Genomic DNA, 72,089 nt, shown 5'->3' with positions numbered 1-72,089 from the left:
CGTTTTTATGTTTGAAACTTTTATTTAAATTGAGTTTTGACAGATTAGATTTATCACAACTTTTGAAATATATTGGATCGCCTTCCATGCTGATGATTAATAATCAAACATGTATCTGTTATGTTTAAATAAAATTAACCCACAGGAATCATGGATTTCCTGAGGGTTTAACACCTGCCCTGGCCTGTTTGATTTGACTTCGTTTTTATGTTTGAAACTTTTATTTAAATTGAGTTTTGACAGCTTATTTTTAGCACACCTTTTGAAATAGATTGTATCGCCTTCCATGCTGGTGATTAATAATCAACCATTTACCTGCTAGGCCACTCATTTAATTACATAGGCCACATGTATGACGTTCTTAGATAATTATAATTCTTAGCTCATGACCCCAAATATTTTTCCCGACCCCTTATCCCCCCTTCCTCGATTTCTTAACCCATTTAAAACAATGGGTGAGGGTAATCGCTTGCTGAACCAACCTCATTGTGTTTAAGGCCAGGGGGTGGTCACGAGAGATGAGGTTTGGCCATCATGTGCAAGGTGAGTGCAGGGGTGGGGACTGCACTCCAGAACCATCCCTTGGCCTGAGACCCACGTGGACCTCACTCAACCTGGAACCCCAGAACCAGGACTGTCCTGCACCACTCCCTCAGCTCAGCTTAAGCCTGCCTGCCAGTGCTTGCTGACCCAGAATTACCCTTTAGCCAAATCTGGCTAACACAAAGGAGGACCAGAGGACCCTTCCTCACACGAAAACATATCAAAGATAAGGTACATCCTTCACCCCATCATAACCAGCACCCGGCATGTCCCCTTGCCGGCATTAGGCTCAAATCCCCAGAATCTGAATTTGCAATTGTAGCCTGGTTCCTACCCAGGTTGAGTGTCCAGCACTGTCTTACACTGGCTATGCGGATGTAGGGTTGTTATTAATAGTTATGCCAGATTATGCAGGGTAATCGTTGTAGGGCTAGCTCCCCCGAATCGTCGCAGTCCTTACTTTATGAATGTCTGTCGCCTTCCCAGACAGACACCTTTCCAAACACGCCTTTTTTGTATTCTTTAAGAAATATAGGCCCTCCCACCAACAGTCCTTCCTGTGTTTGTGGAAAGGAAGAGAGGGAGGAAGTCCTAAAGACTGTAATGCTTTGGGGGAACTATGCGTAATGGCGATTATCCTGCATAATCTGGCATTAGTGCCCATTCCCCCCCCATCGTCACAGCCCTAACTTTATGAGGATCTCACAAGAAGTATCAATACATGCGCCATTGAGACAGGAAAAAACAGACAGCAGAAGATGTGCTTGCACCCTGTTTATTGGCGTCAGACTGAAGCAGCGTAGATAACAGCTGTGCCAAACTCAGCTGAAAGTGTACCCCCACCATCATTCTATAATGCCGGATAAAGGTGTCAGAGGACCAGGAACCTGCATATACAGATGTCCTGAATTTACACCCCTTGTGCCTCTGACCGGGAGGCCCCCATTCCTCTGGTGGAGCGACCCTGCTCTGTCCCCGGGACAGACATCTTTAGTTTCTCTCCAAAAATGCAGATGACAACCATGAACCAATGACTGAGAGTTGCCATAGATGGGTTCTTCCCATTAGTGCCCCTCAAAAAGAAACAAACAGGGCATCGAAACACTGCTGTGCTCTCCAGGTAGACTCTGCGTTCAGCGTGTGGGCCTCTCCCTTCGTGGAGCCATCATCCCCTAAGCTAAGAACGGACAATACGTGGGAGATGTGTTGCCTGAAGGTCTTGTAAGTGGAACACTGCAGAGGCAAACATCTGGTTTTCCATGAAATAGAATCGATTGATAACAACCATGCCCATGAACGGTTCTGTGGTAATACAAAGGGTCTTGAACAGAATCCCCTTGAGGATGTGCAGTAGATCAGGTTCCTTGGAGCCCTCATGTAGCCAGTCTGACCTGTATTCCGTGGTTGTTCCTCTCAGAGTTCCGGAGCACCAGCTGGGCGCACTGACATCCTATTTCTGAAGAGTCTCACCGCCGAGGCCCAACTGCGGATGGCTGTGGCACATCACGCTAACTAAGTGCAACGCCTGTCAAGACATTTCCCTGAGGCAGTTTCACTTCCTGTTCACCACCAGGGAAAATAATAGCGTTCTGGCCGAGCTGCTCAGCAGTGTCACATTGGCTGATTTTCAAGGTGAGAGGGGAAACGGTTGCATGCATCCGCTCGTCCACTTGTCGCTCTGGCAATGGTGCAGGCCTAGTGTAGATTTCTAAGCTCCAGTACAATAATAAGTAGACTAAGACACTCCAGTGAGTAACTGGCACTGACCTCGTCCCTGGGCTTGTGCTCCCTTTTTATTCTCCTAGAAACACTTACATCACATCATGACCTAAGCGGCATGACGTGCTCACTCTCAACATCACATACCCCCTTAAATTAGAAAAGGAATCACAGTTCTCTTAGTCTTTACCTCTGGAATCGTTGGTACTTTCCATGAAGGACGAAGCCTTACAGTTTTGTCAATGGTTGGGGATAATGGAGGTCTCCGGTGTCTTCACTTCCGCTTCTTGACCTGCCCTGTGAAATGGTCTTGGGAGAGTTTTCGGTGGTTGGGACATCTTGTCATTCATGTGCCCGGGTGCGAAGTCTGTTGGCATTCTCTGGTCATTTTTCTGCACAGTCTCTTTATGACCGCCTGGAGGTACCTTCGGGTTTAGCTCTTACGTATCCCACAACATGGTGAGCAGTATCTTTCAAAAATGGAACGCATTGTGACTCACATTCTCAGCCTCCCTCGCCGCCGTGATCATCCCATGGTCCGTTCCCACTATTGTCCATGTATGCAACTTGAATGTGAGCGTCATCTTCTTGGGTGGTGACTTCGCCTTTACCAATACAGAGTCTCTGATGTTCATGTTGTGGTATCGAGCTCGTATGGCTCCACTTTCCTTCTCATTGTGAGTCTGCCTGGACGCCTCCACTCATTCATGGTCCACATCTGTAGTACTCCAGTTCTTGTGGAGGGGTAACCCCACTTGGATCGGTACCCCAAACATCAGGGCTGCTGGGATGATGTGGGTCGAGGAGTGCAGGGTTGGCCAATAGGATTGGAGGAATCAATACATCTCCAGTAGCCATGGCTCTTGTTGATCCTTGGCTATCCTCACCACCTTATTTAGTGATGCCATGAAGTGTTCCGCATTCCCATTGGCTTGGAGCCAGCATGGCGTTATTCTGTGGTGTCGTACATTAAGCTTGTCAGAGAAACCCTGCAGCTCTCTTCCTTCAAAAGGCGATCCATTGTCGCTCTTCACTTTGTTGGGTATTCCATGTATCGCAACAATGTTCTCCAGTGCGGAGATGACAGACAATGTGTCAGTTGTTTTCACAGGTTCGACCTCAGGATATTGACTGTACTCTTTGACTGCTACCGCAGATTCGCCTCATTCGCGATGGTGCAAAAGTCTATGCAGATTCTTCCCACCTCGTGTGGCTGGGTGGGGGGTTCCCATGGCTCTGGTGGTCCCTGTCGTTGGGACGACTGATTCGCCACGCACAACTCTATCATTGCCTTCTTCTGGATGTTTGGGTCCCTTACCTTAGAGTTGAGGAATACTTGTGTTGTGACGATCCCTTGGTGGCCGTTGTGGGCTAATCAGAGGGCTCGTTCTTCCAGATTGGCCGATAACACAATCCATTACCCTTTTAGTATTAGGCCTTTAGGGGACACTGACAGCTTGTGTCAAATACTAAACAGCTCTTGAAGCTTTTCTTGTGCTTCTGCCGTGCAATGGATGATTATTGTTAGGAATGGTCTCAAGTCACCCAACAATATGGCCCCTTTTGCAAGCTGGAGGCAGGTGTCATCTCACATGTTGTTGAAGATTTCTTGCAGCTTCATTGCCTTTGATCGGGCACATGCAACAATCTGAAAGACATGTTTGTCAGTCTCTTGTGCAGCTTCGCATTCCGATATTGTGGCTGGCCAAGGGTGTTGTGACAGGTAGTCTGCAGGCTTGTCTGTCCGCACCTGGTAAGCTACCTCTAAGTCGAAAGGCTGCAGTTGTAGCATCCAGCACTCTGAGTATGAGGTGCTGACCCTTTAAAGATCAGTGCCCGGAGTTTGTGGTCAGTATGTACTTTGAGTGGTCAATTAAGTACACATATAAATGTCTGCACCCCCAGATGATGGCTAATGTTTCTTCTTCAATGTGCGCATAGTTGTGTTCAGTCTTTGTGAGCGCCCTGCTGGTGAATGTGTTGGGATGGAAGGGCAACGTCCTAATCAGGTGAAGGGATTTTGACAGCAAAGAATATATTAGCAGCTGCCCTAGTGCTGGCAGTTTTCGTTAGGCATGCCAGAATGAGCATGTATCCAAGTGTAGTTACCTTTGGCACCTATTAGAAACACCATATAGCTATACAGAAAGAGCAATAATGTATTCACATTGCGGTTAAGAGGTTAAAGATACGGTGATGTATCTTGCATTTAGTGGTAGTGTACAGTGTTATGTTTTAAGGGATGTGCGAGTAGGTAGCTGACATAGGTAAGCATATGAAATGGAGTCAGAGAAGTGTTGCGGTAAAGACGAGGACCGGAAGGTAGCAGGAGTTCCACCATGTTGGATTTTAGGGCTTGTTACAGGATGCATTGTTGAAAGTAGGAGAAAAGGCTCAACATGAAACTGCGGCTTTGTCCAGTTACTCCTGAGACAAGTCCCCCTTCCTTTCCCCCAGAGAGAAGTTATGATGTCACGGTCACAGGCAGCCGCGATGTGTCGTTAACAGTTAATTGAGTCCAGTTGCAGAGCTTGGAGGAGCTGGGAAGGGAATGTTAAGTCCAGGGAAAAAGGGTAGGGATGCGCCCTTTGAAGGTTACATTCATGTAAGCAGGGCATGGGGTTTTGTGATGCCAAGAGGCTTGGTGAAGATTTAGAGCACTACTGCCCTTACCCGAAAAGCGGTCATCCTATTTGAACTGCAGGTGCCGCCCTGTAGGGATGAATAAATAAGTGAAATTCAGACATGAGTGGTGCCCCGATGGGCACCTGGGTTCCCAGAGAGATAAGAAGGGAGACATGCTAGGGATGTACCATGATATGGGACGGGAGAATTAGAGGTTATGCCAATACATGTATCTACGAGGTTAGGGAGCTGTTTGTGCGTGCCACAGTATCTGGTATATTGAGGAGGGCCATTGTATTATGAGCTCCCTATTCAGACTTTGATCAGAATGCTGTGGAGGGGTGCACATCACGCTATGGTCAAGAATAGTGACGATATAATGGTCACGTGTTTAGGGGAATGTGTTTAGATAATATGTGACCAATAGGGTAATGGACTATAGGGGATCATTAGAATTGTGTACAGGTGTTAGCCAATAGGGAGTGTGAGAAAATGTTGTAATCTTTTTTCTATGCATAGTTCTGTTGATGGAGTTGACAGAGAGTTGTTGTCTACAGTCTTTGACAGTCTGCCCATTGTGTTTGTGGTGAGAGGAGGAGCCAACCATCAAAACCCCTACCTGCCCGTGGAGTGGACGCAGAGTTGACGGAGAGTGGCTGTCTGCAGTCCGTGCAGTCAGTGTCAGGCTGCAGCCGGTGACGGGAATAGCGTGGGGAAAGATGGAAGGTGGTGTGGCCACGAATGCCACAAGTGCCCAGTGGAAGCCCAAAGCTTTTGCCGGTATTGGCTCAGGACTCAGTGGATCCCCTGAGAAGCCATAGGAAGCTTCAGAGTCTGGCGTGACAAACGTAGGAAGTGAGAGAAGGAAGACAAATCGAGCACCATCAAGCCTGGAGGTGAGTCGAGCCTGGAATCCTAGTGGGTGGGCCTTATTGATTGTCAGCTGCACAGCGATGTGCAGGCGGGTCTGGGGGGAGCTTTTGCTTGTTTGATATTCGGGTTGAGATTGGGGCCAGTGCAGCCCTTCATATGGAAAAAACAAATGTTTACTGTACCACGGAGGAGAGGGCCCCCTCTTGCAATCAGAGTAGCAACAATTGTGGCCACCTAGACAACTCCATTTGTAATCTTGTTGTAGAGAAGGCTGTGACCAATGAAGTAACCTCCCTAGGCAGGTTTATCCCCCTAATACCCAGGACCCCTGTGGACCTTACAAATGATTTACACCTCGAGGTGCAACAAAGACTTAGTACCAGGGCAGAGCTCCCAATTAACAGTGACGCATCTCAGCTGAGTTCCCAGAGCATGCACCCACAGCTCTTAGATCAGGATCAAGGGGTAAAGGGTTCAAACACGCCACTGAGTGGAGAAGGGGGATCCTCTAGGTAAATTGAAACCATGACCTTGATGCCTCCCACCTCCATAGTCTATTATTTCAATGCATCCAACCGATGCACAAACCCCCCGTAGCCTGGCGGAACAGAAGCGTCCAGCTGGGATTTCATGAGCCTCTCTGAAAGACCAGCAAGACAGAAATCATCAGCATGTCAAGAAAAAACTCCTGCACTGTCTAATTTGCTAAACATGCAAAAGCGCCCAGGTGGCTCAAAGAAGGGCATTGCACTGAAGAAATTCACCAACCAGGCATCAAAAAACACATGGAAACCAACGTATTTGACGTCAACATCTCTACTAGCAAGTCAACGTTTCTTTTATAGGACACTCCCAGCAAACAGCGACCAAGGACCTTTGACCTTTGTAAAATGTGCGGCTGAAGAACTGGGCCTCCGCGATGAAGTCTCAGATTGTGCCCTCTTGGAGAGCATCTTAGCTAGTGATCCTGGTCTGCTTCCCTCCAAAGGCACACGTTCCATTGATGATGGTATAATGCCCAATAGCCTCTTGGGCCCATCAGGAGCATGCCAACCCATTGATTCCTCCAAGGGAATGGAGCCTACAGACTCCTCCGGCGTTCCCTTGATAGGACAGCAAAGCATTTTCAACAGGAGAAAAGAATCCCTAGAGACAATGGCTGCTGACCTAGCAGCCTTTCATTTAAGGGTTCAGATACCTGACAGCTACTCTGAGTCACACGTTGATAACCGTTTGTGGCATCAACATACTAAGTCTCTGGAAAGTGAGGGGAGCAGAAGGAAACATAATGGATCTTCCAAAAGAGCACGGACTGTTTAGTGTCTGGATGAACTAAACACCCCATGACCAAAGACAGCTGACCAATCAGCCCTCACAGGGCCCATGGGACCATTTGAGCCGGCCCTGCAGGTTACATCCAGCAGTCGGGTTTGGACACCAATACAATTGCGGCCCTATCCATCACATTGGCAGCCTTCATGAAATTTTATGAGAACATAAGTGAGCAACTGAAGGACCAAACCACAATTATTGCCATGATGCATACCAAGATATTGTTTGTTGAAGGGTTCATTACGGGTGTCCAGAATCACCTGCACAACAACTAGGCCCTGGTTTCGAATCTACTGCACATCATCTTGGAGCCAATTATCAAGGACAAATATAACAAAAGAGCGTCATGCATGAACCAGGACCAATCGACCTTCCCATTGATCTCCCCCTGCTCTGTCTACATGCTATTCCTTTCCTTCATCCTGTGTCCTCCCGTGAACATAAGCGTGCTGAGACTCTTTTGTTAGCTGTAGTGCCTCACCATCGATTCAGTCCCTTCCATGTAGGGATGAATATGTTATTATACGATATGGCAAAGAGGTGGTGTAGCAATGTCTTAACTGACATTTAGCCATGTCCAAATGTAGCCTTCTATGGAAGGATAAAATATAAATTGCATCTGTTGATCTAAGAACAGCTTTTGACCTTGTCTTCCGACCAATATTTTAGACAACCTCGACTTGCAGATTCTATTAGGTTTACTAAAATGTTTGTTGCCACTATATTGTGACAATACAGCAGGTGTACAGTGGTTCTTTGGGGCAATGAACGGAATCTTTCGAGGTTACACAGAGTATGAAAGACTTAATTCATTGACCCAAAGAACTAAGGGCTTCATTACGAGTTTGGTATGTATTAAAAAAGTTATGGTAATTCCTGCAATTTTTCATGTAAATAGAATTACCGCTATTTTTACTGCACCATCGAATTCCGAATTCGGAGGAAAAGTGGAGGATTCACCTCCAGCAAAAAGCTCCATAAATGTGGATTAATGCTGCCCTTCCACCACTCGTAATATCATGGCAACCCAGCAGGACCAAATGGTGGTATCAGGAAATGAGTTTGGCAGTAATTTGGCTGATTTTGCAGTGACATGTAGGGTGCCAAGGTATGTTTTAGCCCCATTCCTTTTACTTTGAATTTGAATATGTGATTCCAGCATGCAGCACCTGACATTATAAGATCAAGGGTCACCTACACCTATCATCTTTATTTATGGGTAATCCTGATATCCTGGTCAAGACTGAATTAGCACTGGTTAGAATCCTGCCAAAGTGTTTGAATTTTTCAGAAAAACACTGAGAAATCGATAATAATAGTGGCTGGTCAGCACAAAAACCGGAAACTTAGATTTAGGGTTAAAGAAGTATCCCTGAAGTTGGTTTGCACCTGTGTCTACCTAGGCGTCAGATTTTGTAAAATTTGAAGGGAGCCGCCCAGATCACTTAGGCTAATGCCAAATTGACTTTAAAAAACTGGGCAGTGCATGATGTGATGCAGTGCTAAAGATGTATAGGGCAGAATCAGTGGGCCAAGTACTTATGGTGTTCCTAATTTGAAGCATGGCAATTCTTAGTTGGTGGAGCAATTTGTCTGCTTGATTACAACAACAAACAAGACCCCTCAATGCTAACTAGTTACCCGCCCCCAGCAACCCATGCTGCCTCTTGCGGAACTATGAGTATTAAGATTTTGTCTTGATGTAGTTCAAGTTTTCTGTATTGAAAATTATGATCCGAGTCATCCCTTTTAGGATCATAAATGTTAAGACTTTGTCCTCTCCAGATTTAGGTTTCTTTCCATGAAATGTACGAGTTAAAAAAAATGTTTTTTCAAAAAATTGAACTTTTGTCCCTATTGTTAAACATATGTATTTGTGTATTATTTGTTTTCTTTGCACAGAGCAATATGCATTTTTAATCAAAAATCTAAAAAATGATATGCTCACTTTTTCAGATATATTGGTTGGATTATTACAATAGTGTTGCATTGAATGAACTATTGAAATTACCATATCGAAAAAATGTATTGTTTTAGATTCAATTTAAAATTAACCCCACCTGACAAAATCTTAAATGATGCTTACATGGATTTCCAATACGTGCCCTTTTTGTGTAGATGTTAGTCCCCAAGTTCCTAGTTGTGGTACAGGAACCTTTAAGACATGTATGCTACTGTGCGGGAGGTGGGGTGATCATGGTGGAGAGGCTTTTCATTCTATTGTGAGCCATTTTTTAAAGAAATTGGAGGTAAATAGGTAGGTGGCTAACTTTCTGATACATAACAAAACAAACTCGGATTTATTAAACAATGTATTTTTATATCACCTGGCTATTTCCAGGGTGAAATTATGGCAGGGCGATTCTTCTTCCATTTGTAGATATATTATTGAACTATTTCCACATCAGTAAATGAAGATGAATTTATGGCTCAGCTACATTAGAGAAGCTACATGTGCAATAGGCAAGGAAACCACGGCTTAACAATACAAAAATAATCCCATCCAGGGCAAGCAAATTCTTAGAGCTACTGCATTTCAAAACAAATAGGATGAGCGGTGGGGGTTTGTAAAATTATGTCTTTCAGGGATGTGAGAAACCTGAGGATATTCTCACACCTACTCCCCATGGATTCTCTGTGCAGGTGGCCAGGGAAAGGCCATCGCTCTTGGATCCTGACCCTGGAGGTAGAGAAGCGAGGGAGGATCACCTGGGTAGAGGGTCCTTGGGGATTGGGGGTTGGGTGCCCTTGGGTGAGACATGGTATTCCCTTTCCCTACTGACAACCTCCCTAACCCTGCTCCAACCTTTATAGGCTATTGTAAGCCAGTTCCACTCAAATCTTCACATATAACAGTTGACAGTACTGAGAGGAAGAAGATACAACTAAGAGTGATAAAGAATACCCCTTTTCACCACTCTGGTACTGGGACGAAGAAGATGCCTGTAAGGAACTATGAGGATCAGGCATGTCCCTGTAATTGTGGTCAGGCAGGACTAATCAGAGTCTCACACCTGCAGCCTGTCAAGAGGCTGAAGATGTATAAAGGGAGACCAGCCCAGCAGGGCAGTGCAGGACAGGTGAAGCAGCAGTAGACCTGTGAAAGGAGACAGCCGTGGTGGCCTAGGAGGAACAACCAGCATAAGTTCTAGTGAACTTGTGGGACCCAATGTAAATGGGCTCTGTATCCCCCACAAGCTTGGGAGCCTCCAGACCAAAGCCTGTGCAGCCTGGGCTGAGAAGGAGTCCGGACTGCCGAGGATGGTGTCCGCGTTCGAAGACCAGCATCAAAGACACCAGTGAGAAGCAGGAAGCACACAGCGAATGAGCAGAGTTTGCAACAGTGGGTTTTCCTGATCTCTGACTTCAGGTGTTGAAAGGATGTTGCAGGAAACCACCGGATGAGATTGGAGAAGACAGGCAAGTGTCGAAGAGGCGCCCCTGCACCGAACGGACCACAAGTGAGTAACGGTGCAGAAGAATACATAATGACCTGCCTATTGAATACCGAACTGAATGAAAATTCGATAGCTGAAAAGCCAATGTATAGTGAATACCTAACTAAATGGAAACTAAGCATTGTTTTAAAACCAACACATGTTGAATATCGAATTAAGTAACAATTTACCATTTAAAGCAAACAACTATACATTTAATACTGAACTTAATTAAGCAACATAAGAGAACATTGATCTCGGAGCTGGGAAGTGAACTTTAAAACATATGTGACACAAAGAATCCATCCAAACCTGGAACTCTAATATATTAAAGGCTAAGGGAAGCCACACAGTGAACATTAATGAATAAATGCACTGTGACAAAGATACAATTGGGAAAGAAGTCGGTGATGCATGGTGGCAGAGCCACAAGGCGACCAAGGGGAAGTCAGAGGAGTACATGAATGTACCTTAAGCCAAGAGCCCAATAAAAGTAGTCAAGGGCCAGTGAATTGTTGCTAAGGCGCTCAATACCAAGTAACCTGTGGGAGAAATGTGGGTCCTGGGTCCTGGTTGCGCGGCCAGTGATGGGTGGACCTTGTGGTCTGACAACTGCACCTAGACCAGAGGCCCTTGAACAATGAAAGCTAAAGACACTGTGAAACAAGCCAAACGAAACCACTGCAGAAGTGCTGGCAAAGCACGCCAGAAAGAGAGCCAGGCTGACCTGGTGTTTCTATAAGCCTTCTAGAAAACGAAAGCAAGTATGACTCAAGGCATTAAAGACTTGGGGAAGGGAACCCCAAGGATTGGTGCTTGATTGCATCACATTGAACTATTTTGTAACTTGTCTTGTGAAAAGGAATCCTGTGACCTATACCGGTTGTCTTGGTCTTGTCAAGACCCTGCTTTTTTTGAACTGCGTTACTTGGCACTTTGGGAAGGGAAACCCCAAAGACTTGCGTTGAACTATATCAGCTTATTTATTTATTTATTCATTTATTTATTTGTATTTGTAAAGCACCCAAGCCCAAGGGCATCAGGGCGCTATTTCATACATGTTACATTCATCTTAACAGAAAATGACAAGCAGCAAAGAGAGAACAGAAACATGAGAAGAGAAACATATTGGGGATGAGGGGGCAGTGCTGCTGGCTAAGGGAAGAGGGCCTTGCTGCTAAACAAGAGAGGGAGGGGAGTAAGCCTGGGGGTGAGGCTTGACAGGTTTTGGTTCTAGGTGGTGTGGATGGGTGGTAGTTCTCGGGTTCTATTATAAGGTTAACTGAAATACCACAGGTCCTCCAGGTATATAGTACAAACAATAGCAAAATGGACAGGGGTGAGTGAGGCTGGAGAAACACCTTACGTAACAAAGTAAACTCGCTAGTTTCAAAAATACTTTTATTCAAAAAGAAATTGTAATTGTTTAACACTATTTGCTCATAGAGCACAAAGGTTCCATAGAATACATGCATTCATGTGTATTACACATCACACTATTCATTCCACCATACATTCAAATGTTCATTCATACACATCCAACACACACTTCTATACATAACATGGGTTATTAGAGAACCCTAAAAGACTTGTCAATAAATCATTGCCTCACATCTATATCTATTGTGAGTATGCTTTAGAGTCAAATAGCATTGTGCTTATTTAACAGTATCTACATATGTTTCGGTCGTTATACATTGGCTTTTTAACTGCCCTGATCTTATTCGACCTTCTTCAGAGTATTGCCTAGCCCAGGGATATCATCGGGTGGAAGATGTCTTCCAGCATAAATCACCTATAATACTTTTAGAGAGGTAGTATCAACAGTGGAATGAATCCTCAATGCTCCTAGAGTGTGATTTGCAAGAAGCCCTAAGTGGGGTTGATTGCTTTGTCGTGTTCAGCGGGTGACACGTGTCATCATTCGGCTGAGTTCTTAATATAGCGTCCAGCAAGTTGTGCGTGGTGCCGCTTGTTATCATACAGTTCACAGTGCTGAAAAAGTGTCTGTTAGGTTCATTGGAAAGAACTCGTATTTCAACTTTCCATGCCTCATTTCCGTGGATACAGCTCTTCAAAATAAGTCTGTGTTGCAGCCAGATCACCCACTTCACCCCACCCCACCCCACCCCACTTAACTGATTCTTTTGGCTGCAGTGCCCCTGCTGCTGCTACTCCAGTATCGTGGGCTATCATGGAAATGGAAGATGAGCTCTGCATGAGACCCCCACCTTCCATTTCCATGACAGCCATTTTAGGTGAGTATTTGTCTAAATGAACCGGACGTAGAGATCATGCAACTTGTTCATTCAAACAAATTGATTGCTATCAGCACCCTGGATTAAAAATCAGGGGTGCTAATAGCAATAATACCCTCTCTGGCAGGCTGGATGGGTAGCTCTGGCTTCAATCAGGTCTATAACTTGGACCCCGGGCCATTACCATCCAATCCAACTCACCGGCTCGGTTATTATTGCCATAGTCACACCATGGATTATCAAAATCATCAAAGGGAACACTATTGAAGCACAGCTGGTGTTGATGGCAAGACAGGACAATTGCATTGGCTCCATGGTCCAGGAGGGGCTAAGTACTTGTTAAATTCAAATTTGCCAACACATTTTTACCCTGGAAAGCAACTTGCATTAGCTACAACATTCTTGTATACACGTACAAACTTAAATGAAACTCTTACAGGCTATGTGGACACAACCATTCTAAGCAGAACAATGATCAAAAAAGTACTGTCTAGAATTCTTTCACCTCTTTGAATAAGTATGAAAAACGGGTCACATTAGAAGATGTGGATTGATTAAAGATGAAATGATTTGAAGGGTCTGATAATATGTGTAATGCGTCTATATTGCTAATTGGTAATTTACATATGGTTGCTAGGAAGGATGCATTAATCAAATTATGAGTGAGCATGTGTCCTGTCAAGAGGTGATTGGGGTTGATAAGGATACATCATTGATTGTGTCTTAGTTTGTGGCTTGCCTCCGAAGAAAATGATCAGAGGAGGATTTTCTTAAATTCATTGATATGTTTGAAATGTTCCTATTCCCTGAAACTTGGTCATATATACCATGTACCTAAGACGATTTATTTTCAGTGTTTGAAGCTGCAAGATCGAGTAGTCATGGCGGATGTTCTGGAGGCCTGTGTGTTTTGATCTCACTTTCCTTACAGCCCAACATGAAATTTCATATTAACACTGATACAATTGAAGTAATAGTATTTAGATATAAGACTAAAATGTCATTATGACTGACACATTGTTATAACCCATCTATCGCAGAAGACAAATTAAGATTTGTTTAGAAACTCTAATAAGTGGAATTAGAAACATTCTAGATGTGACATTGATAGTAAGCCAAAGAATTTGGTGGGAGGTAATCCTAACTTAAAAACTTGGGAATGGCCCACTGTAAGTGCTTTTTGATAGCAAGGGAGATGGTGTATAAGGTATTCCCGTGTTCAATAATGGAAGAACCAAGCACGGACAGTGGTGGGCTTCGATTGCATCTAGAGCTGCTAGGTCGTCAATAGATCATTTAATTTTAATCAAGGCATAACTTGCTGGAGCTAAATTATTGACTTTGAGGTGATATTAGGGGCAAAAAGTGATAATTTGCCCTTACATTGGACTATACTATCCCTTTTGTCAGGAGGCAGCAAAGGCTAAGATTGTGGAGGGTCTCATTACAGCAAACAGGTGTAAAAATGAACACCCCCCTGTGAATGACCACCTTTTTGTGGCCATCCTGGAGAAGCCTCCAAAGGGTGGGATTGGCTTCCAACAGGGATTTAACCACCCCCAACCCTCCACTCCCAGAAACCTCATACACCACTTCCCCACCCCTTCTTCTCCCCCTTCCCTGCCCCGTCTTCATGATCACACCCCCACTTCCCAACTGACCCTTGTCCAAGACCCTTATCCAATTCGCCCCCTGTCCCTTCCACACCCTTACCTGCTCCTGCATGACTACCTGCTTTCGGGCTGCTGTAGGCCCTGCCTGTTCCAGCATGGTGTGCCGTCTTCTCCAGGCAGCGTTCCCTGGGCAGTCTCTTTAAGAGGCCGCCCAAGATAGGAGATCTGCACCTCAAAAAATGGGGGTGAATACAGTTGAACATCTGATATCCGAAAATCTGCCAAAGGGGTTGTGGGACAGCACAAAGGATGTGCTGACAGTCTCCTTGCATTAATTAGTTCTGGGAGCACACTCCCAGAATGAAGGCATGACAGGATCCCCACACGCACATGGGGGATGTGAGCACATTGCATACAATGTGAAATGTTAATATAGGAGAAAGAGAAAAAACATGTTTATGTCCATGTTTGTGGAATAGAAATGCAAGCGGGACAGCAACAATTCATGCCGCTGCTGTTTCATTCTTAAGAAAATGGCCGACTGCGTCGCATCCCCTTGCGTCTGTTATAAATATGCACAGGGGAATGCGACTATTTTATGCGCATTTCAAACAGCCTTCTTTTATGTGGATCTGGGATGCATTTTGAAATGAGCAGAAACTTCCACTTATTTGCGCTAATGTGCAAAGGGGCGAAAAGGGGCATCTCATCACTTGAGAATCTGCCCCATCCTTTCTTAATAATCATAAGGATTTAACCATGTTCAACCCAATTGGAGGCATAGAACCCAATGGCTTGAATACGGTCGAGCCAATTCGAGACGAATAAAGCATATTCTGGCTTGGCTCGATTTGACTCGCAAGCCGTCTCCATGGAGGCTTGAATGGCTGAAGCCAATTCAAACCTTTTTTTCAAAGGTTCGAACCAACATTTGAGTCGAGCAATTTAAGGCTTTCCCATCCCTCTTGTTTACCCACTCCTTCAGTTTCTAGAATTAGCTGTTCTAAAGGTATCAGGTAATAATATCCCTATATATATAATGTCGCCGGGAAAAGGATGTGGTGACATTATCTAGGTGACCACATATTTAGGGACAGGGGGGGCGGAGGTTGCAGGGAAGTCCCCCGCACCCTTTGAAAGAAAAAAACCTGCATGGTCCATGTAATAATGTCCCCTCAAAAAACGGCAATTATGCGGCGATTTTTTAGCATGGCGATATTTTTGAGGGGACATTATTACACGGAACTGTGCTAAAGCACTCCGAAGGACCAGGTCATTCTGCTGGGAAGCTGTAAAGTCCGGCAAATCCTCTAACTCCTCAGGGAGTTTCTCGTTTTTCATCATGACCTGTGTGCGTTGTGTGAACCAAACTGTTGGGTATCTCTCCTTGTGGGTGGCAATCTCTCCACTTCATATACCATGGATACATAGGAGCTCTGCAATCAACTGGTCACTGGCATATTTTATCTGTACTATGTAGGGGCAAGGCTCATTGTTAATGAGCAGAACCATTATCTCTCCTCTGCTGTATCTGTCTACTACCGATAACCCCCCAATTCGGCAGTGGTTGGCCACAAGTTGCAATTTGGCAGCTATCACCCACAATTGCAAAAGGGGCTAGTATCTGGAGACCTGTTTTCATGACAAGTCTGTCTCCTCGGGGGAGGGGGAATCTTCAGAACTGAATAGGTCTAACCCAGCAGCCGCCTCAAGGGATCTTAGCATCCTGAAACAGGAAGATTATAATTAAGTGGGAGAAGAACTTTTCTAGTTTGGACCTCTGGGTCCGGTCTCGTTGATCCCACCTGTGTGGGAAGTACAAGAAGAAGAAAAATCGAATGAGCCATCAGGAACAATACTCAAGAACAAAATGAAGTTGTCCATGCCCCATATTACATCACATCCACAAGCACCTCAGTTTTTCCTGTTTTAGCAGATATTAAGATATAGCCTGATTTCATTGGCTTTGCCGCTGCGTGTTCCTCCCATGAGCCTTTTTGAACATGCACTCTCAGAAGAATTGAAAGGTGCTGTTCGGCTGGAATGAGTGCCAAGGTTACTTGCACTCACAATTGCCTGAACCAGCCAGAATTGGTGGAGACAATGTGACTGCTCAAAAAAGAGTGGAAATGTTGGTGGAATCACCAGACCGAGAGTTGTCATATGACACAATACCCCGAAGTGGGCACTGTTGATGGACTATGGATTGGTAAAAGGATTTATTGCATTTGGAGGGAGGCGGTATGTGTATGCCAGAAGGTCCAGTGATGATTCTAGAAAGTTCTTAGTTTTCGGTGTTGTCGGGTGACCAGTGAACTATGAAGGTAAGGAGTCAGGAGGGCAGGGCAGTTTAGAGCGGTCAGTTCCCATAAGACGTAGTATGCTGTTTTCCTGGGCTTGCAAGACAAATCTGCCTCTGTTAGTCATCACCCGAAACTGACGTGTGATCTTGGTTTCTCAGATAGCTTGGCGTCATGACCCAGATCTGGTTGTGCAATACAGGTGCACTGCCATGCTTCTGGGCCTCTTCCTCCCGAAAGCCTTGGTGGGCATGAACTAAGAGGTTATGAGTCCTGTTAAAAAAACTCCAGAGGGTTTGTTGAGAAAAGGCTGACTTTAAGTGGCTCACTTGCAGGGCTGCTCAGGAAAGCTGAGGGTTTTCACTGTGACTAAAGAAGACACCGATTTGTTTCAGGGTTATTGGTTGGAGGTTCTAGCTAGGGTATTGAGTTTTGTTTTGTTTCTTTGCCTGGCTCATTATCATGATACTTTGAGGGACATATATCATGCTCTGATATGGCTTTGACAAAGATTTGATTCCCAGTTATTGCTTAGACCTGGGGACAGACACAGGCAAGAATTAGACAAAACAGGCACCAACACCACCTAAAGGCTCACCTGCACATCATATAATCACCAATTAGAAAAGTGCCAGGTGCAAGTATATCCAAGCCTGCTACCATTTAACATGGGAACTCTATAAATCCTAGGATCTACAGGGTAGTTTTTGATAGTCTGCCTTTCTTCCATGTATTTGTGCCTAGCTATATTCTATTGAATGCCAGGCAATTAGTTGCTGCAGAGGCGGACTACTTTTAAATACTGAGTGAGCTTCCGCATGACTTGGCCTCCATCATCAGAGTGGATCCTGTTGATGTTTGATTCTTTTCTTTGATGATGGTATCCGCTTCGACCTTAGCAATATTTTCAGATGTTACTTACCTCAGGTCGTAATGCAACGTAATTAAGTTACTGTAGTAACACGTTGTTAAGTAAATATCCTCTTAACAAAATCTTTTGCCCGAAATGAACAACCTTTTAAAGCTTCGCCTTCATCAAATCTTAAATTGTTGCGTTGATTCATAGCAAATTTGGCATGAAACATTCAATTAATGTATGTATCTGAACTGAAAAATAAAAAAAATAAATATTTAGGAAATTGTTCATGAAGGAGTTCTGACAGATTGCCTCATTATAAGTTTGGTGGTATCTCAGCGGTAAATAATGCAATTTACCACCAAACTGTAGTTCCGTTACTGCCAAGTGGACTGGCGGTATTACCTCCAGATTACATGTGGCAGTAGGCAGTGTTAGTCCCCATTTCTTGGAGTTCATATGACTCCATGGGGGATTTTGGTGGTATTACCACTGGCGGTAATCACCCCAGTTGTAATATCGCTTCTTGCTGGAGGTTTTTCCTCCACCTTAACCACTAACTCGTACTTGGATGGTGTCATTTGTCGTGGCAAACTGTATTACCGCTGCATTTTACTGCACCGCTTAACTTATAATGAGGCCCAGTTTGGTATGTGTGGAAGATCGTCCTCAAGTGGGAGTTGGTGCCACTAATATTTTCACCCATTCTGTTTTTGTCACTTTCATGCATAGCGATTTTGTTCTCTATAACTTTGCATGTTTGTTTTTCAATGTCCAGATGTTGCAACCAGTCTGGCACAGATGCACTGAAACTCATTAGAGATAGACGGGTTGCTCTTACATATTATTAATTTTAAACCTGAGAAATATATTAGGTGCTATTTGCCCTTTGCCACTTTCATTTTATAAATTGCAGGTGCCCGTTAGATGGCTGGTTATATTGGACGGTTTATAGTGATAATGTCTAAAAATAAATGTCGACTTACAAAAATGTCGAAAAATAAATGTCGAAAACAATAATGTCGAAAACCTATACATATAATGAAAAGAGTCAATTTTTAGAAACAAAAATGTCGGGAAAAAAATGTCATTTTGCACTATCAATAAATACATAAACAAGAAGAGTCCCCCCAACCCCCCTCACCCAACGCCCCCCTGCCACCCTCCCCACCCCCCCACCACCCTCTCACCCCTCATACTCAACACATTTTAATTATATATATATATTTATTTCTTTATTTATTTATTCAATAAATAAATAAACAAGAAGAGTATCATTTACTAGGGGGGTCCCCCCAAACCCCTCACCCAACACCCCCCTGCCACCCCCCCCCACCCCCACACCCGCCTCTCACCCCTCATACTCAACACATTTTAATTATATATTTATTTATTTATTTATTCAATAAATAAATAAACAAGAAGAATATCTGTAGCTACTAATTGTATGGCTCCATGGGAATGGGGACTTACAAAATTACCGGGAAGTCAGGCGCCGGTAACTCATTACGGGTTTGGCAGCAGCCTGCCGGTTTTACCGGCATGGTTACCTCCAGACCCATAATGAGGCCCAGTGTGACTTTCAGCTGCCTTTCAAAACAAATCCCATGTGTGGGTGTTTGCCCAATGCCTATGTGTGCCCTGTATATTACCGTTCCCAGAGTAAACGGCCTATTTTGATTCTAATTCCAACTGTACTCATTCTAATTCAAATGAATGAACGCCCTTTATTTATTAGTTCGGTATTTCTAATCTCGCTTCAATCACTGCACACTCCCACCTCTCAGAATGCCTGCTCCAGAGGCATCATTAACCTCAGAAGAAGGTGCCTTATATAGCAAGAGTTCAGCCATCTTAGCATGAACAGAGTTAGACATGAACTCTCCAGAATTCTGGTGCTTCAATGTTTGCTTAATAATTGGAACATCGTTATTGAGCCGTTGGGCCTGAGAACATCTAAAGAGACAGAGCATGGATGTGCTGAGGCAATCAACAGGGAGTGAGTGAAAACTGAGGGATCAACAGACACCTCGAAGCAAACCTTAAATTATCCTAGAAACGGGGTTAGGATTGACTGAAACAACCTTGGTGCTTTTGGAAACGGTATAACAAACAGGCTGACACCCAACCAAACTCTTTCTAAACAAATGTGCCTACACCAGCATCACTCACACCACCCACCAACGACCCCCCAACCCCTCCTCTGACCATCATCCGCTCAAAGATGTTCTGGAATCTTAGAGCCATGCCTTTTGATTTATCTTGCATCGTCTGAAGTCAGGTTTGTGAGGAAATAAATTCACAAACCAAACAAATCTGCAGGAGCCCAACACAGAGAGACACAACCATGAAAAACCATTGTGCTGAACCACAAGGAGGAACATCCTTTATTGTATTTAATACCACATACCTTACTCAGAGCTCTTTCAGGAAAGTCTGACCTCTCCTCTGAAAGCTCTTGAGTAGCTGAAAAAGTACCAAAACCAGATTCCTACCAAATATTCCCGAGTTGCTTCAAAGTCCCCTCATAGTCCTACAGCTTAGAATAACTCATCTAGCTCCTGCCTTAACTTAACATTGTTTTCTTCCCGGTGACCACCAATTGCTTATATGGCTCTCTTAATGGGTGTGCAGACATCTGCATCTATCTCACTTCCTGTTTCCCTTACCAAAGTTGCATTCACATAAGAAAACAAACATTCATATCATAGTTGCAAGCCCTCACCCGTTCCCCACATCTACCACCGCATCCTCTGTCTTTCCAACAGGTTACACAAATATCGATAAGGCATGCTACATTTTCACACCTGCACATTCACACCACACACTCCCTTCCGCATCAGGCGCCCTCACCAGACACCTATACTATTCAACTACATCGGACTCTCCAGCACCCCATTATCAGACAGCCAGGCCCTCGCAAAACAGTCACCCATCCCGCCAAATATCCATTTCAGACAGAGGGGGTCATTACATGTTTGGTGATATCCCGCCGGTAAATCTGGTGCGATACCACCAAACGTAATTACTCCGTCTGCCGGAATTACCAACAGATACCGACAGATTCCGAGTGCCAATAAGGGTAGGTTAATCCCCATTCCATAGGACTGCATGCGGGTATTACCGGTATAACTGGCACCAGTTATACCGGCTGGTTTGTGCCGGTGGGGTGCCTGATTTACCTCCAGCCAAGAGGCCACCCCTCTGGCAAACTTGTGGTTTTCCAGTCCGGAAACATATCGGTAAATGGAATTACCTCTACCTTAATTCCGGACCTGCAAACATGTAATAACCGCAGATCCTTACAATGACCCTAACGCACCCTAAGATTCACCCAATCCCCCTCAGAAAACCAGACTTTCCGATTCTCCATCTCATACCCATACCCCTCTCCCCAACACATAGAAAGCATATTGGGCAGCATGAGCTATGTTGGGCGTGGAGAAAAGGGGTCAAGGTAGGCAGAGGTGAGTTAAAGTTAGGGTGGATGGATGATGGTGGAAGGCAAGATAGGGTGGGATAGAGTGGGCGGATGGAAGTTTGGAAGGAAAGAGGAGTGAGAGGTTGTGTGGGTGTGGCATATAGAGGAGTGAGGCATCCTGGGTGGGTCATAGAAAGGAGTCAGTTGGGGACAGAGAGGACTGAGGCAGTGAGGGTGTGAGCCAAGAGGCATGAGGTAATGAGGTAGGTTGGGTGGTGTGTAGGCCTAAAGAGTAATGCAATAGGAGGGGGCAATGATTCGAAACAAGGTGAAGCAGTTACTGTTCTGTAATGCCTCTTCCATCTGGGACTGTTTCCATTACATTGACAGCAGGGGCATGGCTGCAGGACCATCCCAGTGTTTGTTTTGGAGGTTGGGCCATCAGCCTTCTTGTGGTCTAATCTTTTTTCAGCCCACGTGACCAGGGGCCTCGGGTGGCTTGGATCCCGGTCTGTTCTGCTGTTGGCCACGGAGGCAGCAATGGATCTGGAATTGACCTCATGAAACTGTAATAGTATTTTATAACCACTCTTCAGTTGAAGAGCTGTTGCTGTACACTTGATGCTCATGCCTGTATTATCTGCTTGGATGACTGGTACCGTTTGGCACCGGTTCACTCCAGAGAGAAGCTACTCTTTGGCGGATCAATTTCTGCCACTTTAACACTGAGACTTCTACTTTCTGTGCTAAGCCTGTTTTAAATCAGAATAACTGAGCGGGAGTTTGTTGCTTATACGTCTTCCTCTGATACTTCTAATAATTAATAATAATAATTAGGCATTTATATAGCGCTACGAACCCTCAGGTATCTGAGCGCTGCTTATTATTACCCACGGTGTGTGGTGCTCATTTATCGACCTCGGAAGGATAGCAGGCTCTGCACGGATGTCAAAGCGAGCGCTCTACTCGCTGTGCCACTTGACCGACCGAGGTTTATTCTGTGGCACCTGTCCATACCGGTTCATTTGAATTGGCCATGTTGCTTTATATTTCTGTGTATATGTGTTCTTTACCCAAAAGAGACACCGTCGACGTGCAGGTAGGTGTCTGACTAGCCCCGAGGTAACGGATGGCCAAGCTCTTAAGAGTCAAACCACACTGCCAGGCCAGTACACTTTGAGGCGGCATTACGCATCTAAACGCACACAGGATATTTGAATGCCATTGCCACATTAATAGGGTTGCATGTCTTAAAATCGCGGCAAAAATGGCTGTGAATACAAAATATTGCGGCACAAATGCTGTGGTTTTGCCACCACAATCATGTAAAGGATGCGGGAGACATCCCCGCAACCCCTGGACACATTATACCATTTAAGGTGAACGGGGGACACCCCCGCAATCCCAGCTCCCCTTAAATAGTATAATGGGGTACACCTTTACCGGGTCAAACCACGGCATCTTTGGCGCAATTTTATTACCTGATACCATCAATAGTTACCCACACTGGTAAAGAATTCCACACAGAGCTCAGACTTGCCAAGTTGCCGATATATGCATCGGCGGTATGTTGCATTCTGTGTTGTGGTATTTTCCCATACCTCTGGTGGCACTCATCTGTTGTTTTTTAAATAAACTTTTTGGGGACAAGGGCTGAACGTAAGGCCCCAATGGATTCTTAAAGTAAAAATGGGGAACAAGCCAGAATACATTTGGACTCCTTAGGACATTAAAGCGGCCTGCAAATGGTTTGGAATCCTAAATTGTCCCTGCTGAGTTCTCGCTGGTAGACAACACAGAGGCAGAGAAATGAGCCGTGGGCACAGATGTTTGGCGATATGTCTTCAACATCAGTTTGCAACTCTGTGGACCCTTTGGACTGGCCCTTTGGACAGCTGGCAGTTTGGGGGGAGTCCAGTACTTCGTGCACTTCAGACACACCTAAATGAAGAACAATATCACAGCTGATATTCGTGCCACACGTGAGCAAATCAAGTGCAAGCAGAAGCGAAATACCCTACAGAATAGTAAGAGCAGAGGAAGGAAAGCTTCTGATAATGCTCCCCGTTAAAATAAAAATGCACAAAACAGGAACTTAGTCACCAATTTGAAGGGAGTCAAGCAGTGGCGGCCGCTTGTTCAGGTCGGAGGGGTAAAGCCCCCCTTTGAGCAGGGAGCGGGCTGCTGATAGGCAAGCTGCGTGCAGGCACAAGCACCCAGCAGCAGCAGCAGTCACAGATACAGCATTCTGCAGCAACAGTAAGTAAATAAATAATTCTGGACTGGGCTCAGGAAGCCATGGCGTAGCCTTATGTGCGCAGGCGCAGGGGCACGTTTCACGTCGCAACCGTTTTCTTCTGTTATTTTCTTTATTGCATTGTGACCTTCGGCTCCATGCGGATGACGTAAGTGTTGAGAGTAGGGTGATTCTGGGGCGCCAGAGGCGTGGCCCTGTTAGTATGATTTTATCCACAAACAATGCAATTGGACAATTTATTTTGTATCCTGTCATGGATGTCAGTCCCATAATTCATCATTTAAGAGCCAATGAAATGTGATGCATCCTCTAGGATGGGTGGGCCTGTGAGTTGGTGAGAACGCAGAGCCGCCTGAGCCAGGGTGGCATCCACTGGTCAGGGCGCCTCGCCTCTGCACGTGGGGCCAATGTAGAAACCCAGTCTTCATTTTACCTCGTCCAGAACCCCCAGGTCGAGTTCTCATACCTGTCGACTCACCCAATGTTGGCATGTGTGACCTGCAATATTCAGTTCACTCATCCGCCAATCCCCTCACAGGCATCAATGGGCTCTCACTCACCAAAAACAGAATCTCCTTTTTTCAACCACATTAGCAGGTCAAAGGTTGACGGGTATGAGTTCTCCTGTATCATAAGTCTCCTCTCTAAAATATACAGGATCGAGAAAAGGCTGGTGGAATTCCTTGCACAGGCTAAGCCTCTATTCAGAAAACGACTTGCATATCACAGGGTAAGGTGCAGCCATCAGCTATGGCCGGGCCTGAAATAGGAAGAATTCCTGAGGCCCAGGAGGCTAATGTGAGACCCGAAAAGGCACTAATTGCACATTCACCGGGACTCCATATGGAAAGGTATAACCGTGTAGGGAAAGGTAATCTTGTAGTAATGAAGGAACAGGGCGCCCAGGAAAGTAAGGGAGGAAAGTGGGTACATTAAACCCCCACATTCCTTCCATGTACCACCGCAGGCTTCACCGTTAGTCTTGGTATTGACCGAGGTTTCCTGGTAGGGCAACAGGAAGCTACTGGTCACTTGACCTTGTCAAGAGGGAATAGGATCCCCTCCCAGCCAGCGGTGGGAGGCATACTAGGGAGCAATTCAGAACCACTACTATCCCTGAGGAAGACTGCGGCAGTTGGGAGGGTGCCAGCTCCCGCCCTCCCTGCTTGTGCCAGCATGTATTTTTCACTACATCTTTGTGTCAAGCCATGCAGGAAGGTCGTTAGGATCTTTGTGTCTTTTCCAGAAGCAACCCATCTAATGTGGGCAAAAGCAGGAATCAACAGATAGAAGGCTGCTATCAAGCACCACATGCTGTCTGCACCAGAAAATCAGAGACCTACATCTGGCGAAGTGAAAGCCACCCTATGGCCGTTTCCACTGGCTGCAATATAGCACCTAAAAGGACGCAGGTATAGCGAGAGACAGCGAGGGAGATAACACAGTTTCGCAAAGGCGAGGGTCAGCATGCTACGTTCCCCAGCCACCCACCACGTGGGGCTGCCGTCATAACCCTCGATCACCAAGGACAAAGGAACGGGCCACAGATCACTCTTGCCTTTGGGGAACATAGACCGAGCACCCATAATACGATTTCAGACACTGGGCTAACCGGGCCATCATTGGTTCTGCAGTGGGCCCGCTCTGGAGAATGGAGTAAGGAGTGTGGACCTCTATTTACAATTTTTGTTGATTTCAACACCTGCTGGGTTTGAAAGATAGATTTAGATTGTTCAGTGAAAGGGGAACCATTGCAGGGAGAGGGCAAGTATGGAGAGGATCACAGGAAACAGGGAGGTGGCAGAACAAGAGACCAGCAGGAGGAAGGGAGATGTAGCGGACGGGGGAGGCGCATTCTTAATCAGGTGCGTATTGGCTAGTCGGTACAAGTGATACTGCAGTGAGAGAGTGTGTGAAAGTGTGGCAAGTGTGCTTATGAAAAGGAGCGTAGGGAGTAAATCGGGGGCAATTATGTGAGGGAAAGAGGGTGGTGGGTCAGTGGAAGGTGGGGTGGAGTGGTAGAAGTAGTGTACAGGAGGAAGTAGTAGCATGGATGAGTGAGTAGTAGTGTGGAGGAGAGAGTTAAAGCAGCCTGGAGAAGGGAGCAGTTGTGTGGATGAGGGAGTAGTGGTGTGAGGATAGAGTGGTAGTGTGGAAGGAGGAGTAGTAGAATGGAGGAGTAATATGAAGGACGAAGGAGAAAGAACATCAGAGTATGGAGGCAAAGCTTGAAAAATTATTAAAAGGCATTGGGTGACAGAACAGGAAGACGCAGGGTTAAGGAGAAGTAAAGGAGGGTGGAGTATGGGAGGAGAGCAGCGAAAGAAGAACATCAGAGAGGGAGAGAAGTAACTTTGTGCGAAAAAGAGGAGACTGAATTGGGTAGAGTGTCTGTATGGCACATCCCTATAACCTCTTTATGACATTAAACACTGGATAGTGTAGGGGAATTTAGTAAGTGCCGGAAGGAACTTAGAAAGATAAGGTCATGTGCCTTTTAGGTTAATATCTCAGGTTACATAGTCTTTTGGCATACCGAGGGTGAATCAATCGGTATCTACTAACCCAAAGTTAGGGATGTTTGGGTTAGGGTAAACACTGCTTTATAGACAAAAAGAGGTCCATTTAAACACCCCAAAAACCCTTGAACCGTCTCAGAGTGTTGGAGCATTCTTTGAGCTATCTGTGACATTGCTAATGCTGAACCATATGTATTTTATAGGAAACCATTACTACACCAGGCTAAAGGTTAGAACAACATACACTAATGGCTAAGAGATCCGTGTGGTTTGGCCTGGGAATAAATGAACTGGGTTGTGACTGTATAACAATCATGTTCAAACTCTGCTTAGCAGGATTTATAGCAGGCTGTTGCATTTGTTGCAAAACTACCAGAGAACACAACAATGCACTTCCACTGGGGTAATTTTATGAAAATAACCATACAGTACCTGCCCTTGTGAACTGAAATTTCAGCCGATGGATAACAAGCCTTTTTGCTCTGACGCAGCATCTGCTGTCTCTTTAATTGACCTCTGCATATTTCATTCATTCTTCCTGGTGCCAATATGCCTAAAGAGAGAATAACTGCACCTCTCCACTCTCTCCTTGATGTGACAATAGAGGGAAATTGCCCTGTTTTATTATCAATTATCTAAAACAGGGAGCTACAAAGGACATCAACTGACGTTTCCTCAATTTCTCTCAGTGATCTTTTCATAAAACATAGACTTTATACTAAAAATACATCAGAGGTGACATCATACTACATGGCACATAATGAAAAACCTACTAGGGATTGTGATAGGCTTAAGGGGGATATCTAAGTATACATTTCATAAGAATTGGGATTGTGATTGGCTACCCACTGTCAGGTGGACAATAAATGCCTATGTCTAAAACATGTAATCTTCAAAACCATTAAGTACACAGTTTTCAATTAGTCGTCAAACTATAAGGTCCTTCATTATGCTGACCTCTACAATTGGTAGGCATGCTTGTGCAATGTCTGGAACATTCGGTTCACTTAGCAGCACACACGCCCAGACCCAGGTGCAAGGAGGTGGGCCTGACTCCAGACGCAATTAGCCCAACATCTCTTATCACCTAAGATTTATGCCATGAAGATTGTCTTTGAACTTGGCCTTGCAAAGTATCCTTGTCTCTAGAAATACATGGGAGTGCGAGCGCTCAATATCACTGTTCTAGGACTCCGAGATCGACTCTATTTTCAACCTTGGTTCACGTGACAGGAGACCATGATTTGGCCCATTTTGCAGGTTTTAAATGTCTTAAATGAATACAACTTGGTACTCTTGGTGTTCTTTCTTTGCACCTTAACAAGAGATGATTCATCTTTCTCACGTTCACACCTTTCAAGAATAGATAACGTTAAAGACTAATGCAATTGTTATGTTTTGTTCCCACTTATAAGAGGGTGTGCGGGGCCATGGCTTTGATTATTCCTGTATTGGTTGGAAAGGTTGTATCATTTAAAGTTGATTTTATTCATGACTTTTTTATTAGGATTCAAGTGATGTATGTTTTGGTTTATTTATGTAAAGTATGGAAATGGAATGTGAACTGTTTGTATAAGGTTAATGTTAACCATAAACAATAATAAATAAAAAAAACGACATTAGCTGCTTCAGTTTTGATAGCAGGCCAGACAGCGTCACCATGCAGCGCCACGATTTCAGCGTATTCTTGCTGCAACACAGTTCTTCCTTTCTTCTTCATGGGTCCTGGCTTAGTAAAATTCATGATACTGATGTCCAGCTTCTATACTGTGGTATAGAAGCTGGTGGCTTCACCTACATTCTATTCACTACATATAGCCAGCTTCTATGATGACTTAGTCTACCTTGCATTTCAGCGTCTGTACAATTATTGAACGGTTGATTATCTGCAGCACTTTGTGCATGTGTAATCTTTTTTTCATATTCAAAATGTCACTTGCATCCTCTTCAGCCAATATCTCGGGACGTCGCACATGTCTCTTGTGATGTCACTTGCTTCTCTCTTTGCTTTTTTTCAGATTCCTTGAGGGAGTTCCTCCCTCAGATTGTCGTCTCTTCAGGGATACACTCCATAGGGTTGTCTCAATGGGTATCTTCCTTCGAATATATGCTGCAGTATTTGCACAACTGCTGGTGTCAAACACGCACAATCTCAGACTTCCAACATATAGGAGGTGGGGGTGGGATTTCCTGCAGAGGCATGAAACTGCTCCTCTACATTCCACCCTCTGGTCAAGTCCTTGTACACCTCTTCACTCATTTCCACATCCTTATATTTTCTCTTGTAGAAGTCTTTCTTTGTCATCCATATCTTCAACACCCCCCTCAGGTTGCCGGCTGATTTGACATGTTCATCCACACTCAAGGTCATGTATTTACATTGTCCATTCGGATTACAATAGACCCATCGTCCCACATACCTCTTATAATTCTTTGGATACAGGAACTTAGTTCCTTCAGGTGTTCTGATGCTGGCCTCTATATATTATCTGACAGCTTCATCAGTCATCTCCTTAATTTTAAGTCCAGATACCATATTGATCATGATGTTCATTCCTACCACCTTCTTTGCTGTTTTCTTGCATTGGGCAATCACTATCCTGATTACACAGAATCTGAACATCACCAGCACTAAAATAACTCCAAGGAGTGTCAATATATTCCCCAACCACTGAGGAATCCATGAGAACAGAAAAACAAACCCACTGTTATCTTCAATGTCATCTGTATCATCTCCCATCTTGTTATGCAGGTCTGTCAACATAATTATGGCCTGTGTTAGGGTCCCATTTTCTTTGTCATGAGAAGGTATGAATGTGCAACATGATGGCCTGATTTTGGCACAAACTCCTCCTTCCATCGCTGTGATCATATCAAGGACATATCCGTTCTGGAGGGTCGTCAGTCATATGGCCCTCAGCTTTTCCATGATACCGTTGAATCCCTTTATGGTAGCATTGATTGTCTGCAGAAGCTCCCATCTGGTGATCTGTAGCCACTTGGCATTTGCTACTGTTTGGATCCCAGGCATGAATATAGTCAAATATATTGTGTCAGAATACCAGAGGGAGAGAGAGTATCGACACTCTGCCCCAAACGACAGAAGCCGAATAGATTTGACTCTCCCACCGTGGTTGGCTGCTCCTTCTCTGCTGGTGACAATGGTCCCCTTACACTTCCTATTTGCATGGGTTCACCTTCACTCTTTCCTATCCTCCCCCTGTCCTACCTTACAAAAGGCACTGTCTCTGTTTTTTTCTGATCCCCCTTGCATCCATTCATACAATGATCCAACCGTAAGGCCAAATCAAACATGGCTGTACATGTAGTGGGTTGAGGTTCTACTTGTGCAATCACTTCCTTCAATTCCTCCCGTAGACCCTGGTAAAACAGTACCATCTGCTTGATCTCCGGCCACTCTGTCTCAATAACCAATTGATTGAACTGCATCACATACAACACTAAATCTCAAGCCCCCTGCCTGAGTGCCAGCAGTTCTTTATCCTGAGAAAGCGACACCTCCCATCTATCAAACAATCGCCCACACTCCATCAAAAACCCATCCTAGTTATATAACAAAGGGTCATCTTTCTGAACCAACGGCATGGCCATGCCGCCGCATCTCCAGTCAAGTAGGAGATCACAAAAGCAGTTCTGGCTTGGATAGTTTGGAAAGCTGTCGGCTTGCACAGAAAATGTAATCTGCATTGTGTCAGAAACATCATGTACTTCCTAGGGTCACCAGCGAACCTCTCTGGTGCTGCTAAAGGAACGCTGCTAGGAGGTTGCACAATTACTGTACAAGTTCTGCCAGCTGCTGACCCCACTGACGATCCTGCATTCCCTCCTTCCAACGGGGTCGCTTGTGCTACTAGACCCTGTACCTGAGCCTTCAACACAATAGATTCCTGCCTAGCGTGAGTTAAATCAACCTGAATATCTTGCAACGCCTTTAGCACATCGGCTAAAGGGGGGGGATTCGTCTCCATTTGGCTTGAATGGTATTATAAACCCACTTGGAGGCAGATTATTATGTCAGAATACCAGAGGGAGAGAGAGTATCGACACCATCCCCCGAACCACAGAAGCTGAATAGATTCGACCCTGCCACCGTGGTTGGCACGGGTACCTGATGTCATATAATACAGGAACACCATGTGGCAGCCAATGGGGAGAAGAGAGATAAGGGAGAGGTTGTGGATGGGGAGGGGGAGATGAGGAAAACCGTAAAGAGGGTTAAGGTAAAGCCTAGGTGGAGAGCTATGGGGGAAATACGAACAAACATACAAATGTACACAATAAATCCTGTCTCCTGACCTTCCTGAATCCTTACACTTTGACTTAATGCCAACCTTAATATCTCATAACATAACCTCCTTCATGTATGTCGCTGTGTCTTAGGAGCGACCAACTGTAGCACGACATGAATGCACACACATAACATTGAGCATGGCGAATGGAACAAACAAGGCTGACACCCTACATGAACATGACATACTCATGGCCCTTCGGGCAAGCAAACCGACATACTGTCCACATGAAAAAACTCCAAGAATCATATAGGCTGGGAATCTGGCATGCCTCTGCCACAATACGTAATGTTTATAATATCTTTCCCAAAATATACTGCACAACAGAAGGTTTCCATCGTGCGAGGTCCTTTAAATCAGAACACAAGATGTTGACCCTCTTTCAATATTTGCACATGTGAGCATATGAGCTTCCCAGCCCTGTATTAGACTTTGTGTCATACGTAATCATACATTGGCACCAAACTTTTGCTAGTACTTATCTGTCTGTCCGGGCACCCCACAGGACCACCAGAACCTGAAGAAATGACGTGAAGACAGCCCCGCCGCATGCCTTTCACCCGGTCTGCAGCTTCTCCTTGATCATCAGTGAAAGGAATGCTCTGACAAGCATCCAATGTGCTAACTCACCGCCAGCGACTCGGGCATGTAACCAGCAGTCCCCCGGCGTCTGTAAAGCTACTAGAAATCTTCCAGCGTGTAGCTGTAACCTCTAACGCTACAATAATCTGCACTTGGGCAGGGGTGGCCGGCGTAGAAATAGACCCGGTGATGATAATCAGCTGGGGAAGCGCACGCAGATAGGAAATACATTCCACCCACAGGTTGCTGGGATAAGTGGTCCCATAATTCCTCCATGCAGCACGCTAACATTTCCTGGCCCCCACACGCCTCCTGCGAGACCAGATAGTGAACCTGACATACTGTGGCAGTCTTACTGACAAACCTGTGTTCATCAGGAATGGAGTCATATGCTGTTATTGATTTGACTGAGAAATAATTCTGTTTTCTTGTCCGACTGAGAAGTTCAAGCAATCTTCTTTTTCTCAAATGGGCATCCACTTTTGGAATTCACCATTGTTCAGATTGTTTTGTGGAATCACGAATGCTGGAGCATGCATGTACACCAAAGAATATACTCCGCCCCAAACCTTGGACAACCTTAGATAAGCTCAAGATCTAAAAGCCCAATATCGATCCATGATGACAGCTCTCCCTTCTCCCATCCTAGGAACGTCAATTGTAGTTTTGCATTCGTTGTTGTACTCCACATGATTCTTTCTGTGTCTTCGGAAGCACAGTGTTGCATTAGCCAATGGGATTACAGCTACTGGTCCTGATTCATCTTCTAGTCATGTCAGTAGTTTAGCGTGTTTAGCCTACGACTTCAAACACCCATCATTCACCCTTTGCACTTCTTGGGGGGCTTCCTTGAATCTCTTTTTATTGGGTTATCAACAATTTATTAAACCCTTCTTGCACTAGCATTGTTGTAACTACTTTTTCTTTAATACTCTTAGTGTCAAAACTCAAAATTTCTGTGGAATATGCAACCCTTTTGGCTTCTTCGTCTCCGGCTTTGTTCCCGCAAGAGATAAAATCTGTTTGCTTAGTATGTGCTGCGCATTTAACGACCACTATGGCCACTGGGCGTTGTAGTGCCTTAATGAGCCTTTCCAATAAGGATGCATGCTGTACTGGAGTGCTGTCTTCGCAGAGGTAACCCCTCCTTTTTTTCCATGTGCAGTTGACATCACATAGACACAGTCAGTGTGCACCGTAACTTCCTGCCCTTCATGTTTCTAAAGCACGACAGTAAGCGCTACTAATTCTGCAGCGTGCAATGAAAAGTGAGACGTAGTCTTGCACTCGCCACTACATCAAATTCTCCATTTCACCTGTGTCTTATTACTGCAGTGCCTGAATGCCTTGGTCCACTACTTTGAACCATTTTCGAAGAACCATCAATAAAGAGAATCTCCCCTCCTGCTAAAGCATTTTCCTTCACACAAGGTATATCATCTTAAAATTCAACATAATAAGCACAGTTATGTACATGATCACCTTCTTATACTGGCTCAGCTATAAATGTGGAAGGTTTCACTATTTTATATCCTAAGATTTTAATCGCTGGATTAGAAATCATTACCTCATAAGCTGAAGCTCTTTGGGATGTCAATATGCCCTTGGGTTTCACTAAAATGGCATATAGAGCATGCTCCACAAAGAGGGTCATAGAGCAGCCCATGACAATACTTGCAGACTTCTCAATTGCAAATGCGGCAGCTGCCATAGATTGTTTGCAAGGAAAGTGTCCTCTCATAACTGGGTCTACAATTACACTGTAATATGCCAAAGGTTTGTACCCCAATGTGGTTCTCTCTGCAAGCACTGCTGTCATGACTGACCCATTTGTGTGCGAAAATAAATTCAATTCCTCAGCATAATTGGGAATTCCTAAAACAGGGGCTGTACAAATTACTTTTTTCAACTCTTCAAATCCTTCCTCCATTTCTTTAGTCCATTCTAATTTTATTTTATAAACTTCTGTTTTCTTTAATGCTTGCAGAAGTGGTATCAGGTATGTGCTATAATCAAACACCCAGGCTCTAACATAATTGTGTAGACCCCAAAACGGTTGCATCTGTTTCACTGTGTTTGGTTTTGAGGTTTTCATAATTGCCTCGGCTCTTTCAGGTGTCACTTTCTTTCCTTCATGTAAAATCAACTGACCTATATATAACACCTCTTTTTGCACTCATCTTCTGTGGTGCCACAAATCAAGATGTCATCTACGTATTGTATCACTGCACTTTTAAAATCAATATTGCCTAAATCCATCTGTACGACTCTGTTAAAGATCAGTGGGAACTCACAGTACCCCTGAGACAGCCTAGTTTGTTTCAGTCTTTTTGGCGAAATGTAAATGAAGTCAAGTCTTATGAGTCCTTGTGCAATCGGATTGAGAAAAATGCATTTTTCAAATCGATCATCGTAAAATATCGAGCTTCCACCTGGATACTGCACAATATTGTCGCTGGATTAGGAACTAAATGAAACTCAGCATCTATAATCTGTTTAATCAGTCTCATATCCTGGATAACTCTCCACAGTCCCCCTTAAGATTTTTTTATCATTTACACTGCGGTATTACAAAATGATTCTGATGGCACCAGAATTTTCTGATTCATCAGTGCTGAAATGGTCTGGAATATACCCTCATCAATTTTTCGAGACATGGGGCACTGTTTTGCTCGAGGTAAAATCGCTCCTGGATTCAGCTTTATTTTAACCTCTCCTATCCCCTTTAATAAACCTATGTCATATGGGCCTGTGGTCCATAAAGCACTCGCCACCTTTTCCAAGTCTTCCTGAAAAAATGCTGGTCTTTGTTGCATTATCGCCATTCGCTGTGGGACTTCCCTTTTCTTTATTCTTATCCAGTATGTAATGCTCATAAAGAACACCACTTCATCATCTGTTCGGTCCTCCCTGAACATATCCTCATTGGTCATATCAGTCAGTCTATACCCTTCCTCAAGAGCTATCACTTTTCTCCATGATCTACCCTCATTGTCTATCCCTTCGAGCATTGGCATTTCCTTTCATACTATGGCTGCTTCCAATTCTATAGGAATAGTCTGTCCACCTTTCTCATCCATAGGTATTTGTGGTCTAAACAGAAACTCATCAGGTATTCTCACAATCTTTCCCACCAGGCCAGGTAGCAGTGTCAATAAAAGGAAAAGGCTCACTCCATAGAGAAAAATCTCTAAATCTACCGAAACGCCTCACAGAGCCACTTGCCTTGTAAACACCAGTATAAACTCTCCCACGTTTAAACAGTGTATGCCTGGAGTGGAGCACATTATTCCTTGATCAGTAAATGAAATCATCATATTAAGTTTCGTCATTAAATCTCTTCCCAAAATATTAACCAGTGTCTGTTCTCCTATGGAAACTGGCAGTGTATCAGTAAAAGGAACTCGACTTGTAGCTCCAGAGAACCCTTGAGCATTCATGGCAGTACCTGACACTGGATATTTTCCCTCTTGTATACACAAACGAATTGCTCCAGTGTCTACAAGAAAAGAAAAGCATTTGCCTCCTATCATCCCTCACATCGACCCTTGGTTCCTCTTGGGGTCTAGTGTAACAGGTAGTACTGAACACATCAAGTCACCCTGTGAGCTGTCCTATTGTGGATGCAGGCACATCCCCATCCCTGTGAAATGATTTCTTCCTACCACAGTGACACCTCCTATTCTGGGTGTTAATACATGTCCTGTGTTTGCCTATTTCTGTCTGCATAGGGGCTTGTTGTGACTGCACTTGTGGCAGATTCATTTGTGCTTCTCTCTGCTGTGGTACCTGCTGTACTCACAGTATTTTTGCCTGTAAAGATGTGTGATCCTGGGCAAAACCTTCTCTGGTCTGTGTACTATATGGTGGAGGATAATTGGTCCCCCAACTTGAGAACTGTCCATTTGTTATATTCCCTTGGCTCCCACATACGCGCGTAATGTGTCCTGTCATTCCACATTTCCAACATACTGGAGGAACTCTCCTATGAGTCCTTCCTTGGTTATATCCTCCCTGAACACCCTGATTATTTTGAAATCCGACTCCTCTTCCTCTGTAACCCATACCTCTGCCTCGTGGTATAAACCCATATCCACCTTGATGCATCGGGCGCAGATTATTCACCTGCGATGTACCCATTGTTTCCTGAATTCACAATCCTTCTCGGCTTGTCAATATCGCCCCTTCTATGGCAAATTTGTACAACTTTTTCTGAACTAATTTAGCTTCCTCTATTTCTCTATTCTCATCTTTCTTCTTGTTCTTCTCTTGTAGTAATCGACAATGGTGTACTCTCGTCCACTGTGTCTCAGTCCATGGTTTTCCTTCCATCCCTGCTTGTTTTTTCATCTGCCTCTGTACTGGCTCTGGCATCACTGACATAAAATGTGGTAAAATAATGCCACTGTCTTTTCCCATGGCTCGCGAGTTTCAAGTTGCCACTGAATATCCTGAATATATGCAATAGGGTCTTCACCTTCCTTCATTTTACGTGTCATAATTGCACCCATATCTGAAGTGTCAGGATACTGTACCCTGAGTGACCTCCAAACATCCGCTCTACAATAATTAAACAGCGCTCCATCATGCACTGTGTTTTGCGCAGTCACACTAGAATATCCTTCTCTCCTCCATATGTCATCAGCCCTCTCCCTAAGAATAGCTGCCAGGAGACCTTTTATGTCCCCTATGGCTAGTGTATTTCCTCCTGTCATTTTTTCTAATTTGTATATCTATTTCCCAGCGCCCGAAGTCAAACTAGAGAGCTTGCATTTTAAGTTATCCTTGTCGATCTGAAGCCATGGAATATATTGCGGTCTTGCTCCCCCTTTTTCTGACAAGGGAAACTGCGTAAATGCCGTCCCATAGTCGGATCCCATTATTAGTCTATTCATGGCAGGGATAATCGTCTCTGTCTGTCTCCTTGTAGGTGATGACCTTAACCTGCTAACATATGGTGGCGACTCTCCCTTCTCACTGTGTGATCGTCCTCAGAGATTCTCAGGATATGCTATAGGATCTGGTGTTCTATCTTTGGGTTGTTTCAGATCAGACCATCTCACTTCCTTATTCATTTACAGATTTCCTTCAGGGGCACACATCCCACCTTCTGCCCCAAGGCCGGACTCTCTTTCCTCGTCTGACATGTCCAGTCCCCAACTAGTGTGACTATCATCCCTTTCACCCTTATCCAGATTCAGTCTGCTTAAAGACAATGCTCAATGTTCATCACTAAACAAGCTTCCCTCCTCACTTCGTGATTGAGGCACTGGGGATCGATCAATGTTCTATCGTCGATAATTGTTCCCTCAAGTTTCATACTCGCTATTTCCCCTTAACTGTCGATAGACCTTATCGATCCTTTCGCCGATGCTTTCTGCATCAAATCTTTCTTCATCCAATGCTACTCCTTTATCGGAAGAATCCCTCCCATTCTGTCCCACCATATTTCTGTGCTCAGTCTCATTTGTTCTTTACAAATGAGACTGGCATTGAGACATTGCTGTCTCCTTTTCTGTTATATTTCTTCATCTACTTCTCTTCGCTTTCTCGCGTCCCTGCTAATTCTTTCTTCCTCTTGCATTCGTTCTTCTCCTCTCCTTACTCCTTCTCTTGTCTCCTCTTCTTCCCTTTGTCGCTGTAATCTTTTATCTCTTAATCTTTGTGCTTCCTCCTCCTCTCTCTTTCTTTCCCTTTCTTCTATCGTTCAGTCTATTGTTGTACTTTCTTTGTTCTTCTGATCATTCTTCTTTTTTCTCTTGTTCCTCCTGATATATGTGCTCTCGTCGTTCCCTTCTTTTCCTTTTCTACTCATCTTCTTTTAATCTCTTCTCTCGTTCTTTATCTTTTCTTTCTTGATCGTCCTTATCTTCTATTTGCCTAACTTCCTCAATACATTTTCCATCTATCTTAAGTAATATCTGTCCTTCCATCCATTTGTTTTGCACGAGTTTGATCTCGTCAGCCTTTCCCTTCTCTCCTTCCCATCTCTATATCTCCCTGTCTATGTTTGTTGACAATTTTTACAGCTAGCTCTTGTCTTCCTTGTTTTGTATGATCTTATAAATCTCTTCTTTTCTCTTATTCTCCTCCGGACTATCGTCAACAACGTACGCGAGGGGTTCATATATTGGACTACTATACCCTGTCACTGCTTTTGATTCATTCAAAGGATACACTCCTATTTCTTCTATAGCAACACCCTTTGCTTCAGGTGAGGTAAAGGGAGCTGAGAGCTCAAAGCCTTCCTCCTTATGCTGATTAAGCATCCGCTCCTCAAGTGGCAGGTCTTCTCTTTCCTCTTGATACATCTTCCAGAGCTATAAAATCGCTAATCTTTTCTCTAATTTCTTCCCTGTGAACACAGCATGCAACTATGTGGTCATGTGTTGCAATGCCACTTTTGACAATGATCCCCTTGTGGATACAGAATGAACATTTTATCTGCCGTGCCTCTTACCCATTCCGCACTATAATGTTTGAGCTTGGGCATATGCTTTGCCAGCGTCTTACATAAGTGCATGAGAGGAGTATCCCCCATAATGACAAGTCTCAATTGACTGTCGACACTTACCAGACTGTTAAATAAACTTTATACCTTGACTTAAATTACCACTTTTCAATGTTTTTAAAACAGCATATATTACCAAGCACCATTAATTGCTACTCAAGACTCTAATTTAAACAGCCCATCTGTTCTCTTACTTGACATATCTATTCTCTTGATTGGTGTATATATTCTCTTGATTGGCGCCAATCACTTTGCTATACTCAAACATTGTTGCACCTCATCTTTTTCAAATTTTTACAATCTGTATCTCTCTTTGATATTTTTACTCAACAAACAACATTCAGACTAGTCAAACATTACACATTTATAAAAACCGTGATCACCTTATTTCTTGCCTTTATTTATACCCTATACAGGGTTTGAAACATCACCATACGCAGTCCTGATTACGCGTTATATATTTCACTCTTCTCCCATTGGAGTTTGAGATGTTTCCTTCTAACTCCCTTGAATGAGGGCTTCTAGGCGCTACCTCTTCTTCACAATATTTCCTGTTACTCAAAGATTATTACAATCCTGTCCACGTATTTGCCATTCCCCTTTCCCTTTAGTCTACTCAGCATTCATTAATTGACTCGAGGCCTTTGGTATCGACTCCTCCTCCAATCCGACCACTTCACCTTCAGAAAAGGGGCAGGGATTTCGTCAAAGGGGCACCTGCCCACCATCTTCTAGCAAGTTTATTTCTATCGGCCGCTCTCCACAGGAAACCCTGCAATCTTCCAGCTAGTGGCTGAGTATGCCTGATCGTCCAAAAATCTGGAGACAAACTAGTTTGGAGCTTTAAACCATCTGCACAGCTACCACGTGAGCTTAAGGCCCTTTAGTAACGTGCATGGAATAGATGGGTTCACAGAATAACTCTGAGGTTAAATAACTGAACCAAGTCAGGAAGTTGGAAAAGTACTATTTTATTAACAATTATCTAAAATAGGGAGTTACAACGGACATCAACGGATGTTCGTTTAATTTCTCTTCGGGATCTTTTCATAAAACATAGACTTTATACAAAAAATATGTCAGAGGTGACGTCATACTACGTGGAAAATAATAAAAAACCTACTAGTGATTGTGATAGGCTTAAAGGGAACATCTAAGTATACATTACATTGGAACTGTAATTGTGATTGGCTGCCCACTGTCAGGTGGACAACATATGCCTACCTCTAAAACATGTCATCTTCAAAGCATTAAGTGCACAGTTTTCAATTGGTATTCAAACTATAAGGTCCTTCGTTATACAGACCTCTACAATTGGTTGGTATGCTTGTGCCATGTCTGTAACATTTGGTTCACTTAGCAGTACGCAAGCCCAGACCCAGGTGCAGGGAGGTGGGCCTGACTCTCCTCACCCAATTAGCCCAACATCTCTCATCACCCAAGCCTTCTGCCGTGAAGATTGTCTTTCAGCTTGGCTTTGCAACGTATCCTTGGCTCTGGGATTACATTGGAGTGCGAGCACTCACTATTGTTATTCTAGGACTCCAAGTTCGACTCAATTTTCATCCTTTGCTCACATGAAAGCAGACCACGATTTGGTCAATTTTGCAGGTTTTAAATGCCTAAATGAATAAAACATGCCATTCTTGGTGTTCTTTCTTTGCACCTTAACAAGAGATGATTCATCCTTTGCACGTTCACTCCCTTCAAGAATAGATAACCAACATTGGCTGCTTCAGTTTTGATACCAGGCCAGACAGCTTCGCCATGCAGCTCCACGATTTCAGCTTATGCTTGCTGTGACACAATTCTCCCTTTGTTCTTCATGGGTCCTGGCTTACTAAAATTCATGATAACGATGTCCAGCTTCTATACAGTGGCAGCTTCGCCTGCATTCTATTCACTCCATATAGCCAAATTCTATGATGACTTAATCTACCTTGCATTTCAGTCTGTACAATTATTGAACGGTTGATTCTCTGCAGCACTTTGTGCATGTGTAATCTTCTTTTTCGTATTTGAAAGTTCACTCGATTCTTTACTTCATCATCCGTTTCTATAGGATCCATGCATCCTCTTCAGTCAATATCTCCAGACATCGCACATGTGTCTTGTGACGTCACTAGCTTCTCTCGTTGCTCTTTTTCACATTCCTTCAGGGAGTTCCTCCCTCAGAATGTCATCTCTTCGGGAATATATTTGATAGGGTTGTCTCAATGAGTATCTTCTTTCGAATATGCGCTGTAGTATTGGCACAACTGCTGGTGTCAAACACAACACGATCTCAAATAACCTATCATATCAACATATACGATGTGGGTTCGGGATTTCCTGCAGAGGCATGCAACTGCTCCTCTACAGTAAAATAAGCTTGCTGAACAAATGCACACGGCTAGCATGTCTACTTGTGAATGACAACCCCTTCATTTCCCTCATCCTCACGCACATGTTGTTTAAAAGTTGTCACCTTAACTTTAGACGGTGGGTCAGGAAAAGATGCCAGGAGATTCTCCTCATTTCCCTTAATCCAAAAAATACATGGCTCCTGTCGGAAGGTTGGGAGCAGTTTTCATGCTTCTGCATCAACAGGCAGTTCATATGTATGCATTATGTTGGATAGTCCAATATAATCCACTTAAGGTGTTCAGTGGTGTGGGATGTTTTTATCCATCCGGGTATGGGCACCCAAGCACAGTGCAATTTGATGGGGAACCCCAGGTGAGTAGGCCCATTAAGGGCATCCTGAAAACCTCTGCCCAGTTAGGTCAGTGGGGGGGGGGTACCCATCAAATCCTGGCAGCAAGGAGGGATCTGAAGACTCCTCTGAGCGGTACAGGACACAGGAGACCAGGTCCCCACATTCTGCCAGCCATTCCCAGGCTCGCAGAATCCGGGAAAACCTGGAAGAACAGACGGGAACCTCTGGGAGCAGTGCCTCTGAGTCAGAAGATGAATGGACCAGGGTTACCCGAACCAAAAAGGCCAATAAGACAAAAAGGGCCTTGCTTAAGGACCCCTTAAAGCAGATTAAGGCAATCAGGAGCGTCATCACGCCTTATCATAAGAATGCCAAGTATTCTGTTTGGGAGCACTTAGAGTTGTTTGAGCAAATGATGGAGACTTTCCATTTGAAGGACAGCCAAAGCTGTATTCAATATGTAAAGTGGACCTTCTCCCCGGAATACTCCAGTTTCTTTGCGGGGCTGGAGGACCAAAATCATTTAAGATGGTCCACCTATAAGGCGGCCATCTTGAAACATTTTTCTACTCATAGAAATCCTCAAGAGGCTCGCAAGGCAGCCTACAATTTACAATGTGGGGAGGATCAGGCCCCACAAGAATTTGTGCAGGAGTTAAAGCGTGCTTTTGCGCAGACCACCAGAAGGGTGCGCACAGACAGCAGAGAATTCGTCAATACATTTTTCCATGCCTTGCCCAAATATATAATGACCCAGCTCGTGAGAGATTTTCATGAGAAAAGATCTTTAGACTGGGTCATTGAACAGGTACCCGGATCTATGAGGTGCAGAAGCCCATAGAAAATAAAAGCAATACCCAGAAAAATCCCAAAGCCAACAACACCCCTGCTGCTGCCAAGGTGGCAGAGGTAAAGGTCACCCCCGTTTTAGATTTGGAGATGGGGGGGGCCTAAAAACCTACCTGCACCTAATAATGTTAGGCCCAGAAGGTCCTCGGGCCAGTCACAGACAGGGAGCCAGGGAGGCAGCCCCACAAATGGGGTCCCTCGCTCTCCTGATTATGTAAGCCCCCGGTACAAGGGAAACAGACCCATCCTGGGTTATGTGTGGACTCCTCCAGCCCAAGGGGGGGGGATCCAGCCAAGCACCTAACCCAGAGAACTTCCCTCCCAACTTCTCACAGGAGGGCAGAAACTCACCAAACCCTGGGCAGAACTTCTTCCCCAGGTATCCACCCAACTTCCAGCCCCAAAATCCTCCACCCTTCTTTCCCCAATTCCCTGAGCCCAGCCAACCGAATCCGGGAGAGGGGAGGCCAAGGGTGGAGGGGTATCCAAATCTTCCCAACCAGGGGTACTACCAAAGAAGGGATAGCTACCCTTCCCGGGATCAGCCCAGGGGAGAAAACAGGGCCCCGTATCAGCCTGAGCGGGTTTCCCAGTTAGAGCGCCAGGTCCAAAACATGGCGCAGGATCTGGGTCACATACTGAGGGCTCAGCAGAACCCTCAGATCGGCATGCCGGCGCAGAACGCACCCAACTCTGGACCTGGTGCTCCAGAACAATGACGGGGGCAGCACCCCGATAACTCACCGGTTCCCAGGGAGGAGGCACAAAGGGAAGGGGGGTGTAAAGCCTTGGAGGAAGCTTCCTTCCTCACTTGTAAACAGCCCCTGGAAACCCAGGAACCGGAAACAAAATCTCTTGCCCCTGAAAGTCTGCCTCCTAAGGAACAGAGGGGGGGTAGGAGAAACAAAAGACCCAAACAGACACAGTTTGAGGAGGAGGTACAGATCTTCCAATTTGAGGGAGAGGGATCCTCAGAGGATCCTGGGAAAAGGATCTTCTCCTTCAGAGAGGAGGGAACTCCTCCCAAAGAAAAATGGGTCCCTAGGGATGCAAATCCAGACTGGGGAGAGGTGGAGACTGAGCTACCGCCGCCCACCATCTCATCCCAGAACCAACAGCAAGAAAATCCCCTGGTTCAAACCCATCCTGGTGTCTGCCTCCAAAAAGGGGGGGGCGGCCCGGAACCGGAGCCAGGGGAACCCACAATGGCTCTGATCTCCAGTTGCCAACTTTTTCTTTCAGATTCCCAAGGCTCTCCACAGAATTCTGCCCAAATCTCTTTGCTAGCGATGTCCAAAACCAGAAAGTTAGCCCACCAGTTGTCCAAAAATGTGCATTATCTGTGCCCCCTTGAGGAGAAGGAGGGAAGATACTATGCCCCGGTACAAGTACAGGGGCAGGGTACAATTTTGGCACTGGTGGACACTGGATCTCAAGCTACCCTTCTGTCCAGAAGGGCCTTTGATGAACTGAATGCAGGAAGGGGAGGGAACTACCAAATTCCTCTCACCTCACTTCCTGGACAACTCCAGAACTTTGACGGGAAGGAAATTCCCGTCGAGGGGACGGCAGACTTGGACATTAAAATTAGGCGACACAAGTTGAAACACCCAGTCATAGTTGTGACTCCAGAGGGCACCCCTTGTTTACTAGGGAATGACCTCCTGAGAAGGTTGTCACCCCTAATAGATTGCGTAAACAAGGTCCTCTGGACCCAGACTAGCCAACCAATAAAATTAAAACAGAGTGTCAACCATGTTAGTTTAAACGGCACCTGTCACATGGTTGAACAAAAATCTGACCAAGTAGAATTCCACTTCCAGAATAGCCAAATTCCAGACGTGACAGTAATAGCAGTAGGACAACAGACTGGTGATGGAGGGTCCTCTCTATTTCTGAAAATCAACCTTCCTTCCAGTCTAAAGTGGTACTCCACGCTGGAAGGAAACACTCTGAGATTCTATACTAATCCACAATCAGAAACTCCCACTCCTATAGTCCAGAAAGATGTGAAATCAGCTCAGAGCCTGGCTGATATTCAGCAAATTGGAGAGCAGTTGTTCATCCCTGTCCAATTAAATGATGGGAAGGACTCTGTTCTCGCTCGAGTGTGTGTGAACAACGGTGAGAGCTTCATCAGCGAAGCCATGTTCCGCCAACTCCCAAAAGATCCAGCCATTCCCACATTCAAACTGATAGACAAATGGGAAATGGACCTGGAAGCACCTAATTCCAAACAGCTCCTGCCAAGCAGGTGTATGCTCAAAATCTCCATTGGCAACAAGAGCATAGTCCATAATTGTTGGGTCGTGCGAGACGTCACTGCCGCCTTTTACTTAGGCAGTGACATTCTCAATCGCTTTGCCATTAGTTTGGACCTAATAAACTTCAAAGCTTGGTCCCGATTAGCGGATAATCCCATGGGCTTTGATGATACAGAAAAATCATTTAGGTCAGCTCAATTGCTACCTTATGCAGTTGAAATTCAGATCAAAGAGGAAGTCACCATCCCAGAAAGGACCCGACAATTCTCCCTGGAAGTGAAAGTTAAAAGAGGACAATATCTGCAAAACCCTGATGCTACATCTAAACACTTCTCTCCAACAGCAAGGGTTGGGGGTAAACCCAACACCATTAGTCAACATAGAACATGACACCATTCTAATAGAGGTGGATAACAGCGACTTAAAGAGTATTACTCTAGCCGCAGGCACCATTATTGGAATGGCGGTTGATGACCGACATTTTTCCATTGATTTAGGTAATGAACTGTTAGGGCCAATCCCCAAGGACTGCTTTGACAGTGACAGTGATGACAATACAACACCAGACAGGATTTTTACCCGGCATGGGGGGAACTTCCTGGTGTACACTTCTTGCCCTTATGGTAAGGAAGATGTGACTTGTGACTTCAGGAGGGATGAGGTGATTTTCCAGGTCCATGAGGGCTGCCTTTCCCACCTGAAGCCTCCAGTCCAAATCAGCACTCTGACCAGGGACTTCTCCACCCAGCTGGAGGAGGCCGCTGAAATAGCCAAACCAGAAGTCTTTCCAGGCTTCAGGCAGATGGTGGAAGAGAGAGTCAACCTAGCTGATGCCTGTGTGACTCTGGAACAAAAGCAAAAGTTGAAACAAGTTTTCTTGGATTTCCAAGATCTCTTTGCGGTAGACTCATATGATTGTGGCTGCACCGACATCCACACAACAACAATCCCCACGGACCCTGGCATGACTCCTGTGTTTGTGAAGCAATATCGCTTGCCTCTCGCCTCAATGGAGTCCCTTACTGAAATAATTAAGAACCTTGAGTCCCGGGGAATAATCCGTCCAGTCCACAGCACCTTCAATAATCCGGTGCTGGGAATATTAAAGCCAAACGGCCAGTGGAGACTCTGCGCTGACCTCAGGGAGCTCAACAAACGGGTCCATACTTCCCGATGGCCTCTGCCCTACATTGACCAAGGGCTGGCCCAGATCCAGGGGTCACAGGTATTCACTGCAATAGACCTAACCAATGGATACTGGACTGTGCCTGTCAGTAGGGAGGACCAATACAAACTGGCTTTTACCTTTGGGGGCCAGCAGTACACATGGACCCGGACTCCCTTCGGATACCTTAACTCTGGTAATGAGTTCAACATTTTCCTACATAAGGCCATGCCCGACCTGGGTGCGAGGGGTAACCTGGCTTATGTAGATGATGTCCTCATCAAAAGTTCATCTGTGGAGGAACACATAGCGGAGATCCGTTATGTTCTGACCTAGTTGAGGGCCGCCGGAGCAAAACTTTCCTTTCAGAAAGCACAGTGGTGTAGAACCCGTGTTAATTTCTTGGGGCATGAGATTACTCCTCAGGGTCTCTGTCCCTAGGAAAAGAAAGTGGAGCACTTCAGAAACTGAAAGACCCCACAACTCTGCGGGAACTAAGGAGCCTCCTTGGACTGACTAATTACAGCAGAAAGTTCATTGAGGGCTACGCAGAGATCACCAGACCCCTGATTCATCTCCTGAAGGGGGGGGTCAAGTGGGAATGGGGTCCAGAACAAGCCGAGGCGGTAAAACAACTCAAAAGAAGCCTCTCACAAGCGCCTTGCCTAGCTTACCGTGTCAGAAACAAGGAGTTCTTCCTGGAGACGGGGTTCTCTAATACGTGCTTGACGGCGGTATTATACCAAAAGCATGACAAGGTCAATAAAGTAATCTCCTATGCGAGCAAAACTTTATCCTCTGTGGAGGAAAAATTCAACGATTGTGAGAAGGCACTCCTGGCGACGGTGTGGGCATTGAAGAATTACCGCCCGTTTATCCATGGGGAACACATCATAGTGGAGACTCCACACCAGCCTCTGCAATATCTCCAAAGTGACAGAATCCGGGCCGGAAATGTGAGTAATTCCCGAATTACCTCCTGGATTCTGTCAATGCAAGGCTTTCCTGTGGAGGTCAGATATGGCCAAAACAAGAAGAGTCCCCTCGCGCAAGGTCTGGCTGACTTGCATGATTGTGCCAGAGAAAACTGTCTCGAGGACGAAAGTCTAAAAATAAAGGACAACACGGAGGCATACCTTAATTCCCCACACAAAGTCTTTGAAGAGGACAAGTGTGAGGGAATGCCCACTGTCTATGTGGATGGATGCTCTTACCATGTTGACAACAACGGGGAGAAAGAACTGGTGGCCGGCGTAGGGAATGCATGGGTGAAGGAGTTCCCAGAACCCTCCGCTGGGTACAAAATTGGTCCCCGAAGTAGTCAGGTGGCAGAATTGATGGCTGTGCATCAGGCCATCCTCACTGCTGTCCAGCATCAACTCCACGAACTGGTCATAATCACAGATTCGGATTATGTACGGAACGGGTTCGTGGAGCACCTGGTTAATTGGAAAACCAGAGGCATGTTATGTGCTAACAACAAACCCTTGAAACATGGGAAGTTGATCCAAAACATTGATGATCTGGTCACCTCGAATGAAATGACATCTATTGGAAAAAGATCAAGGGTCATTCCAAAGTAGAGGGACCAGACAAAACTGGAAATGACTTAGCTGATCAGCTGGCCAAAACCGGGGCCATCCAAGGGGATCTAATTGAGATTGAGTCCCTGTTGGGGGAAATCCAGGTCACTGCTATCACTAGGTCCCAGACAAATGCTCACAATGATCTTTCAACTGCCCAATGGAGCAAGGAGACCCCTGATGCTGATTTGATTACAGCTCAGAAGGGGGATCCAATTATTGGTAAGTTTTACCAACACCTTGAGGACCCTGAGAACTTTCCCTTGACGGATACCGATTACATTGGGAAAGAGGACCTAAGGGTGTTGATGAAATGTCCAAAAATGTTCTGAATCCAAGACGGTTTGCTGGTAAGGAAATCCAAAGCTGGCCACGATCAGTGGGTGGTTCCTACTTCATTCCGAAGCCTGATGTTAAGTCACGCCCATGATGCGGCCACCGCCGGTCATAGGGGGTTTCACACAACACTGGAAATCTTAAGAGAGGTTGCATACTGGCCACACATGGGGCAGGACCTCGACCAATACTTGAAGGGGTGTCTTGTGTGTGCACAATTTCAGCCGACGTCCCTCACACACCGCGCGCCTCTCCAAAAGCGGGGGATGACACTGCCATGGTCAGATTTACAAATCGACTTTGTAGGCCCCGTGATTCGCTCTGCTAGGGGGAATAAGTACATGTTGACTGTGACATGCTTGTTTACCAAGTGGGTGGAATGTCTCCCAGCCCCAAATTGCAAGGCAGAAACCGCAGCTGCCTTGATGATTAACCACATCTTTTCCCCTTTTGGTCTACCTCAAAGGATTGAGTCAGACAGGGGTAGCCACTTCACCAGTGAAGTAATGACAAAGATGTGGGAGATACTGGGGGTCAAAAGGAAGTTGCATATTGCTTACCGGCCAGCTTCTTCTGGGGCAGTAGAGAGATATAACCGAACCATTGTGAGCATATTAAAGAAGTTTGTGGCAGATTCTGGGCCAAGTTGGGATATCCGATTACCTCTGATCCTAATGGCCATCAGATCTACCCCTTCATCTGCAACCAAAATGTCACCATTTGAGTTGATGACTGGGCGCAAGATGGTGCTTCCTCAGCATTTGCTCTACAGGACCCAAGAGCAGACCCTAATAAATGCCTCCACAACTCATGAGTATGTGGAGAATTTAAGGAAACACCTTCAACATGCTTTTGCTTATGCTCAGCGGAATCCAGAAAGATCAGCTGATAGCATGAAGACCCACTATGACCTGAAGACTTCCAGGAAGGAATATCAGGTGGGGGACCGGGTCTATCTATACAATTTCCAAAGGAACCAGGCCAAACAGCGAACATTTTTGCCTACATGGAAGGGACCCTTTGAGATTATAGACAAAATCTCCCCTGTGGCCTACAAGATCTGCATCCCCAAAGGCGGTTTGGCAGAGGGGAAGACAAGTGGGTGCACATTAACCAGTTGAAGTGTTGCTATCCCAGGCACACTCTGCAACAACTGGAGGAATCCTCTGGAATCCTAGAGGGTACTGTCTCAGATTAATTCAGTTCTAACTTAAAAGATCCTACATATCGCCTATCAAATTCTGAGTTTCTCAATGTGGGTGTTTTCGTTTTTGAATGCAAAAAGAAATGTGCATGTTCATATGTTTTGACTATAAATTTATATGCCACCCCACTATATCAATGGTGGGGGAAAAATGTCCATGAATAGGTATTGCCGCTCTTCCTTTGTCGTCCTAGGAGAAAGAAAACCTGGAGACGGGCCAAGGAGGACGATCCGGAGACCGGGAGCAGAGACGCAAGGGGCCCAGTGTACCGCCCAATATTCCCATCAGGACCGGCGAGGAGAACCGATCGATCAGTACCGGATGGAGGAAAAGATGCTGAACTGTGCCATCTATTGGAAGAAGATGAGGAAACATCCCAGGTCTTGCGAGTCCCATCAGTGAAACAGAATGGCCATCGCAAGAGGGGGGCTTGTGGGATGTTTTTATCCATGCATCCGAGCCCTACCTCAAAACTGTGCAGTACTGACATGGAAAACATCATGATGGCCAGAGCTTCCCAGAAAATGTACAGGGAAATGCATGAAGAATAGGCTGCCACTCTTTTTGCCGATGTTATGGGCACAGAAGGGCACTGCCTAAAACCACCATTGGACTACCCACACAGTAGTCTGAAACCATTGGGAATGGCAATGCTGATTGCCAAAAGCAACCTAGAATTGTGGGGAATTAATTTTCTTAAATCCCAAAAATGGGTGCATTACCAGTACTCACCACTATCAGAAAGCCGGCGTTTTAAAACAACACCAGACTTTTTTTTTGTGTAAAACTGAATAAATGAACCGAAAGCATGCCAAAGAAATACTTACTGAGAGGTGGATACAATCTAAAGTTATATTCTGAAGTGACTTGAAGGTTTATAACAAGACTGGCTGAGTTGTGGATTTCAGCAGTTTAAGTAAATTTGGACTGAAAGACACTAAAAATCTAAATGTTTAAAAGAAATGAGTGACCTACTTTTGAGTGTCACATAGGTTGCAATTGTTTAAATGTCATAGTTTTAAACTTAGAATCAGCATTCTAGCTGCATATGTAAAAATGGTTAATTTTATTTGAATGCAGAAAACTGGGTAACTAAAAGTGACATTAGCTGGGGCCTGGCTTAAGGAACTGAATTCTGCCCACCAGCTACCCCCGACAGGAGATGAGACTTGCACAACAGCTGTGTTCCCAGGCCTAGCTGCCCTTTTGCTGCTCCCACCAAAAGGGTTATGACACTTCTCTAATTGAATTACCTGGGCTCTGCAGGAAATTGAACAAAGCCCTGTCCTGACTCAGGCAAATGTTTTATTATGGGGCCGTAAAAGTGGCTTCCTCCTGGAAGGAAAGGGGAGGAGCACTGCCTGTGAGAGCAAGCTGGCTTGGCAGAACTGGAAAAACCAGAAATTCAACCTTGTGCTGGGGGGAAACCACACCCCTGTAGCCAGAATATGGTTTTAGAAAAAGATGAATAACTCATAGTACGGACTTGTCATAATTATTTAAATGATACCATAATTCTTGTGATTTTTCTGCCCACATTTTAAGAGGTTTTTAGAACCGATGGCATGATCTGGGGGCAAGCTAGCAGTTAAAAGGGTATTACTTAAAATGTATGCATGTTAAAAATCTGACACTTCATCAAGTAATGTCCATACTCCTTGCGCACATGTGTATAAATTTGGGGTAATGTCCGATATTACGAAACCAGTTAAAAAGTGCAAATGTTGCCATTTCTGAATGCAAGCTCCCAGGAAGAGCAGATTTGGACAGGGTATACCTCCTGTGTTATGTGATGGGTGCATGTAATTTTAAACAAATGTGTACCTGTGCAAATATGTCTTTTGGGTCAAAATATAGATTGTGTGTAATTTGACAGGGGTGGGTTCTCTGTACCATAAACAGACCTCATCATGATGACACTTCATTTCATTCCCCCAATCAAGGGGAAGAGGATGAAGTGGCCAATGACAAGTGGAGAGGGGTAGAGCCTAGTGATGCTGCACACACACCCAATTTCAAAACACATAAAAGCAGACAGTCAGGACAGATAGGGACATTCAATTCCATTTGCTGCGGAGCATGCTGCCGGACCATACCACATCCAGAGATCCAGACTTCAAATCCATCAATCTCCAGAGAAAGCTGTGCAGAAAGATCCAGAAGCAGTGCTGTACCCAGAGAGAGCAGAGCTGACCCAGACCACTGTTAGCAGAACCAGAGAGCTGACCCAGACGCTGTGCGCAGAGACCGTCCGTGGCGAGTGAAGAAAACCTGACCAGATCCGTGGCGAGGCCCATTCTATTTCTAAATATATTGTGAGTACCTAGCAGAACTGTGTAGAACCAATCTCTTAGTTAAAATAATATAATTCAATCTATTTTAATCTAAGTAGAACTGCCTCCTAACTGTCACCTGTCATTTGTAAAGCTGTCACCTGTCATTTCTAGTTGCTAGCTGTCACTTGTCACTTTGAACTTTAAAATTTCAAATCTGAAAAACGACCTTTACAAAATCGCTCATATCTCCGTGACCGTTTGTCTTTCCTCTGAAAGCTTAGAATCTTGGCTTTTCAACGAACCTAGAACCGCATTCCTATTCCCTACACTTTCGCCGCAATCGCGAAAAACGCACTTGCAAATTTGCCGCGATTTGCAAATTTCTCCACTTGTGAAAACAGCAGTTCTTGCTTTCCTTGCTAAAATTTCGTTTGCCTCTTAAGAACCATCCCTGAATCATTGCTAGAGTGAGCCTGGACTAATATTAACTTGATACCACTCACCCTGAACCTCAAGAGGGAATTAAAAGCATTTTAGCATATTTTTCACTTCATTGCCAGCACATATAAAAGCATTTTGGGCCTGTGTTTCAAACTTCTGTAGTCTAAGCTTGCTGGGGTGAACTGAATTACATTTGATTGCATTTCTGACAACTGTGTGCTTTCCTTCCATTTCCTTGCATTGCATAAAGGGGGGAGGGGATTGCCAGAGAAAAGTGATTACATTGTTTTGTTGAAATCATATTGAGTATTTTCTGTATTGCATTTCATTCCACATTGCATCCATTTGAAACCATCAAAGTATTGTTGCTATCTTATCCATCCTATAACCACTCATCATTGATTATAAAGAAGTGTGCTAGTGCCGGACTATCCATTATTGATTACTGCTCAGATTAAGTGTGATATTCAATTATTAAATTATTATAAAGTGTGATATATATATCTATTGTTTAAATTATCAAATAAACCTTTTAACTTGCAAAACAGAACTACTTCTTGGCTCAGTGGGGTCAGGGGGATTCCAAGAGAGGGGTGTTATATAGGGGTAGTCATCCAGAACGCATGAACTGGACATTAAGATATATCAATAAGGGTTTCCATTCAGTATCCCAGACTAGGCATTGACTTAGCTGTAGTGTTGAATTGAATCCTCTTACAGTGGGCACCATCCAGTTGCCAGGTCAGGCTTTTTACTAATATTCCTGGCATTGAATAAAGTGGGCATGGATCCTCTCGGCCACACATACTCGGCCACACATACCATCTCAACTTGTGGCAGGTAATAGTTTGTGATGGATCACAAGATGGAGGACATGGTCAAAGTAGGGCATATGAATGTTTTTGCCTTTCCTTATGTCAGCTACAACATTCGATCCATTATCAGCTACCACAAAGTAAACTTGTAAACCATGAGCAGTGAGCCAATAGGCCATAACTTCCAATACTTTCTCCCGGAGATAAAATTACCTGCGTGACCTGCTGTCATAGCTGTGCACAAGGTTGTCTTCTGCCTAATGACATTCGGTGGCAGTTGTACTGGACTTTGATGATGAGAGGTACAACGTAAGGTGACCCAGTGTCGGGTGAGGGCCATGAAATCTGTCTTAACCACTGGTCCACATGTCCTTTGTTAGGTGGACTTTCTTACCATCACAACGGTCCAGTGGCATTCCAACTGCTTCCCAAAACATGGCCATAGAGACATGCTACTAAAGTTGGCATGAACTAGTGACAAATCAAAATTTCCCAGCAGAGAACAGTGAGGGCAAGGAGCCCTCCGAATCCACAGTTTTCTTCAAAGGTATAGGACAGTAATATATCCAAGGAATGTATATGTATATTTGGTTATTTGATTACGGAGAAATATTCCCTATCTAATACCCTCCACAACAACAATCCCACCACGCAATGTGGAAGAAGGAAAGGGCTGTTTTAAGCATAATATTTTGTTTTATTTATAATAAAACATCAAGGAAATGCAGGTGTGATACCCTAATTACCAATGATGAAGAGGTCACCTTTAAAATGCTATAGGTAAGGTTGACCATACTGCAAACCAACACACTGTGCCTGCCTCACCATCATTTTCATTTAAAGGAACATTTCCAGTGTACTTTTCATCATCAGAAAAACATCCATACATAGACAAACAAATAAAAATGACTATTGTAGACAACGTGCTCTGATATTTTATGATATTTAGAAGCACAAATTGATGTTGATGGTTTCATGAAAACTCAATCAAATAATCTACAATAAAGAATTATGTCTACCTTAAACAAACCTTCCTATGAAATCAAAAGGTGAAAGGTTTACCACATTCCTGTACCCCTCCTCGGAAGTCCTTCAAGAGTGGCAACCTGCTCCACTTAGCCACCCTTAACTCTTGTTCTGCCATCAAACATTCCTCTGACATCTGACATCTCTTTGATGACCGACCTAGACATCCTCGTTCTCACTGAGACTTTCACGGGCAGCTCTGTCACATGTTTTGACACTCTCCTAAATGAGGGTTCCATGATCTTCTCCAAACCTAGTCTTAACTGGCCTTGGTGTGGAGTGGCCCTCATTTTCCCTGAGTGGGTCCCTGCTACTATCCACAACACCTGATGAGGTTTTTAGACTAGTCCGTTCTGTGAAGTCTCTTCCATGCAGGTGATCCCCTGCTCCTCCAGATCGATCAAAGACAACAGTGTCTCTCTTGCTCCAGCCTTAGCTGATTTCTGCAATCATTCCTTTGCCACTGGTGCCTTCCCCTCACTTCTCAAGCACTCCCTTGTGCACTTTCTGCTGATCCTTACTGTCTGGCAAACTACTGTCCTATCTCCACTACCCCCTTCTTGGGCAAACTCTTGGAGAAACTGGACATCTCCCAGCTTGTCCACCACACTGCATCTGTGGGTTCATACCGGGCCGCCACATTACGAGTTTGCTCGCGGGTGACGGTATGTACATCTGGTCTGGCCAGACGTGCATACCGGCACCCGCGAGCAGACCAGGATGCTAACAACAGACCCATCATTAATGGGTCCGTTGTTAGCATCTTCCTCATTCCCATTGAGCCCTATGGGAATGGGGATGTACCGGGTCTGGGTCCCGAAAATGGGAATTACCGGGCTTGCAAAAGTCAGAATGGCTCAGTAATTCCCTTTTTTTGGGACCCGGGCCCGGACACGAGTTTGGAGGTAGCCATGCCGGTAATGACAGCATGGCTACCACCAAACTCGTAATGAGGCCCAGTGGCTTTTATTGATTGTGTGGATCAACTGGTGACTTATTGCCTCGCTTGGACTTCTGCATTGTTGCTGTGTTTTAAATACCTGTTAGTTCAATCTGTCTTTGTTTACCTTTTTTTCACTGTGTTTTCTTTTTCAAAATGACCACCACATTTTCCCTGCAACAGTGGCTTCCTCTCTGGGCCTTTCCACCCTCATCTGCCCTGCGATTGGCCACTTGGCCAGCCTTATTGGCCAACCGGGGACCGGCAGGCGTTAGCCGGCCTGTTGTTCTAAGGCCCACTTTTAAGGCCCGTGTCAGCTTCCCTGTCCGCTGCCAGTTCGCTACATGAAGCCAATACCGCACCTTGACCCTCCTGGGTGCTGTCAGTTCACAGGCATGATTCTGGACTACTAAGACTCTTGTACCTCCCGCCCCATGGGTTAGTTTCCATCCTTCTGCTTACCCTTTCTATTCCCCTCATTGATTTTCACTCTTCCCTCTGCTAGCATCAACTGGTCTCCTTGTACACTATCAAATGCTCTAGGCTCAGCGCCTGCCTCTAACTCTTACACCATTTCTTTCACCAATGTAGCCCTAACATTACAATTTGAGTTGTTCTGAAAGTCAAATTTGGGTGTGTTTTGTAACTGCAATTTGGGTTGTTCTGAAAGTCAAATTTGGGTGTGTTTTCCACATCACTTCAGGTCCTAAATTGTAACCGGGTAGCCCAGTGACTGTTCCTTACTGCTTCTCTTGCATATTTCTCCTACTGCCTCCTCTCTCTACTCACTCATGGCGTTATCTATCTCTCCTACCTACTCCAACTGCTTCTTTATCAACTATCCTTCCCTTCTCACTAAGTCTGGTAAGAAGAAATTCAAAAAGGATATCTTGGCTTCAAACCCAGGTCTCCCCATTGCTGATACCTATTCTAGTGCCTCTGCCAGACAAACCCTCACTGACATTCTCTTTTCCGTTCCTTCACCTGATCTATGGACCCCTCATATGATCTCTGTGCTTTGTCCTGTCTCCTCCTCTCCCATTAATGGTGGCACCCGCTGGGAAGTCCTCATGGTTTTCTTTGACTCCTCCAGAGTCATAATTAATGTCTACCTAAGTGGCGCTGTCATAGTGCAAGGCCCTCAGGCTAATCTCCCCCTTTTTGAGATACGGTTCCCTCGCCTCATCAATGTCCTCTCATCTCCTGCTGTCCCCTGCTCTCACCCCTCGGCTAGCTTGCCCTCCTCCTCCTCTGCCCCTCCTAGGGCTCTTCCTCCTCCGCAGGGCGTACCTCTGATCTGTACCCCTCCCCGGAAGGTCTTTAAGGCTGGCAACCTTCTTCATCTCGCCACTCTCAACTCTCGCTTGGCTGTCAAACACTCATCTGACATATGCCACCTCCTCGAAGAACTTGAAGTCCTCGGCCACTCTCCTCCCTGACAGCTACAAGATCCTCTCCGCTCCCATATCCAACCGGCCTGGAGGGGGTGTAGCCCTGATCTACCCTGAGTGGATTCCAGCTTCTTTCATCCCTACTCAGACTTATTCCTATGTCGTATGCTTTGTCTGCAGGCTCTCTCTCTCTCTCTCCTAGCCACTCTCTCACTGTTGCTACTCTCTACCGGCCCCCTGGTCAAATTACTTCTTTTCTCTCTGAGTGGGCAGACCTCTCCTGCTCCCTCCTGGCCTCAACCACTCCCTGTTCTTCATCTGTGCTCTTTCTCAACCTCTGTGATTCACTCTCCCTCTCCATCCTCCCCTCTGGCCCAACTCACTCTGCCGGTCACACACTTGATGTCTTTATCTCCTCTGGCCTCCCCCTCTCCATCCCTCTGACTACTCCTCTCATCTCTCACTCTCTTCCCCCAAGCCAAGCCTACCCCAACACTGCCACCTACCTTCTCGGGCATCCGGCCCATGAAGCACATGTCAGTTGAGGCTTTCGCTGCAACCTTCTCCCCCACCCCTCGTCCTCTGGCTGACTCACACCCGGCCACAGCCCTATCCCTTCTCTACTCTTCTATTTCTGCTACTCTTGATGATCTTGCCCCTATCACGAGGATCCGTTTGAAGTCCAAAGCCAAGTGCAATTCCTGGTATGACTTGGACCTAGCTACACTTAAACATAAGTGTAGGGTGACTGCGAGGAAATGGAGGGCTTCTTGTTCATCCTCTGACAAACTGGGCTGCTGCCTGCTCCAAAGGCAATCCAGACTCTCTCTCCACACCAAGAAGAGAGTCCACATTCAAGCCTGTGTCTCTGCGGCATCTAACAACTCGGCTGAACTCTTTAAAATCTGCAAGGAGCTGGCCAGCCCAGCTGCAGTCTCCAACCCCCCTCTCACCTCCCAGGCTCTTTGCAATGCCCTTGCCGCTCACCTTATCTCTAAAACCCAGGACATCTTGTCCACCCTCTCCTACGCTCCCCCTCCTCTCCCCTCTCTGTCTCTGCTTGTTGTCCCTCCTCCAGCTACCCCCACCCTCTTTCTCCTCCTTTCCTTTTTTCTCCCCTGATGAGGTTGCTAGACAAGTCCGATCTATGAAAGCCTCATCAAAACAAGTCCATCCCTGCTCCTCTAAAAACTTGCTCCGGCCCTTGCCAATTTCTGCAACCTCTCCTTTGCCTCTGTATCTTTCCCCTCCAACCTGAAGCACTCCATTGTGCATCCTCTGCTAAAGAAACCCACAGCCGATCCTTCTTGTCCGGCTAACTATCGCCCAATTTCCATGACTCCCTTTTGGGGTAAACTCCTGGAAAAGCTGGCCATCTCTAAGGTAAACCTTCTTTCCAATTCTGTTGACTCTCTCCATGACCACCAATCTGGCTTCAGAACTGCCAGAATCATGAAAACTGCTCTCCTGAACATCGGTGAAGATCTGCTCTCCAACCTTGACTCTAACATTCCCTCTGTCCATATCCTACTTGATCTCTCCTCTGCCTTCGACATGGTCAACCATACCACCCTGCTCAACCGTCTTCGTGACAACCTGGGTATCACTGATCAGGCTCTGGCCTCGCTGACCTCTTTCCTCTCTGATCGACCCTCCCAGGTACAACTTGGGTCCTTCCTTTCATCTATCGCCCTCTCTACTTGTGGTGTTCCCCAGGGGTCTAACCTCTCGCCCTGGTTTTTCAACCAATACCTGGAGGCTCTCGTCTACTGCATTTCCATTTTCTGCTCAAACTTCCAGTGCTATGCTGATGACACTCAATTCATTTTCAGGCTGCCCTCGGCCACCTCCTCTCCCTCCTCCTCTCCCTCCCTCATTTCTGAATGCATAATTGCCATTCAAAATTGGTTTACTGTCAACGATCTTTGTCTAAATGCCAACAAGACTGAGATCCTCCTCATCGGTACACCTTCATCATCCTTTCCCCTTGCTCTCTGGCCGGCCTCCCTTGGCCCTCCTACTATCACTACCTTTGACTCCACACTTTCCTTCTCCGCACACATTTCTGATGTCTCTAAAAAGTCAAACTTCTTACTCCACCTCCTCAGAGGTACTCTGCCGTTCCTCCCCTTCCCCAGAAGCTCACTGTGTCTCAGGCTCTGGTTCTCTCCAGGTTGGACTACTGTAACAGCCTCTTTATAAATCTACCTGCCTCCACTCTGCCCTCTACAACTAATCTATAACAGAACTGCAAGACTTGTCCTTGTCCTCAAGCCCTGGAATCGTATCTCTCCAGCTCTGAAATCCCTTCATTGGCTCCCAGTGGATGCAAGGATTACATTTAAAACCCTCTGCATTGTCCACAAGGCTTTCTGGGGCCTGGGTCCAAAATACCTTCAACTATCCCTCCACAAATACCTCCCCTCTCCGGCCCTTCGCTGCTCTACCTCTAACTCCCTCAAGGTCAGTCATTTTTCAAAGAAACAAGCTGGGGGCAGATCTCTGTCTTTGGCTGGGGCCTCCCTTGGGAACAGCCTACCGGCCACCTTGAAACTTGAGGAGAACCATCTCCGGTTCCGGAAGCACCTCAAGACCTTCCTCTTTGCTTCTGCCTTTGCCCCTCTTCTACCCTGCTGACCTGTTTTTCTCTCTTGGCACTGTTCACCTGGACACCCTCTGTCCTTCGGGCCCAGGTACCTGCTCACCCTGCCTCCCTCTTGCACTGCCTCCAGGCCTCCCATTGCACTGGGTTCTGTATCTGTAGCCATACAGTCCCCCACTCTTCCTTTGCACTTATCAGATATACCCTATCTGACTAATCTTGCACTTGCCACTTGCTGGCTGCACTACCACTTTTTCATTGCCTGTATTTATTCATTTATTTAACTTATTCTTTTCTCTCCTCTGTTCTGCACTTTCCACTTCTCCCCCTTCCACGCACTTTCCCCCTTTTCCCTTTTCCATCCACTTGCACGTTCTTAATGTCACTGGGCCTAGTAAGATCGTTGTTTTTATTTTTTGTTCTCCCTTGTTCCCATCCCTTTGCTTGGTCGCGCTCTGAAACACTTGTGTATGAGCGTGAAATAAAGAAAATATCATATCCCCCTTGCTCTTCCCATCTGGCCTCTGTGACACCCTGCTTCACTTGAGCCCTCCACCCAGTTCCTGCACTACTCGAACTCCCTTCCCCATGCACTTCTCTTTACCTCACTTGGACGATCCGAATGTCGCAAGGCCCATTAGGATAGCTACTTTACCCTTCCTGTTTCCCAACCCCCCTGCCTTGCTGCGCCTCGAAACACTTGTGTATAGGCGCATTACAAATTATCAATAAATAAATATATTAGCAGTTCTCATAGTAAAGTTTTAAACAAAAGAATGTACTTAATTTTCTCTGAAACCGTTAACACACTTTGGCATTAGAGAAATATGCCTATTTCACCGTCTGGTTCTTCAATTCATGGGCAGATTTAGATAAAAAATGTATTACACTATGAAACGCTATTGGTGCCTAGCTGTGGCATGGATTTAAGTTCATATCATCTTCTATGATGTTGAATTTGTTGCAAATATTGGTAAAGACTTGGCTTTCTCAGGACTTCTGTTATTTTTGAAATGCTGAGACAGAGGAGCCTACATCTCTCACTATTGCCAAGGAATCAGGTTTACCATCACAACAACCCAGTTCCATGTGTTCATTAAGTATTAGACATCAATTACTTTATTGACTATGGAAGACATCAATCAGGGGGCCTGTTATTCCACATTTCAATTTGAGATTTTTAAAGCTTACTGAGATCCCAAATTGCAGGAGGGAAGCCCTATTGGGCTGATATTACATGTGGTTTAAGTTGTAATCATAAACCACAATTCACACACACCTTGCACTAAATTTTACTTTTCAGTGGTATAACATTTAAACAGGGTTCCCAAAATACTGTTAATGCTATTAATTGCCCTTAATTCTCTGAAAACATGTCTAAATAATTGGAGGGTCATAGGAACCCACTTTTTGTTTGTCTTTTAAAGGCTGAGGACAGGCAGGAACACTGGCTGGTCTCATGGTGCTCTGTCAGATAATCTTTCACTCCAGTCTATGCACCTGCTCCAAAATCCTTCTCAGGCAATCTGATCCTGCTTTTGAGAAAGGCCTCTGCATCCAATCGAGTCTGAATAAGCCCCCTTAAAAGAGATTTCCCTATCAGCTAGACCAGGTTGAAACCCAAAACTGCCTCTCTCTTGTCACCAGGCTCTCTTACTTCTCCGTTTTCCTCCAAACACTATCTTCTTCTCGTGTATTTGATCTTAAATACCCAGCAAACTCCCCCCAGCATCATTTGACACGGTGGTTTGGATTGGGCAAGCCCTGTGATAGATTCCCTTCACTTTCCCTCATCCACCAAGATCATTCTTTTTGTGTCTACTAGCCCATTGAATTTTGATGTGTCATAAAGGAATAACAGCTAAACACTAGGCCCCCGCCCTCTACAATTAAAACCTGATAATGAAGCGATATATTCATTTTTTAAATTATTCTCTACATAGACAAGTGATATTGGTGACAATGGCATGTTCGGGTTGGTAGGAATATTCTGAATCTGGGTATATCATTTATGTTTCTGCCACCTCATGCATGACATATGCATAAAATATACATTATCAGCTGAATTCAAACCTGCATTCGTTTTTCCAGTGAGACAAATTGTTCAGAAAATAATGTATTTCCAGTTGTCACTTTGAATGGAAGTCGATGATCTTCATATGTGTGTACTAGATAATTTTCAATAGAACCCATATGTTGTTTGAAAATAGAATTTGACATAGCAAAAACTTAAATTGGTAATCTATTCTTCATTACCAAATCCTAATTGAACAGATGCACATTCTTTGTGAAACATAATACTCTCCTGAGTTAGGAGTTGATTAACCTCTCTATCTGCTTCTTTGAAAATGCACTTAATGGGCAACCACAAACTCAATAATCACTTCAATGGTTATCTTCCATATTAGATTAAAATGACAATTGGAGAAACATGGCCTATTGTATTAGGTAAACATAGCTTACTTCTCTTGAATCTATTGGTAAAACTGGTATGTAAACAGAGGTGTGGAGATTGTTTTCCTGAGAGTTTAACTAATGGTTGTTTTGCAGCATATGTACATTTTAGGTCATTTTTATATTCACAGAATTTCAATGTCACTTGAAGGAGCAATCAAACAATTTCTCTGTCAATGGATAGTATAATTAAGCTGTTATTTTTTGATTTCATTATTTAAAGTGTGGACCTAACTCGAGAACAGTGGAATCCTTTAACAGTAGCACAGACTGTTTGTTGAGGTCTGTTCATCAGTATGTGCATCCATTAGCATTAGTCCTCGGTCAGGTGTAGTTGATTTGTAATGAATATTATAACAGGTGGGCTTTGATTACATAGTTTCAATTTTAAAGGTATTGGGTTTGGTCGACCCCAAATACTGTTGTCGGTTAAGTACTTCACTGGCACTGCACTCATACCACCAGACAGCTGTTCTCTGAATAACAGTGATGTTGTTTCTAAACATTATTCTAGTGCTCCACCAGTGTTCCACACATGAGTTTCTGACAGAAAATAATGCTGCTGGTGAATCACTAGTACACTAGCATCTTGTTGCACCAATTGTGGTGTTGGTTCCTGTATTGCTTTCTCAGTCTTTATTATTATGAAGCCCGAAAGAACTGATTAGTAGCAATGCAGTACTTACACATGAGCCCATGTTAAAGGGTTTGGATTTTTTCTCAGCTATCGTATCCCTCCTATCAGCAGCAGTACTACTAATAAAAGATCACAATAGTACTGATTAGAAGTTATGCTTGCTCATCCATAACCCCGTCTAACAATTAAATGAGAGATTTATATATATATTTATTATGCAAACAAACTATCCTTCTTTTATTAAGGTTTGCATTTTACAGTTAACTATTCTGCAAGCAATATGTTTTGGAATTCCAACTTTTTGCAGGGCCATTGGGAATATCTCCCAAAAGAACATGTACACTTTTAGGCTTTAATAAAGTGTTATGTTCTAGACTGAAATGAGTGTCAGCAACTAGTATTTCTGTTCTAAACTTTGGAATAAAACAACTCTACATCCATAATTGAACAGACCTAAACCTACACAGCTATCTGTCAAGATGATATTATTCAATGGGGTGCCAGTGGAACATGGAGTTTATTTAATGAACTCAAACCCAAACTCCCGACCTGACCTGGCCTCCTGCCTCCTCGACATTGAACTCTGGATGACCCAAAGCCACCTCCTGTTAAACCCCTCCAAAACGGAAATCATGGTATGTGGCAACTCCAAACTTCTTCCGCAACCACTACCCTGGCCACCTGCAATGGGCAACTCACCGACTCCCTGTGACTCAGTGAAAAATCTTGGATGCACCCTTGACTCTGACCTAACACTCTCGCGCCAAGTCAACAACGTATCAAAGTCCTGCCACTACCACCTTAAAACCCTTAGGCACATCTTTCTGTATCTCTCCTTCCCCAACAGACTCTCCGCGGTCCAATCAATCGTTATATCAAGACTAGACTACGCAAACGCCCTATACCTCGGCGTCCATGCGTACCAAATGAATAAACTCCAAAGGGCACAAAACGCAGCTGCCAAAATGCTACTTGCACTCAGCCCAAGAGACCACATCTCGCCAGCCCTTAAAACGCTACACTGGCTTCCAGTAGCCCGAAGGGTGACTTTCAAAACATTATGCATCTCCCATCGAGCAATGCATAAACCCGGACCACAATATCTTCAAGACAAGCTAAAACCCTATCACCCCCCACGCACCCTAAGATCAAGCTCGGCCGGCCTCCTAGACATACCTAAGACAAACTCAGTCAAGTTGGGCAGATCATCATTCTCAGCCTTGGCTCCCACCCTGTGGAACTCGCTCCCACCCCACATCCACCTAACCGAGGATTTAACGTCTTTCCGCAAACTGCTGAAAACTTGGCTCTTCACATAAAACCAACCGTTACCAAACCAACCAAAACAGAATAACGGCATCTCAATGACACCAATCCAACAAACTACCTGATGCGGAAATGACAGCTAAATAACCCGAGTATGGACTAGAAGGACAAACAGAATTAAACGAGTAAACTAGATCAAAACAGTGAAATGGATAATAAGAATAAATCACAGGGAAACAGTAAAGAGACTTAAACTGCTGAAATGAACATAATCCATGAGGAGCGAACGAAGTGAATGGCGTGGATAAAATAGTTAGAATGGATGAAGCATGCAGAACAGATGAATGCGCTGAGTGGAAGAAGACACGAGTGGAAGAACAGGTGACTATAGATCGAATGAGTATGTAAATAGAATGACTATGTAGATCGTATGAGTATATAAAATGGATGAACTTGTTAAGCGGCTGCGTATATAGAGCGGCTACGTGTGTAGAGCAGATGAGTATGTAGAGCGGATGAGTATGTAGAGCGGATGAGTATGTAGAGCGGATGAGTAGATAGAGCGCATGAGTATGTAGAGCGGATGAGTATGTAGAGCGGATGAGTGTGTAGTGCGGTGAGTGTGTTGAGCGGATGAGTATGTAGAGCTGATGAGTATGTAGAGCTGATGAGTATGTAGAGCGGATGAGTATGTAGAGCGGATGAGTGTCTTGAAAGGATGAATGTGTAGAGCGGATGAGTATGTAGAGCAAATGAGAATATAGATCGGATGAGTATGTAAAGCGAACGAGAATATAGAGCGGACGAGTGCACAGAGCGGACAAGTGCACAGAGCGGATGAGTACACAGAGCGGACGAGCACGCAGAGCGGACGAGTGCAGAGATCAGACGAATGCATAGAGTCGTCGAGTGCATAGAGTCGCGAGTGCATAGAGCAGACGAGTGCATAGAGCGGACGAGTGCATAGAGCAGACTACTGCATAGAGCGGACTACTGCATAGCGCAGATGAGTGCGGGGAGCTGATGAGTTGAAGGCATGGAAAGCACGAGTGGATAGAGTGGATGAGTACATTGAGCAGATGAATGAGGGAGCAGATGAGTACGGGGAGCGGATGAGTGAGGCGAGCGGATGAGTGAGGCGAGCAGACGACTGCAAGGAGCGGATGAGTTGAAAGCATAGAGCAGATGAATGAGGGAACAGTTGAGTATGGGAAGCGGACGAGTGAGGCGAGCGGATGAGTGAGGCGAGCAGACAACTGCGAGGAGCAGAGGAGGTGAAAGCATGGAGCGGATGAGTGCATAGAGAGGAGGAGTACATAGAGCGGAGGAGTACATAGAGCGGTTGATTCATAGAGCGGATGAGTGCTTAGAGAGGGTAAGCGCGGGGAGTGGATGAGGTTGGGGAGCGGATGGGAGCGGATGAGCGCGGGGAGCGGATGAGTGCACATAGCGGACGAGTGCGGGGAGCGGATGACTGCGGCGAGCTGATGAGTGCGAGGAGCGGTGAAGTACGGGTAGGGGACGAGTGCGTAGAGGGGACGAGTGCATGGAGGGGACAAGTGCATAGAGGGGACGAGTGCGTAGAGGGGACGAGTGCGTGGAGGGAACGAGTGCGTGGAGGGAATGAGTGCGTGGAGGGGATGAGTGCGTGGAGGGGATGAGTGCGTGGAAGGGATGAGTGCGTGGAGGGGATGAGTGCGTGGAGGGGATGAGTGCGTGGAGGGGATGAGTGCATGGAGGGGATGAGTGCGTGGAGGGGATGAGTGCGTGGAGGGGATGAGTGCGTGGATGGGAGTGGGCGCGTAGAGGGGTGAGCACGTAGAGGGGGTGAGCGCGTGAGCACATGCATGGGACAGACCGGAGTATATGGGGCGGACTGGAGCACGTGGGGCGGAATGGAATGCATGAATGCATCACGCAGAACGGATTGAGTCGAGCAAGACTCGGGTGCATGGAATGAATAAGAGTGCATGGAACAGACTGGAGCGCATAGAATTGCGTGACATACATAGTATGGTCTGGAATGCTGGGAACATTTGAAAGAGCATATAAGCCATCATATCTCACCACCAAGCTTACTCTCTTCTTTACACCACCACTCAACTAGAACACAGAGATACTATGACACCATTTGGTATAACTGTTCTCCTACCTACATTTGCCGCTCACTCCCCATCATCCTAAGTAAACACTGCTGGTTACACACCCCCCAGCCAGGCGTTCTCCGCAGGCCTAACACGGCCACATTCGGTCTAGATAAATCCTGCCAGAACGAACACATACTACAGATCTCTCAACCACCACACTTACCGCTAAAAAGCAGCTATTACATGAATTCCGCACCAGCTGCACACATACCCGATGCTCACATACACCTTTTACTCTCTCTACTCTCTCTACCCTCTCTACTGACCTGAACTTCGGTTCCCAAGGGCGTTCAACCTACCAGCACCTTCAGACCATACCAATGGTATATAAGGCGCTATATAAATGCAAAATAACATAACATAACATAAGCACTTGGGTCCAAGTCTCTGTTACTACATCATATTACCAAAACTATTGTATGTACCAGCTCACTGAAAACAATTGTAAAAGTATTCATGCTGGCTAAGCGTGTGCTTAGGCAAGGTGTAATTCACAGTTGGCTGCTAATTGTACAACCCCCCCCAACTTCGCCAATCTTTGTCTCCTTTGCAGGTAGGGTTTTGATTTTAAGTCCCATCCCCTTACACCCATTAGAGGCCACTGTCTTGCAGTTTGGAAGCTCCCTCCAAAACGTCCCCTGAAGCTTTTCACCTTCATCCTGTGTTCCTAATGCTTCTTCTGTGATTGTAAAACGAGGACTGCTTTGTCATTCCCTATTTATGTCAGCTTCATGTTGAACTACTTCCGGGCCAATTTGGGTATTTAAGCAACTTTCGTTGGACATCCAATCACCTGGTTGTCCAGAGCACAGGACACAGTGAGCTAAATGTAGGAGCTATTTTCTTTCTCTATTTAATTATTTGTCCCCTGTTATCACCTGTTTCCACTAGGAGCCACCAAAGCCAACAGCCAACACAAACAAAGAACATACCATCAAAGAACATACAAATCATACTCCAGCACATCACTCCCCTGCATTCTCCTCAGCTGCCACTGTACACCTGAATACACACATGAAATCAATAACGTCATTAGCACACACACCTCTAAAAGAAACATGGCTCTAGCCCCACCTTACTCCACATTATCCATTCCACCACAGAGATTGCGCACATAAAATAGGGGGGGTGCATTGCCATCAAAGCCTCACGCACATTTGACAACCCCACCCATCATGCACACCCTTTGAAGGCCTCTCCCTCGGTTTTGCACTTATCCCTATGACCTCACCTAATACATCCCCTACCTCACACCCATGGGTGGCGACGCCCTTGATCTGATTTCATGCAAAAACCACACATCTGTGTAAAAGTAAAATCCAATCTGTGTGTCATGGTCTGACCAGTTTTCAATCCCCTTCATGCTCACTCTGCCACACACCATCCCACCACCTGCCGCACATTGCCCCAGCCCATCATGCAGATGCATCAAACACATTACATACAAATCCTTAGCACTACTCATACCACCCCTTTATCCTTCACACACATACCTCCTAGCTCCTCAACAATTACAACCACCCTATCATCCAGGCACTCGACTAAATAGCTTCCCTCAAAACACAAACACCCCACCACAAACCGTGGATCAATGATTCCTCCTTCCCCATCATAGGAAGCCTGAAACCTAGAAAGAGCTTGGCAGAATAATCCATGGCCCTGCTGTCAGAACACCCCCAAACAATGGTGCAACAAATACAGGATGGTGATAAGCAACACCAAAGCTGCCAGCTATCTCCAAGAACCTCAATCCACCACCAGTCACACACAGAAAAATGTTACCATCCTCAAATCACTCTCCAAACCACGACCCACAGCTTCCATGCCCCATCCACGTCAGAATGCAACTCCCTTATGGACTACTTCAACTCTAAAATATACAATATTAGACAAGCCGCACCCCCCTCTGCAGTCCCACTACCACGCCTACTCCTAGATCTTCTGAGTCATGAGACAGATTTCACCCTATCGACTATAGCACCCTCATTACCCTCACATCAAAAACAAAACCACCATACTTCCTGGATGATGCTTGTCTACCCCAAGCCACATTCAACTGCATCACCACCCTAACTCCACGCTGGCTTAACATCAACTTATGTCTTACACATGGTACTTTCCCCCCTTACTCAAAAAAGGACACACCTCCCCTCATCAAGAAACCATCCATCAACCCCATGCTCCCTGAAAACTACTGTTCCCTCACTATTCTACCCTACCTCACTAGAATCATGGAACGCTTTGTCATGAGCAAACTCAAACAAGACATCACCAAGAACAACCTCCTCAGCCCTTGTAGATATGTCTTTTGACCTGGCCACAGCACCAAGACCGCAACACTTCACATCCTCTATGACCTTCACAACATCACCAACAAAGGACACCAACTCTTTCTCGTACTCTTAGACATCTACGCAGCCTTCGCCACCATTGATCACACCATTCTCCTAAATATCCTTTTCCAAAGAACCCTCAAACAATGTTCTCCACTGGTTCACATCCTTTCTCATTGACAGGATACGCGTTAGCCGCATGGCCCCTTATCTATCTGACTCATCCCAACCATTTTTAGTGGTCTGCAAGTATCCCCTGTGTTTCTCTTCATTTTCTACCTACACATTAAATCCCTCAGACAGAACTCCAGCCAGAACTCCAGCCACCACAATGTCCATTTTTACCAATTTGCGGATGACACAAATATACTTCCGAATCACGTCTTCCTCACAACGCCACATCCTCTCAAAAGCTGTCTCACCACCATCATCACCCGGATGGCCACCTACTTATTCAAACTCCACCCATCCAAATAGAATACAACCTCATCTGACTCACAGACACAAACTGAACCTAGCCCTTGGACCAAAGAACTCACCATGGGCAACCCACACATATGCCTTTCCATACCTGTGAAATCGCTAGGCTTCACCATCGACACCCAACTTCATTCAAACACCATATAGCTGCCGTCACCAAAACATTCCACCTACAACTACATCTTGTTTGCAAGACACATCCTTCCCACTGAAGATTTCCACACAACAGTCTAAGCACTAGTTCTATCAAAGCTGGACCATGGAAATGCTCTCCTCAGTGGACCCCCCAACAGTACCTTCTGGCCTTTCAAGCCACACAGAACGCAGTGACAAGACTCATCTTGCACATACCAAGCCACTCACACATCACTTCAGCTCTCTCCCAACACCCCCGGCTCCACATACCTCAGAGAGTTATTTTCAAATGAATCTGCATTGTACACACAGCCTTTCTCATCAAACACCATCCTGCATTCACAACAAACTGAAACACATCTGAACTGAGGGCCCTGGTCCCCATCCTCCATCAAACACCAGGCATCCATGAACATTCCTCAGAGAGAGAGAGAGAGAGACGAGAGAAAATCAGGCGCCTGGGAGTTTCTCAGCAGTCTTTATTAGCTGCAGTTACAAGACACGCTCTGGACACAATAAAAAACATTTTGCCTTTCCCCTGTTTTTATAGTCTGCTGTACACCAAGCCCACATTAATCATAGCTGGCATGCACAATTTTCTCTGGCGCACAAAACTGATAAGCTTATTTTAGATTTGGCTAGACACAACTATGACAGTTCTTAACCTTTGCCAAGAACACCTTCATCACATCAGTGTCTACTCTTTGTCTGATTTACAAGGTCCTGCCAAGTTGGTTAGTGCCTTATACTGTTGGAGAAATTGATCAACTTTATTATATGGTGCCAAATAATATAGCTGGTCTCTCAAAATGGTCTGCATGATGCACATCTCATGAAAAATGTCTTCTCTTTTCATACGTCCAAACTCTACTTCAGTCTACTTCTCCCAATACATCAATTCATCATGCACAATAGTAATCCATATTGTGCTGAATAATGTGCCAAGCCTTCCTTGTTTTTCCCTGTCAGTTCCAAGCCTGCTTGTACTTATTCATCAATATATTTCATTTAAACAAACCCTGCAAAAAATCTAAATATTGCACTCCTTATTCTTGAAAGTTATACTAATCAGGGTGTGTGCTCTGTAAAAATACTCCTTTAACCTAATGGCCCACTCCTTTATATGTTCAGGCCTTAAAAATACGAATGTGATTTCTTGTGTGTCTTCATAACTAATCTCTGAACTAGTGCATGTTATCTCCTTAGTTATTTACTGAGATCTCTCCTCAATACAACTGTTGAATATATCATGCTTTTTTATCTATATTGTGTGTGACCTTGGTGCGTTTGAGAGTACTTCCCCTCATTACTTCCTGCTTCCCCATTCTAAATACAAATGTTTGCATCAATACATGCACTTTTAACATTGTTGCTGAAAAAAGGTGTTTTATTTCCTTAATTCTTGGTATTCCCCATAAATATTTACTGTTCTTAATCTAGTATCATTTACTATTGTGTTAACCTACTTTTTAATGTAATTTGCACTCCTAATTACATTTTTATTCTCGGCGCATGTTTCACACATTGTGTGATTTTAGGCACATTTTTTAATGCCTCTATTCTGTGCAGTGTGGGAGATGCTGTCCCCCCTTGTCTAATTTCCTTTGGCTTTGGTGCATATGCTTGAGTCTGCATGTGTAATATCCTTATGACTCTTTATTTTATATTATTATTTATAGCACTCTCCTGTGCTTTCATTTGCAATCTTTGTCTTATTTTTGCTTTCCCAATCATTTTGTGCCCCTTTCTCATTCTCCTTCTATCATCATGTTCCAATTTCCTTCTGCAGAAATACTTCCTTGCCTTCTGTTTCAAATTCTATGAAAATGAACTGTGCATCTGCTCTTCCATTTGGTAGCTCACTGAAACTTTTTAGCGAAGCGCCTTTCCTTTTTTTTCCCCAATTATTTTCCATTCATGCCCCTAGATCTTTTTTTAATGGTTTCTTTCCCTTGCCGTTTACTCATCTGTGTAATTGGCCCATGCATGCTTTATGATGTATGCTCTTTCAAAATGTCCAATTTATCACTAATACAAAAATACTATATTGCTTTAAAATGAGATGAACAAATTGTGGGTACTCTAGTATGTGCCCAACAAAGAAAGTATCTAACATTAACTCCAAAATAACTAACAAACCATTTAAAATAAGAAGCGGCTTTTGTGATTTAAAAAAGTGAGTTAATGGGACCTCCTTAGTTCACATATGTGCAATGATTGGGGACAACGTCTAGTATAAAACAGTAAACTCACAATATGGTTTAGTCACATATAGTTTCTTTGGCAAAACAACAATCTTTCAAAACATTTGTATTTGTATTTATTATGCTTATATAGCGCTTTACTCCAAAACGCTGATATACCTTTGTTTAACTTAAACATCTAGGGGGTAACTATCCCACAATGTCATATAATTTAATCAAGTGCTTCTCTAGCACCTGGCGTCAACAAAACATGCACACATTCCATGAAAAAATGCTGTTCTCAAAGCCTACTGAATTGTCAATTTCTTTAACTGGTGTTTGTCATTTGGACCTACAGCTGAGCTTCCCTACTCAAAAAACACAAGAATTACATGTGTGTATCACAGAAATCCCTAAATAACTAAAGTCAGTTCAATGAGTTCTGGCTCAAGGCTATATTTCAGCCCTTGCTCACTTACAACATTTGTACACAAAATATGAATATTTCAAAAATGCACAAATAAATCACTACTTGTTCCATGAAAACCAAAAGCTGCAATTCTTTTTAAAAATAGGTCTCTGTTCTCAATATATTCTATGCATGTCCATACATTCATCAGCTCTGGCCCTACTCATTCCCACTCATTTTGATCATATTTTCATGAATTTTTATTTATGTGTCTGTTTCAATGTTAAAACACATACATACATTTGTCATTTCTCTAAGCTTCCCATAATTTCGCTAGTGTTTTATAAAAGTATTGTCAGCATATTCCTCTTTCTTTGTATAGCCACTTTAACTCGCAGGGCTATCTCATGTTTTCGAATACAAACAGCTCTGTTGGGGGCGTGGCTAATAGGGCCATGGAGTAGGACATGTCTTCTGTGCTGCTCCCATCGATCTGACATGATCCTGCGTGACAATAAGCTGAAAAAGGCAAGATCGTGCCCAGAAATACACTATTGGACGTGTAAAGACGTGGTGCAATTTCGAGGAAGAGCTGAGCCCTTGATAGCTACAGGAGGATTGACGAGATCAATTGTAAGTTTTGTAGCTATGGAGCGGCACTTGATACAAAATGGCCGACGTATTCGAACAAAGGAAGCTGAAGCAAGCCCAGTAAATGCTCTGCAGACGAAGGCTGGCAGAGGGTGCGCAGCGTGAGGAATGAGAAGCGGACGACAACTCCAGCTGAGGAAACTGCACGCAAAATACAGAAATAGTGGGATACATTGTTACGCTGCACGACTGGTATCGAAGCAGCCCAGCCGCGAGACGAAGGGAGAAGAGGACGCGGACCGCGCATGTGAACTGGGTGAACAGCTGAGGAGCTTCACTCACTATTCAGCGCGGAGGACTTGTGGGGGCTTTGAAGGAGGAGCAGACTGTAGCATAGCTCATAAACTGCCCGAGACGTGCGAGAGCTGCAATCGAATAGCAGCGGGGGCCCTGGGAAGCGCATTGAGAGGAGACGGGGGCCACGGAATGAGAGGGCGCACACATGAGGACGCTGGCCTGCTCATGGGAACCATATAGCGAGACACTCATCGTAGCGCTGAGCGCCCGGTACCGAAAGCGGTCCGGCCGTAGGACGGAGGAAGGAGTGACGGCTGGCTGCCCATATGAACAGAGGTACAGCTGGGGAGTTCCGCATAGACACAAAGGAGCTTGAGGCTGGTGGCAAATGTGAGGTGTACAACTTATAAGGAAGCGCAGGAAAACGGGAAGCTTCCAGAAGGATCCACCGGTGGTGGAAGTCTGTGGGCCCACGAACACCAACCAAAAGATGGGCACTGGACCTGGAATGAGAACTGCCAGACACAACCAAAGGCAGGTCGGCAACATCAGGACCTGGGCACTGGCACTGAAGCAACTAGCACACATGGTATGAGAGAGGCACGCAAGGGTGGCCCGTGACTGATATCGATCGCAGGGAAGCACTAGCTACCCTCGAGAACAAGAGGTGTAGCCCTCACAAAGCGTAAGGAGACTAGGCGCAAGAACCATAAGGGCTAGGCTGTGCCACAGCAAGCTGCTACCACTCAGAAGGAAGAACGGGAAGCAGGACTTGCACGCTAAAGACAAGTTGGACCCCGATTTATATAGAGGTAGGGATGCACAATGTCGGTAAGTGGAAGCAAGACCAAGGGCAAGTAGCCCACAATGGACATGTTTGCTAAGACGCAACAGACCCGCACCACCCCGGCACAGGGTGCGGCAGCTGCGCCCGCAGAAGCGTCCCCGGCAAGAGAGGATCACCTGATCCTAACAGCTATCACAGAGTTAAAATCCTCATGGGGAACAGCGATGGCAGACCTAAGAACCGCTCTGGAAACCAGAATAGATGCAGTCGGGATAGAGGTCAACCTGCTGCGACAGGATGTGAGAGCGCTGGCGGAAAGAACAAGCGGCCTAGAGAGCGCAGTGAAAACCAATACAGAAACCAGCACAAGCAATGCAAAGGAAGTCCACATACTGAAGCAACATGTGGCCAATTTGGAGAACCGAGCGGAGGAGGCTGAGGGGAGAGCGAGACGTAACAACATACGTGTGGTCGGCCTGCCGGAGGGGGAGGAAGGCCAAGACCCCACGGACTACGTGGAGAATATGATCCTACAAGAAATAGGAGCCGACAAGCTCTCACAAGGGTTTGCTGTCACAACGTGCACACAGGGCCCTGATGAGAAAACCACAACCTGGAGCCCCCCCCTCGGGCAATAATAGCGAAGATCTTGAACTACAAGGATAGAGAGAAGATCTTGGAGTACTTTCGTAAAGGTGGAACGATAAAAAAGGCATCTGCAACCATCACAGCATACCCTGATTACACCATGTTGGTGCAGAGACAGCGTTATAGCTATGTGGTGATCAAGAGGAGACTGCACACAGCTGGAATCAAGTACATGCTTTTGTATCCCGCAAAGCTCAAAGTCCTGCACAAAAGCAGGGCGTATTTTGTTGACACCCCGAAGGACGCGGGAGCATGGCTGGAGATGCAGGGCTGTCGAGAACAAGACGTGGAGCAACATCACGAGGATCACGATAAGTGATGGGGACACATCATGCATAATTGAAGGATGGTGAGGGGGGCCTCGGGATAAGACTGTTGTACCGATAACAGGGGTGGGGTGAGGACAGATAATAACGAAAATTTTAACAAGGGACACTTGGACTTGCTGGACTAGAATATAATATGCAAAACTAAATTAGGTAGCATCAAGCGCGTCTAACTTGAAGCAAACAGGAGCAGCAAGTTGGAGACAACCTACCCCCAGGCGTTAGAGTAGTAGGACCGCCATTAGGGCGACTTCTCCCTGCTGAGCCATGAGTACAGGCTATTGCCAGAAAAGGGCTAGATGCAGGGGTGCCTGAGATCCAGGGATGGAGCTGGGCAACAGTTGGGAAGGGTGTTGGGGTGGGAGGCAATGGAGGGGAGTGAGTTGGGGCTGGGAAGGGAGGAGGGAGGGTGGTTGGGAAGTTTGAGGTGTTTATAGTTTGGGGAAGTTTAAGTTGGGAAACAAGCCTACATAGACTGGGAATATATTTGGTCATGGACTGCACCATGGACTGGGAGGAGCGAGACCTTACCACACCATGGGGGATCTTAAAATAATTACCTGTAACATCAGAGGGCTCAATAGCTGTCTAAAGAGAAATAAGGTCATGCTGTATTTACACAGACAGAAAATAGATATAGCCCTGCTGC

The sequence above is a fragment of the Ambystoma mexicanum genome, chromosome 3p, assembly GCF_040938575.1.
Source record: "Ambystoma mexicanum isolate Mex_15411 chromosome 3p, UKY_AmexF1_1, whole genome shotgun sequence".
Lineage (NCBI taxonomy): Eukaryota > Metazoa > Chordata > Amphibia > Caudata > Ambystomatidae > Ambystoma > Ambystoma mexicanum.
The sequence above is the reverse complement of the archived record's forward strand: the minus strand, read 5'-3'. Positions refer to the sequence as shown.